Below are 72,089 nucleotides of genomic sequence, written 5' to 3' on the forward strand. Positions count from 1 at the left end.
TTCCTAACACAGTTTATGAGGAAAGAAGAAAATGACTGACTTAGTAAATGCAAACAATATCCTTTCCTAAAAGTTCAGAATCAGTATTAAAGTATCATTAGCATATCAAAGAATCTGAATGGTTAAACAATAAAGAAAGTCACTTAACCATGTTAAATCCAGGAATTTCTAAATTTATTTGACTCGTGAAGCCTTATCTGAAGGCTTCTAGATGTCTACTATCACAGTTAACAATTTGTGAAGAGCAGGACTAATTCTGTGCCATGATCCAGGTCTCTCCTGATCCATGACTCCTTAGGTCTGAATCCACTGTGTGTTCTACCCTACAAGAGACACAGAGACTCGGCAGACATCCATTTCAATTCTCCTCACTGTTTCCAAATAATGGGAAAAAAGCAGACGCTCAGCTCCTCCACATGTCAACACACAAGTTGTCTTCTACTGATTTTATATTTAGTTTGTGCATGTCTCATAATGTCATCAATCCAGCTTTAGGTATTTCAGTGAGTAATATTAAGAGGGACTTGGGAATAATAATACCTGCCATTTATTGTACATCTACCACATACTTTTCACACTATACCATGCTTTATATTTTCAATATCTCTAGTATACATTCCATTGCTCACAATGAACTGAAAATTAGGTATTTTTGGCCCCATTTTATAAACAATCTTTAGTGTCTCAAAGATGTTAGGTTTTGTGGCCCAAAGTCCACAGCTGAGACTTAATGACACCAGTTCGTATGCTCTCTCTACCACATTAATAAGAATTACACTTACATAGTACTTACTACGAGTCAGGCACCAAGTTTTAACTTATTTCATTCATAATAAGCCAAAAAAGGCATTATTTCTGTTTTACAACTGGGGAAACCAGCTGAAGAAGTTAACCAATCTGCTTAAAGTCACATAGCTAGGAAGAGGCAGGGCTGGAATTCAGACTAAGGCCACTCACTTATTGGTTCTACAATAAAGAAAGCCATTTAACCACATTTCACCCAAGACTTTCCAAACTTGGTTTGATTAGAAGGTCATTATTTTTGGTCATGACTATTATTACAATTAACAATTTGGGAGATACTGTTTGGGAATTACCTGGCCATCTCCCTCCCCTTGATCCACACACCATCGCCTCTCCCAATCCAGGATCCATGCCCTCTCCATGCCTCCTGGAGACCCTGTGGTCTCTATTTGCATATCTCATTAACCAAGCCTCTCAGCTGCAGAAACTAGAAGTCAAAAACTGTCCATCTGTACTCTTGATTTTCTCTAAAAGCCGTGTGATGTGACCAAATCAATATAGAATATTTGTAAAGGTTAATGTAAAATATATTATTTTAGAATATTAAGTGACTTTTACTTCCAATGTCTATATAGAGAAAAACAATCTTTTATGTTTTGAGTAACTAATAATACTAAATTCGCTTAAGGTCTCTAAAGGCTCTGAAGCCACAAATTATAGTGTGAATATCAAATAATTCTAGGAAGGTCATATAAAAGAACTAAGTTCAACATGTCACTTTCAATTTCACCACTGTTGGGATAGATAAAATCTAACATTTATTGGGTGTTTATTGTAGGCCAGGCACTCTGCCATGTGCTCCCATAGATTACATTACTTCACAACAACTTTATGTGATAGTTATTCCCATTCTATAGAAACAAAACACAAGGAACCACGAGTTAAAGGAACTTTCCCAAGATCACACAGCTATCTAGCAAGTGGTGAAGCAAGATATGTAGGGAAGAATCTTGTATTTAAATATCTCCAGTCATTTTAAAAGCTAACTCTGGGGTGCACAAAAGCAAAGCCAAGTATGAGCCCCCAGGTTCTAACAAGGTGATCATTTGCTTTTTGCAAGCCCTTCATTAAAAGGTACACGACAACTACCAAATAGTTACCCTGAGGGAACCTTCAAAATCTGTCAACTGGAAATAAGAGTCTAGATGGGGAAACCCTAAAACCTTTAATTGCTCCAAGATGATATGTTGGTTTGGCAGATCTGGCTCATCTTGAAAGGAAGTTTTTTTGGAAGATATAACTGAATAATATGGCATTAAAGAAACATGACTCGAGTTCTCATGCTTATAAAATCATAGTTGTCATTTCTAAGCTTCCCGAAGACTGTTTTGCAATCTTTTGCTAAGTTGGAGGAAACCAATACTGTACATACTTGGGTACATTCTGCACTTTCCTTCCCTCCACCGAAGAACCTCATAGGGTTTTCAGTATTTTTAGTTATTCAAACCACTCCAAAAGAGGATTGTTTTTCTCTATAAGGACATTAGAGGAAAAAGTCACTTTATATTATAAAATAATTTATTTTATATTAATCTTTACAAATGTGCCACACTGATTTGGTTACTTTACAAAGCTTCAAGAGAGAATTAAGATTGCATTAAGAAATGGTTGAAAAACTGACAATAAGTGGAAACTCAGGCAGTTTATTTTATTTTTTAAAAACTACAGATGGATTTTTCAAGGAGGTAAAAGATGAAAACAGAAGATAAAAATGATCATTTGATGAAGCATAAAGGAGACCTTGAATATGTATATCTAAAGAAGGACTCTAGTAAAAAAAAAAAGAAAAAAGAATAATCATGAGAGGCAGTATAACATCGGTTTAAGAAAGAGGCTTGGCATCCCACAGCCTGGGTTCACTCATTAGGTATGTAACCTTGTCCTCCCTGTACTCATTTCCTCTATTTAAATGAGGTGGTTAACAAGACCTGCCTCATAAGGTTGCTTGCTGTGAAAATTAAATAAGATAATCTATTAAAAAGCCCTTAGGACAATGTCTGGTCAGTGCTCAGTAAATGTTAGCTATTGAAAGCAGAAAATGTCATTATCACTGCAGCACACATGAAAGGGTGTGGAAAGGGTAAGTTAAAACAAAACAAGGGCCCTGGCTGGTATGGCTCAGTTGGTGCGACCATTGTCCTGCACTGAAGGGTTGTGGGCTTGATACCAGGTCATAGCACATACCTAGGTTGCGGGTATGATCCCCTCTCAGGACAAATAAGATCCTTGGTCTGGGTGCACACAGGAGGCAACAAATCGATGCTTCTCTTTCACATTGATGTTTCACTCTCTTCCTTCCTTCCTCCCTTCCTCTCTCTCTAGAAGCAATAAAAAAAAAAAAAGTGTCCTCTGGTGAGGATAAAAAAAATTTTTTTAACAAAAAACAAACAATAAAAAAAAAAAAAAAGAAAACATGGATAATTATAGGTCTACTGCTGAGACCTAAATGATAGACTTGACATTGTAGGTGTTTAGTAAATATTGACTGACTGAATGAATGAATCAATGAATGAATCAATGAATCGGTGAATGAATCAATGAACGGAGTCACAGAAAAAAAAAGGTTACTTTCTGAAAAGCTTAATTCTTTGCCTTCTGCAGGCCCCTTTATCCCCTTTAGCCTATCTATAAAGTGAAAGTTATCCACCCTAATTCAGAAGAGTCTTTGTATTCCTCATGCAGCATCTCGGTTCAGTGCAGTAATTTTAAACTTTTTCCAAAACTAAACTAAAATATGCATGAGGACACAACAAACTTATAAACAAAAACCTGTGACTTTAAGTGAACTCAACATCATGACAGCAGAAAAAGAGACTAAAAAAATGAAGTAATATTTAACACATATTTCTGTCTAAACAGTGTGATTCAAATGTATAAATGTTCTGTATGTGGGGAGGGGGGAATATAAGTATAAATATAAATATATTTTTGCAAAAAGATAACCATAAAAGAAAAGGAAGTGTGTTGAGTGAAGGAGTAGAAAAGGAAAGCTGGGATATTAGTAATTTTTTGCCACTTATTCTATGTTCCTTCGATTCAGTCATGTACCTTCAGAAATTACTTTCAGCTCCTTTCCAATCTTAACCATGAACAAAATCATAAACACATTCAACAACAATATGTTCTTCTTGCGTAAACGTCTCTTCTAGGCCACATACATAATTAAAATCCTGTTGACTCAGGAATAATGTCTCAGAACTGAATGTCCAAACTCTGTAACTTGCTTCCTTTTCTAACCAGACAGCACAGCTGCCAAAAGCTTCTGGGCCCTCTGCCTCTTCTCTCCGTGTATAATTATTATACATTATGTAGCATATACTTGATTTGCCAAAGCCTGCCAGAAAAGGTTCCTGTGACTACTTATTTGAACTTGGTTGTGTATACATGTGACTGAAAATAGTGTACCAAAGCAAAAGGAAAAGGAGGTGGGGGTGGGATGTAATGAACACTTTTTTTTCCCCATAGAAATGAGATGAAAGTCTTAAGGCAAAACAATATGAATGAATTGTTTTGTAAAGAAAAACTCACTTAAGCTGGAAGAATATTTTAAAAATTAATAATGCCATGTTATAACACAAATCCTTGGTTTCCAATATTTAAAATGAGGAAATAAGACTTTAAAAGGTCTTCAAAATATATATGAGGCATAAAATAAAACATTTTGGCTTTTCTTCACCTTTGGGCAGCACCAGATCTAAACCAGACATGAAAATCTACACTATTTTTAAAGACCTCTAGAGAAATAGGTTGCACAATGTTTCTTACAAAGTTGTTCCAATATTCCTCCCAGTCATAAAAGTCTTACATTCTAACCTAAATCCCTCACGCTCTAGTTTTAACCATTTCCTTTTGCTTTAAGTAGGGTTGAAGAACAATTGCTTACTTACCAAATCAACATACTAAGGATATTCCTGGTGCTGTGTATTCTTTTTTTTCCAGCAATGGAAATTAAACACACAGCCTAAAGTTAGTTGCCTGGATCTCCTCTATTCCCTCAAAAAAAACTTAGATGTGATATTGGCTCTTTTTCAGTTATCTGAAAGTTCTCCATTCTTCCACAAATTTCAGAAAGTACAGTGCATCTTTTAACATCTTTACTCAATCAGTTTAGTACATACCTACCTATAATCTGCACGTAATTGCAAATTATAGTATACCTAGTTAATTTAATATTTTTAAAGTTCCCTACTTACGCTCAGTATTTTGTAACTTATTCTAGAACTTATTTTTAAAAAACAGTGATCATCAAACTTTGGTGTGCATTAGAAATTTAGGGAAGCTTCTTAAAAATAGAATGCCCAAGTCTTGATCCAGACTTAATAAACTATAATCTTTTGGGCCCTGGAATGTTTCAACTGCTGTCATTCAAAAGTCTTAATTTAGTTTAGTTATCAAGGGCATTTAAAAAAATTTATCAAGCCCATTATTAAAAATAGAAACAAAAACAAGCAAACAAAAGAACACTAAAACAAACAAACAAACAAACAAACAAAAAAAAACAATGTGTGCTCTCTTTCTCTTTGGTAATGTCAATTCTGCTTTTACACTTAAAACTGACATATTAACAGAGTCAGGTATATGTTGTTGTCCTGAATGTAGACACCACAGTCCCCATTAACAGGAAAATCAAAACCAAACTTAAACCATGCCTACAAATTTCCCACACTAGAACTAAGTGCACTGCCCACAGGCAGTTGATGTATAATACATTATCACATGAAAATGTGATTATGAGAAATACGAGACTACCACTGTCTGCAAATATGTAATGCATTCAACATAAGTCACACAAAGTTTTTCAAAATTCAGTAGATATGAGCTTATTTATATGACCCTAAATTGCAAGGTAAAAAAAGAACCAATTATTGTATAAAATAACATGGAAATAGAAACATCAACACACACAGTGGGAAGAGCTTAGGAGGAGTTGGAAGGTTTTGTGAGAGGCAAGAAAATCTCTTCCAGGAAATTTTAAGGTGACTCAGGGTAAGTCTATGCATAGATCCTAAACCATATGATATTCTTATTAGTGTTGGATTGCCATAAAAGGGGAACACCGGGGCTGCCTCAATGATTTGCCCAGGTGGGCTTGGTTTCACTTCTTTCTCAGACGTTTCTAAGCATCAGTGCAGGATTACTTTAAGGGGCTGCCTCAGACAGTCTGTGCTCTGCATTTTCCCATGGGCAAACAGGCAGGAGGGTAAACAAAACAAAACAAAACAAAACACTCCAAGTTACTGAAGCAAACTCAGAAATGCAGGTCCAAATGAAAGGGTTCAGAAATTGCTGCAAAAGGAAAAAGTGAAAGCAGCAAAAAGGTAGCAGCTGAAGGCCAGGAGATATTCAAGGACAACTCAGGTGTGCAAAGAAGGAGCTATCTTTTGTGATATATTTTAATAGAGCTTTTAAGATCTACTCCTTTAGCAACTTTCAAATACACAGTATAATAGTATTAACTATAGTCACCATGCTGTACATTCTGTATGCAAATATCGAACATGTTGTATGCCTGTAACTAATTTATGCTATGTCAATTATATCTCAATTTTTAAAAAGGCAGGTATTTACACCAATTTGTCCATGTGTGCCTTTGGGATCAATTATACTTAGCATTGTTAACTAGCTTTTCTTTTCTCTTTGGGTTCAGAACCATGGTTCTTTTCTAGTTCTCCTCCAAAATTTCATATTCTTCTTTATCTGGTTCCTTTGTTTTCTTTTCAATGAATTGTCTACATGTTGTTTTTCTCTAGAGTTTGCATTCTTAATTCTCATCTCTTTTCCTTCCATGTTACCTTTGTTTAGAAATCATATCTGCATTCATGGCTTCTATCACCTAAGTGAAAATGACTCTAAAATTATATCTCTAGCCCCATCTCTTTCCTAAAATGAAATTACAGTTTTTAAAATGCCTCCTAATATCTCCATCTGGAATTGGACTCAGTGTGTCCAAAATTGATATATCGGTTGGGCTTCCACACCTGCTGCTTCTCCTATAAAAATTTCCTGATCACTCCTACACCCCCAAACAATTTTCAGGACACCAGCTGGTGGCCTACAATTCAACTCAATTATGACATAATCTACCAAGAGCTATCACCAGATTCCACAGGTTAAAGGTTCAGTCCTAACAGAGCGGCCCCACCTCCAGCCCCCTTGAGATGCTGTTCAGAACCTGTGCTTCCGACTGGCTGGCTACAGATTGGAGGTTCCCACAACCTCCTCCTTGGGTTCTATTAATTTGCTAAAGTGGCTCATAGAACTCAGAGAAACGTTTTACTTACTAGATTACAAGTTTATTATAAAAGCTATAACTCAGAAACAGCCAGCTGGAAGAGATGCATAGCACAAGGTGTGGAGAAGGGCACAGATGTCTATGTCCTCTTCTGGTGCACCATACTCCCCAGGCTTCCATGTATTCACCAAACTGGAAGCTCTCTGAATCCTATCCTGTTAGCTTTTTATGGAGGCTTTATTACATAGGCATGATTGATCCAATCATTGGCCACTGGTGATTCATTCAGCCTCCAGGCCCTTTCCCGTCCCTGGAGGTCAGAAATGGGACTGAAACTTCAAACCCTGGCAATCAGCCCCATCCTTAGGTGAGGTTCAAAAACCTCCTCATTAACACAAGAGGGGACACCTTTGTCACTCTCAATGCTTAGGAAATTCCACAGGTTTTGGGAGCTGTGATCTGAATGAATAAATATATACGTTGATTATAAATCATAATATCACATCCTGTATCTTCTATTTCTATTAATAGTACAATCTTTTCAGTCATATTTACTTCTCCCTTTTCTGAGCCCTATTAGTTAGCAAGTCCTGTTGCAGCATTTCCAAGGCGAGGCACGGGTCATATTCACTTTCACAGGTTCTCCCCCAGATTAATCTTCATTAATAGTGTAATACATAGTGTCCCAGAGGGCAGGTGATTTTAATGTCACAATTTGATTCATTTTCTCCTCCTTTTTAAAATCTTCCTATACTTCTCCATTGCCTGTCAAACTGAGTTCAACTCTATTTTTATAAAAATAGTAAGTTTATTGAGCACACTGTGTGACTCGTGTTTTAATTTATCATTTTACTTATTTCTCCAAAAATCTTATAAAGTGGGTGCTTGTATATGAAATATTAAGATTTTCCACCAGTTGTGGATATACCAGTCATTCAGTAATCTCCTTATAGGCAATAAAGGAATATTACACTAATCATACATATTGACTCTAAGATTTTTCTTGATTTCAAAAACATTAAATTGAAGAAAAAAAGCTAATTCTTCTCAGGGAACTATGTCATCCCATTTTATACTAAGTCAATGCTCTTTCCAATATGCTATGTTCCCTTTTCCTTTAGCCTAGGGTTCAACTTTTAGTCTTATTTCCTTCTCTTCTTTTCATGCTCCTTATGTTTACCCTCTTCTGTGCCTTGGCCTTAATTCATCCTATACCAGAAATATGTGTTTCTTCTTATTCCACTTGTTCAAAGATAGCTATGCTTCAATGCCTGACTCTAACACTCCCTCACCATTAATTCTTTCCTGAGTGCCAAGTGAAAAGGACCTCTTATTTCTCTGAATTATCATATATTTTGCACTCTCAGATTAAACTACTGCTTATTATCTTATGAGAGGGTCATATATTTTATCTTTTCACTAGTGTGTAAGTTTCTTTGAGATCCATACTGTAACTCATATATATTTGCACAACTATTCCAATGCCTCCCTCCTGTCTGCATTATAAAGCCTAGCAACTTCTTGCATATAACAGACTCTTAAAAATATGTATCAACTGGATGACTAATTAGACCATATTTAGTGGTTTTTCTCTCATTCATTATGACCAAAGGAAGACTGAAGGCCCCCATGCATTTTGCCACTACTCAGCCAAGAACAGAACTGTAGCATTTCAAGAAAAGTTAATTTTCCTGCCACAATCAAGTCAAAATTTGATGGGCCTACACAGCTGCCTTTTTATTTACCTAAGATTGGAAATTTTGTTAAAGGAGGCTTGTTAGAACTTATGCTAAACCAATCTTTCATTTATAAAAACCTCCTAAGCAACAAATAGAAGAAATGCCCAGTGTGCTAAAGTGGAATTTTTTTTTTTTTTTTTTTTTTGTCATTTTGTTCTTGCCATTGACTGGAGGGGAAGTTGTTGAAAGAAACCTAAATATTTCTTGACCTTGGTCCTTGCCCAAATATTTCACAGGAAAGTGTTATATTGATAAAGAAAAGTATTTCACAGGGCTTTTTTTGTATTCCTTATTGTTATAGTATCAGATAAAGAAAAGTATTTCACAGGGCTTTGTTTGTATTCCTTATGTTATAGTATCAGACATTAGGAAATGATGCTATATAGGTTCATGTTTGTTCATTTGTTTGTTTATGTTTTATAAAATATAGCAAAATCCTGTGATCTACTATAGAAATTCTTCATTTTAATGGTAGGACTTGCAAAAATTTGTATCATTTAGTTCTTAAGACAATTCTTTGATGTAGGTATTAATATCATCGGCAGCCGTCCGTCTCGAGAGACGATGGTGTAGCTTTTTTTTTTTTTTTTTTTAAGTATATTTTATTGATTATATTGTTACAATAGTTCCAATTTTTTTTCCCCTTTGCTCCCCTCCGCCCAGCACCCCCCCTCCCCAACAATCCCCTCTCCAAGTCCATGCCCATGGGTCGTACATACAAGCTCTCCCGCCTCACCCTTTCATATATTCTTCTTCTTCTTTTTTAAAATTAATTAATTAATTAGTTAAATATTTTAACAATAAAAAATAACAATTCCTCCCTCTCAGACTTAAGACCCTTTACAATCTTATAAAGGACAATGGATGAAGGTCTCGAGCTCCTCTAGCTGCTTCAAGCTGGACATGGTCGTCGTCCTACCTACCCGTGGGTCAAGAAATCCCTAATAAGAGTGGGGATGTGGAGGGGAGGGTGGCCTTCCCACAAGGGGAAGGATCGTGCAGACTCCAGGTTGGTTGGCTGTCTCTGGACAACGGCATGCTTGGTTTGACAGGCTGGCATCCTTGTTGTATTCTGGGGGCAACAGGGTTAAAGGACATCATTTAATCCGTAACCACTAGATGACAAAAGACAGGTATTAATTTTTCAATGTCCCACATTAGGGAAAAGAAGGGCTTCTTTGGAGGAAGGTGTGCCAGGTACATCTCACCTGTCCAAAACCCTTTTGCCCATTATACTTATTTTGGACTGAGGGAAATATTTTAGGTTTCCCCCATCTCAGGCCTCTGGGCTTTTTCTGTCCAAGCCATTAGGATAGAAAAGAGAAACCAGTTTTAAAGTGAAGCCCACAGACCACCCCGTTCTTCACCAACCCAGCCACTTAGTTCAGCCAAACCATTGAGTCTCAGGAGGCAGCAATGCAGACAGGATTAAGTGAGGCCTATGCATACAGATAATCACTCAGGTAATGAGATTGTAGGCTTATGCCCTTTGAAAACAGAAAACACATGTTAATTTATGTAACATAACCCACATACAAGTCTCTAAATCTGTAGGACTGTCTTATCGGAAGGAAAATCCTTGTCCTTCTAATATTCACTGAACTTGCATTTCTATTCTTTATATTTTTATTCCCCCCCCACTAAAAAATTTTCTGTTTGTTTGTTTTTCCACTACAGTTGTCTCACTTTTTTTCCCCCTCTTGCTTCCCTGCACCCTGCCCCCCCCCACAGTCAGTCCCCACCCAGTTGTCCATGTCCATGGGTCATTCATACATGTTCTTTGACTAGACCCTTCCCCTTCTTACCCCTTCTCTCCCTCCCATCTCCCCCTTTGTTACTGTTAGTTTATTCCTTGTTTACATACCTCTGGTTCAATTTTGCTCATTTGTTTGTGTTGTTCATTAGTTTCCTGTAACAGGTGACAGCATAAGGTAATTTTCTTTTGTTGCCTGGCTTATTTCGCTAAGCATAATTCTCTCTAGTTCCAATCATGTTGTTGCAAATGGTAGAAGTTCCTTCTTTCTTTCAGTACTTATTCATTGTCATTTTCCCCCTTTGTACTCGTGTTCCTCTCTGTCTCTCTGTTTCTTCATCTTCTTAAAGCAGACCCTTTAGCATCTCTTGCAATGCTGGTTTGGTGGAGATGTATTCTTTTAGCCTTCTTTTGTCTTGGAAACTCCTTATTTCACCTTCCATTTTGAATGAAAGCCTTGCTGGGTAGAGTATTCTTGGTTGTAGGCCTTTGTTTTTCATTGCTTGGAATATTTTTTGCCATTCCCTTCTGGCTTGTAGTGTTTCTGCTGAGAAATCTGATGATAGCCTTATTGGAGCTCCCTTGTATGTTATTAGTTGTTTCTCTCTTGCTGCTTTTAGGATTCTCTCTTTGTCTTTGAATGTTGGCATTTTAATTATGATGTGTCTTGAAGTGGGCCTGTTGGGGTTCATCTTCATTGGGACCCTCTGTGCTTCCTGGACTTGCGTGACTCTTTCTCTCGTCATGTTAGGAAAGTTTTCTGTCATTAGTTTTTCAAAGAGGTTTTCTATCCCTTGCTCTTCTTCTTCTCCTTCTGGAATTCCTATGATATGGATATTATTACGTTTCATGTTGTCCTGCAGCTGTCTTAGAACCTCTTCAGTCTTGTTCAGTCTTTTTTCATTTTGTTGCATTGTCTGGGAGTTTTTGTGTAGGTTGTCCTCCAGCTCGCTGATCCGATCTTCTGCTTCCTCTAGCCTGCTTTTAATTCCTTCTACTGTGTTCTTCAATTCAGAGATCGTATTTTTCATTTCCTCCTGGCTCTTATTGATAGCTTCTATGTCCTTTTTCATGCTCACGTAATTTTCTGTGAGTTCCTTGTAGTTTTTCTGGAGTTCTTTGAAGTTTCCGCTGAGCTCATTCAGCTTCTCCATAATCCATGTTTTGAATTCCATATCTGATAGTTCGCTCCCCTCTATTTCATTTAGCACTCTTTCTGGGGATTCTACCTTTCCTTTTGATGGGAGGTTGTTTCTCTGTCTCCCCATTTTTTTGACTCCTATTGTTTGTTGGTGCTTCTTGGAATGATCTGCACTTCCTGGATCTGCCTCTGGTGGCGTCAGATCATGTATCAGTCTGGCCCTAGGCAGCCTGTTGGAGACTTCCAGGGATCTACTGCTGTTGTCTGTCTTCTTTGATTGTTAATCTATTCAATCTGTGATTAGCTGTCAGGCTTAAGGAGTGTGGGTGTGGCAGCTTAATTCCTGTAGGCAGGGCTTTTGCTTCCCCTCAGGCTGACGCCACTTGGAGGGGAATGGTCTACCCGCAGTACTGGGGATGAGTCAGCACTGGACCCAGTCAGCTGCTCCTCCAGTTCTCCCCTCAAAGCCACCGTGCCAAATTCTCCCCAAGTGTCTCCAGCCCTCATTGCCTTCCCTCTGCTTGAGCCCAGGGTAAGTGGTGGCCAAAATATTTTCGTATGTGATCCACTTAAGAGCTCTTTTTCTCCTGCTGTTTCTCTCCGGCTAGCAAGAAAGCCTGTGGCTTTTCGCTTTTCACAGCTGATACTATTTTACTTTCCACTCTGTCGCTGTAGGCTGGGAAGCCCAGCTGGGGGTTTAGACCCTGCCCTTCTCAGGGGGAATCCCCGGCTGCTGAGCTGTTTCTCAGCCCCTTCAGCTGCCACCCGTGGGAGCCCAGCCAGCCCTTCCACGTCTCCGCACTCCCTACCGGTCACGTTGTGATGTAGCGGCCTTTTCTGTCTCTCCGTGGTTATAATACTTCTCTCCAGCTGGTGTTCGGTTCGTTATTCCAGATGATTTCTCCAAAATTACATTGTAAATCCAGACTAGTTCTAGGAGGAAGTTAGTGTAGCTTCCACTTACTCCTCCGCCATCTTGTTTCTCCCCTGGTGTAGCTTCTTAAGAGTCTATCTGCACCGCCGAGAATGGCTGTGCAGTCCGACTCGGGAGTGACATGGTAGTATCTGTCTCCTCCCATGTTGAATCGACATCTTGCGATGACGCTGAAGCTACAGAGCCTGGGCAGGGTAATATGGAGGGTCTGCTGTTGCCCATGCAGCAGACCCCCCTCTCTTCGCAGCTGAAGGGTCCAAGGGAAAGACGGAGTCGATACAGCTTGGCTTCAGGTGCGCCGCAGGAGTTGCCGGTGTTGACTACAACGTCAAACCGCCTTAGGGACTCCGGCTCCGGATTTTCTGTCGGGGTTTACTCCCTTAGCCTTTCCCCTGAAGAGGTATGCCGCAAGGCAGCGGAGGTTTTTTGGAGTCAGAGTTTTCCTTCTCTGATGTACCCTGACTGGAAGATCGAACCAGCGACACTTAGCTCGCAGGCCGATGCTCAATCCACTGAGCTAAACCAGCTAGGGCAGGTATTAATATACACAGCTTATAACTGAATCAACTGAGGCTCAGAATTATTAAAGGTTGTATTCAAATCCACATATCCTTACTCCATGACCTAAACATTGTCCATAATTCTATGGGATATCATGTTAGAAACCAGCATTTTAAAATATGATGACATTCATGGAATAGTCTGACAAACTGCTGCTATGTTCTCACCTTTGAAAAGACACCAAGAGGGACTAATCCTAAAAACTTATAGCTTGGACATGCTTAGATTCTGAGGAAATCAGAATTTTGTAACCTCTCAAACCGCCTCTCCAAATTCTATTTCTAGGTATCTGGCTTGGAATCCCTGTCACAGAAAAACAGGCAGTTAATGTCATCTCATATTTCAATTTCTGAAAATCATCCAACATCATAAATCCAGATAAACAGTGATAAGATGTAAGGATTCAAGAACCAGATTACTGGTTTTCCAATCTTTTAGTGAAAACAGCCCTCTATCTATGCATACCATCAGCCAACATATTAATTAATGAAAAACCACTCATGAGGATCCAAGATGGCAGAGGAGTAAGTGAAAGATATACTAACTGCCTCCCAGGACCAATCTGGAATTACAGCTAAATTGTAACAAAATCATCCTGAATAACCAGCTGAACACTAGCTGGAGAGAAGCCTTATAACCAGGGACAAACAGAAGGAACCACTTCACCACAATGAGATTGGTAGGGAGTGTGGAGGAGGCACAAAAGGGAGGGCTGGGCTCCCATGGCTTGCAGCTCAAGTTCTGGAAGGATATTTCATCAGCTAGGGGCGGGGTCCCCCTGAGAAGTGTCAGGTCTAAACCCCAAGCTGGATTCCCCAGGGTCTACAGCACCAGAGCTGGAAAGAAACAAGATAGCATTGAGCTGTGAAAAGCAGCAGGGTTTCTGTCTACCAGGGTGAGATGGCTACAGATGCAGATAGCCTCTTAAAGGGCAAATGCACAAAATTCTATTTGTAGCTGCTTACCCTGGACTCCAGCAAAGGGAGGGCACAGTGGACTAGAAATGCTTGAGGAGAGTCTGGGGTTGGTGGCTCATGGGAGAGAACTGAAGGTACAGCTGCCAGGACCCCTGTGCTGAGTCATTCCCCTTATGGCAGGAGGCATCTTGCTCAGGCAGAGAAGTCCCCTTCAAGGGTCATCAATGTGAGGGGAAACAATGGCTCCACCCACAGAATTTACTCTGCCCCACCCTGTGCTCAAGCTGCTGTTTACAGCTTGAGGCTACTGATCAGTTTAGCAACTAAGGCAGAAAATACAAAGAAGCAGACAAAATGGAAAGACAAAGAAACAGACCCCAAATGGAAGAACAAAAGAATTCTTCAGAAGAACAGGATGAAATGGAAGGAAAGCAACTCATCAGATAGAGAGTTCAGAGGAATGATTATAAGGATACTCAACAACATGCAAAAAGACATAGAAACCATAAAAAAGGACCAGTGAGAAATAAAGAATGCCATATCTGAAATAAATACTACACTGGAAGGAATAAACAGTAGGTTAGATGAAGCAGAGGACTGAATCAGTAATTTGGAAGACAAGTTAGACAAAAACACCCAGGCAGAGCAGCAAAAAGAAAAAAGAATTTTAAAAAATGAGAGGAGCTTAAGAAAATTTAGGACAACATAAAGCCTCACAACATCTGCATCATGGGAATGCCAGAAAGAGAAGAGAGTGAGCAAGGGACTGAGAACCTATTTGAAGAAATAATGACTGAAAACTTCCCTAATCTAGTGAAAGAAAAAGACACCAAGTCTAGGAAGCTCAGAGAGTCCCCTACAAGTTGAACTCAAAGAGACCTACACTGAGACACATCATAATTAAAATGACAAGCTTAAAGACAAGGAGAGAATCCTAAACGCCACAAGAGAAAAGCAGGGAGTTACCTGCAAGAGAGCACCAATTAGACTGGCATCTGATTACTCAACAGAAACATTTCAGGCCAGAAGGGAGTAGTGTGAAATATTCAAGGGGGTGAAAAGCAAGGACCTACAACCAAGGCTACTTTACCCAGAAAGGTTATCATTTAAAATCAAAGGAGAAATAGGGAGTTTCCCAGACAAGAAAAAGCTAAAGGGGTTTGTTAACACCAAACCAGTACTGCAACAAATGTTAAAGGGCTTGCTTTAAGAAGAAGAAGAAAAAGAGAAAAAAAATCAGAGGAAAATAGTCTAACAACAAAATGGCACTATATACACATCTATCAATAATCACCTTAAATGTAAATGGCTTAAATGCTCCAAACAAAAGACATAAGGTAGCTGAATGGATAAGAAAGCAAGACCTATATATATACTGCCTATGAAAGACCCATCTCAGATTGAAAGATACACACATACGAAAAGTAAAGGGATGGAAAAGATATTTCATGCAAATGGAAAGGGAAAAAAAGCTAGGGTAGCAGTACTTATATCCAAAAAAATTGAATTTTAAATCAAAACTATAGCAAGAGACAATGAAGAACACTACATAATGATAAGGGGAACAATCCAGCAAGAGGATATAACCCTAGTAAACATTTACACACCCAATGTAGGAGCACATAAATATGTGAAGCAAATCTTAATGGACATAAAGGGAGAGATCAACAGAAATGGAGTCATAGTCAGGGATTTTAACACTCCACTGACTTCAATGGATAGATTCTCCAGGCAGAAAATCAACAAGGAGACAGTGACCTTAAATTACACACTAGATCAAACGGATTTAATTGATATCTTTGGAGCATTTTATCCCAAAGCAGCAGAGTATATATACTTTTCAAGTGCACATGGAACATTTTCTAGGATAGACCATATGTTAGGACACAAAAAAGTCTCACTAAATTTAGGAAGATTGAAATCATATTAAGCATCTTCTCTGACCATAATGCTATGAAACTTGAAATCAATCACAAGAAAAACACTGAAAAACACGCAATGACATGGAAGCTAAATAACATGTTGTTAAACAGTGAATGGGTCAACAACGTGATCAAGGAAGAAATCAAAAGATACCTTGAAACAAATAAAAATGAAGACACAACAATCCAAAATTGTGGGACACTGGGAAAGTAATTCTAACAGGGAAATTCATAGCATTACAGGCCTATCTCAAAAAAACAAGAAAAAGTTCAAATAAACAATTTAACATTCCACTTAAAGGGACTTGATAAGAGAACAACAACCAAAGTCCAAAGGGAGTAGAAAAAAGGCAACAATAAATATCAGAGCAGAAATGAATAAAATAGAGTCTAAAAAAAGAATACAAAAGCTCAATGAATCCAAGAGCTGGTTCTTTGAAAAGATGAACAAGATTGACAAACCTTTAACCAGACTCATCAAGAAAAAAATAAAAAGGACCCAAATAAATAAAATCAGAAATGAAATAGGAGCAATAACAACAGACACCAAAGAAATACAAAGAATTGTAAGAAAATATGAACGACTATATGCCAACAAACTGGCTAACCTGGATGAAATGAATTAATTCTTAGAAACATACAATTTTCCAAAACTAAATCATGAAGAATCAGAGAATATAAATAGACAGATTGTACCTAGTTAAATTGAAGCACTAATCAAAAAACTTGCAACAAACAAAAGCCCTGGACCAGATGGCTTCACAGGTGAATTTTACCAAACATTTCATGACGAACTAACACTTCTTCTCAAATTATTTCATAAAATTCAAGAAAAGGGAAGGTTCTCAAACTCATTTTATGAGGCCAGCATTATCCTAATTCCAAAATCAGATGAAGACATTCCAAAGAAATAAAATTATAGGCCAATATCCCTGACAAACATAGACACTAAAATTCTCAACAAAATATTAGCAAACCAAATACAGCAATGCATCAAAAAGATCATACACCATGATCAAGTGAAAGTTATTCCAGGAATTCAAGGTTGGTACAACATTCACAAATAAATAAATGTGATATACTACATAAATGAAATGAAGGATAAAAACCACATGATTATATCAATAGATGCAGAAAAATCATTTGAAAAAATCCAGCACCCATTTGTGATAAAAATTCTCAGGAAAGTTGGATTAGAGGGAACATACCTAAACATAATAAAGGCCATATATGACTAACCAACTGCCAGCATCATCCTCAATAGGCAAAAACTGCAAGTATTACCCCTAAGACCAGGAATAAGACAGTTATGTCCACTTTCACCTCTCTTATTCAACATAATACTGGAAGTTCTAGCCACAGCAATTAGATAAGAAGAAGAAATAAAAGGCATCCAAATTGGAAAGGGAGACGTAAAACTGTCATTATTTGCAGATGGCATGATACTATACATGGAGAGTACAATGTATAGTTTGATTCCAAAAAGATTTCACCAAGAAACTACTAGAACTGATAAATGAATTCAGCAAAGTAGCAGAATGCAAAAACAGACATCCAGAAATAAATTGCATTTTTATATGCCAATAAGGAATTAACAGAAGGGGAAATTAAGAAAACAATCCAATTCACAATTGCTACAAAAAGAATAAAATACCTAGGAATAAACCTAACCAAGAATGTAAAAGACCTGTACTGAGAAAGTTATGACATTGAAAAAAGAAATAGAAAAAGATACAAATAAGTGGAAGCACATGTCATGTTCATGGATAGGAAGAATTGTCATTAAAATGCCCATATTACCCAAAGCAGTCTATAGATTCAATACAATTCCTATTAAGATTCCAAGGACATATTTCACAGAACTAGGACAAATATTTTTAAAATGTATATGGAACCACAAAAGGCCCCACATAGCAATAGCGATCCTGAGAAAAAGGAACGAAGTTGGAGGAATCATGCTACCTAATATCAAACTGTACTATAAGGCCCTAGTAATCAAAACAGCATGGTATGGGCATAAAAACAGACACATAGATCAATGGAACAGAATAGAGAGCCCAGAAATAAAGCCACAACTTTATAGCCAATTAATATTTGACAGTGGTAGCAAGCACATACAATGGGCTAATGATAGCTTATTCAATAAATGGTGTTGAGAGAATTGGATAGATAAGTACAGAAAAATGAAACTAGGCCATCTTGCTACACCACACACAAGAATAAATTTAAAATAGAACAAAGACTTAAATGTTAGACCCAAAATCATAAAAATTGTGGAAGGAAACATAGGCAATAAAATCTTGGTCATTGCTTGTAGCAATATTTTATTGGATATATGTCCCCAGGCAAAGAGAACAAAAACAAACAAACAAACAAAAAAAATGGGTGGGGGGATTACATCAAACTAAAAATTTTTTGCACAGCAAAGGAAACCATCAACAAAATAAAAAGACAACCCACAGAATGGAAGAACATATTTGCTGATACATCTGATAAGTGGTTAATATCCAAAATTTATGAAGAACTTACAAAACTCAACACCAAAGAAAAGAAACAACCCAATTAGAAAACGGGCAAAGGACCTGAATAGACACTTCTCCAAAGAGGACAAACAGATGGGTGACAGACATATGAAAAGATGCTCAACATTAGTAACCATCAGAGAAATGCAAATTAAAAACACAATGAGATACCATTTCACACGTGTCTGAATGGTTATCATCAATAAATCAACAAACAAGTGCTGGCAAGGATGTGGAGAAATGGGAACCCTTTTGCACTGTTGGTGGGAATGCAGACTAGTGCAGCCACTGTGGAAAGCAGTATGGAGATACTTCAAAAAATTAAAAATGGATCTGCCTTTTGATTCAGTGATTCTGCTTCTGGGGATATAGCTGAAGGAACCCAAAACACTAATTTGAAATAAGATAAGCACCCCCACATTCATTGCAGCGTTACTCACAATTGCCAAGATATGGAAGCAGCCCAAGTGTCCATCAGTAGATGAGCAGATAAAATAGCTATAAGACGTTTACACAATGGAATTCTACTCGGCCATAAAAAGGAAGAAAGTTTTACCCTTTGTGACCGTATGGATGGACTTGGAGAACATTATGCTAAGTGAAATAAGCCAGTCAGAGAAAGACAAATACAATGTGATTTCACTCGTATGTGGAATCTAATGAACAAAAGAAATTAACAAGCAAAACAGAAACAGACTCATAGATGGAGAGCAGATGACAGCTGGGGGGTGTATGTTAGGGGGTGGAGAGAGTGAGCAAAGAGGAAAAAGAATTCATGGACATGGACAGCAGTGTGGTGATTGCTGCGGGGAGGAGGGTAAAAGGGAACTAAATGGTAATGGAAAAAAATACAATAAGGATTGAATTTTTTTAAAAAGCCACTCACAAACAGGGAGAAAGTAATGGCACCAATTGTCAGGCCCACTTTACCTAATCCCAAGCAATTTGCATACCTATGCCCTCCATCCATCCTCCATTCCCTTCCCACAATGGTTAGTAGTATTATTTGGCCAATAAATGTTAAAGATAAAATGGAAAACACAGGTTTTCAGACCACACCAAAAAATCGTCACAACGAACCTACGTTTGCTGCCTAACACTGGGTAATTTTATAAAAATTTATAAAATATATGTTTGAAAAACTCACCAAAGATCATACAGCTAGAAAGTGGTTGAGCTGGGATCCAAACTGTCTTCCTTTAAAGTCCATGCTGTTAATGATTGTACTCCACTGCTTCTCAGATCTATTTTTATATACTTTTAATATGTTATACAATATATCTCCAGATTATTTTTCAAGGGAGCTATAAATGTGGTAACAAAAGAGAAATAATGATCCAGGCCGCCCACTGGTTTCCATTTTCTCTCTCCTTTCCATTTTCTCCTCTCCTTTTCTTAATTTTTAGTCACAACTATCTATATGCATATCTAACACACTGAGCCTTTAAAACAACAACAGTTCAAAGATTCAATTATTCTGAAAAAAACAACTACAATATGTGAAGGGGTCTCTGAGATCTGTCTTGGTGACAAGCCTCTCCCAGCGGGGATGAGGCAGACTTGTTCACAATGCACAGAGGAAACAAGCGCTGCATCCCTACCTGTCTTCCACCGATTCCTGCGGCTCTGGAACTTTGACCAATGCCCCAAAGTTGATCATTTCAAGAAAACATACCCACAAGAGCATGCAATCCTGGTATCTGATAATGCCTGGGATGGTTTAGGCAAATAAGGAGAACTCCAAAGAAAGGAAAAACACAGCACTTAAGTCGGTCGTGGTGAAACTGGATCATTGGCAGGCACAGTTGTTCTGTTGGAGCAGGATGGTGCCATCTTTGTACAAGAGTTCTTGTTTAATTATTTGAATATTTTGATGGCTTTTATCTACATACGTGCACAAAAATAGGGCTTAAAATGGAAATATAAATACTAGTACTATTGAAAAGAAGAACAAGTCTCATAAACTGAATACTATTAAAATAAAGATGGAAAACATTGGCCAAGCCAAAATCAGAGAAACCTTTGCCTCAATTGAATGATGTTGGACTTCAGTCATTATACCATGTGTCCAAGTGGTGAATGAAAAGAACTAGAGAGCACAAACAAAATGCTAGAAACATGTAATTAAAGGCTATTTGCAACAGATAAATCACTTCAGTAGTGCAGATTTGTTCACATGTTCAGGAATGCATTATGTACAGATGTACATAGCGGACTGCTTGTACTTAGCTGTTTTGTCTCTATGCCTATTCATTTAAGCTAAACAAACAAGTTAGATGTCAGAGGGATGAAGACTGCAAAATAAGCATAAGAAAAGTAAAACAACTTCAGATCCAGGAGTTAGGGCAAGCATCCAGATTTCTACATGGGGAAGAACTGAGGTTAATGCAGCGGCAAACCAACACCCAACAGAGGCTCAGGCACAGGCACTACTGCTGATGGACAGAAAGCCTTCGGGGTGCTGCCTTCTTTCACACGTAGCAGGGAAAAGAAACTAGATACGTGAATTGTATACGGGAATTGTATTCAAGTTCACGTTCTAAGGAACAGTTAAATAAACAACCTCAGAGCACAATGTCCTATGCCTAGTCCCAGGAATTTCTTGAACTGTGATGAAAGTCTGCCAGTGAGTGCCCAACTCTGTCTCCAATTTGCAGTCACAGTTTTCTTCTTCACTCAGACACACCAATGGTTTTCTTTGCTACACACACCTACCTTCATCAGAGTGCCTTTCCTCACACTAAATAAAGTGGAGAGAAAATTTCTACCCACCCACTCATTAGGGACTACAAGACTCAACTCACACCCTGCAAACCTCAGGATGGATGGAACATGAATCCTTTTAACTACCTGGGCACAGTAGCTGACTATCAGGAAACTGCCTGTGGCTTCCACACGTTGCCACACTATTTACACAGCTGATGGAAGTTTGCCCTGGTAGAGGAATTTGGCTCTAGAGGATTCCCTTAGAATTCCCAAAGGGCTCATTCACCCTGCACACCCGCACAGATGCCTCTGGAGGTAGGAACAGTGGGGTTCATTTTCTAACTTCCTCTTCACACACTATAATTCTACACATTTATTTAAAAGTGGGGGAGGGGTTGCAGAAGAGCAGGGGGAGCTGCAAAACCTACATTATATGAAATATTTGCAAAAAAATATTTTAAGTAAAGTCAACAACCCCCTTCCCCTGCAAGCATTCCTCTGTTTCACTAGGCAGCCTAAACTCTTACCCTTCATGTTCCTAAGCATGAAGCAGGGCTGGAGCGAGCCTCCCAACAGAAAATGAACCTTTCCAAGGCAGAGAGAGGGAGCCTCAAAAAATCAACCAACTCTCAAAGCAGCAAGGAGAGAAAGAGCTTTCACATTCTTCTCCTTTAATAATTTAAAGCCTTGCTATTAGCAGGGGAAGGGAAAATATCAGACACAGGATTTTATCATGACAGTAAGACACAGCAGACGTAATAAGATAGAGGGAATAATTTCCTAAAGCTTTTTTAAAGATAAGGATCAATTTTTATTCTGTCAATTATTAAAATATGTTAGAAACGACAGTGAGCTATTAATTTCTCCAACTCTCACACCAACTGCCAGCGGTGGGGCGTGCTTTTCCTAGCTGTGAATAACGTCTTTCACTAAGAAATTGGTCAGGAAACAACTCTCCATTCGGGCAAGAGGTGTATATGAGATGTAAATGTATATCCAGAATGTTCCCTTTCTTAATTTCCTTCTCTTGCTGCTAATTTTCTCCTCGCCTAAATAATTAATCTTCCCACACTACTCAAATAAACTCCATCTAAAACAGCTCAGCCTGAAAAAGATGATGGTGATACTGATGATGATGATGATCAGGAAGAGGAGAAGAAGCAGAAGGAGGGATGGCGAGGAGGAGGAGGAGACCGATCCTCCCACATATATCTCACTTTTTTTGTGGGAGGGCAAAATTGTAGGCTTAGGTTTTGGTGCCCAAGTCTCTGAGTTTGACTCTGTACTCTGCTAAATGGCAGCAACTTTGGACAGGTTACTTTCATCTCTATTTCCTTATTTGCGATATGGGAAAAATAGTAATTTCTAACTTTTGCAGTGGTTGTGAAGATTAAACATGACACACCTTAAATGGTATCTGAAACAAAGTGAGCACTCAGTAAACCTTCAGGATTGTAACTTATTAGCTCTTCTATTTCTAGACGATCAGACTCAAGCAGAGCACACAAGGACAGAAGGCAAACAACACTGATTAGAGGAAGAAAAAGTCACATATAGAAGTGTTCTGAACTCTTAGTGAAATAGAAGTAAATGAAAGTCAATGTAGTCATCCTTTTATGAAAGGAATAAACATGATATTATACTGGTGATGACTTACAGGCTAATGATTAAAAGAGGTGGGAGAAAATGCTCTTTCTGTATACATGTTAACAGGCAGAGTTTTGTTTGGAGAAATTAAGGAGAATTTAAGAAAAAAGCAATTTAAAAATGGCCCAAGAATTTTTAAAAAAGAAAAGAAAAGAAATGCTTAAAAAAGAAAAGTTTAATGAATAAGCAACAAACTAACTTCCTGTTCAGATGATCTCCATAATAATGCTGGTGTTTGGGAACAGAAGTAACCTCATATTATAGGCTTTTTGGGATTCAAGGAAGGAGTTGCACTATAAATTATCCTGTGCTCTGGGGATTGAGTTAGACCCACAGTGTAACTTGATCTCTGCACTCACCCATTTCAGAAGGTCCAGCTTAAACCTTTTCCCATCGCCTCAAAAGAGAAATTTGGCCTTGTGATTAAGAGAAAAGAGGTCAGAATGGGGAAAGTGGGGTGAGAGGACTAGAAAAACTTAATAGCTATGTGGTTACATCTTTGCAGAGCATCACTGTTTTCTTCTGAAAAATGGGGCTACATCAGAGGGCTGTATGAGCCTTCAATGTGAAAGCGTGTGTTGGGGATGAATGTCTCCCACCAGAAGGGGCAGCTGGCAGAGCCTAACCAGGTAGTTCACTTTACAGATAAGATAACTAAGATCTAGGGAAGTTAAAGTCTAGCCCAAGGTCACACAGTAAATTCATTTCAAAGACTGGATTAGAATTTAAATCCTGATTCCTAATTCTGTATTTTTGCACCAAACGTGCTTTCTCCTACATGGAGCTTTGCAAATATTCTCCCAGGTTGATTTTGTCCTTTTCTGAACAACTGCATTTTCAACCAATACCATCAGTATAGCACTTGAATACTCTCAAATAATAAATTTGTTCCTTCAACTACATAATAAGTTCCTTGAAATGACAGAAGAGGTTTCAAATGTCTTTTATCTCTCCAAAGGTATTTACTCAAATGCTAGGTACATAATATTGTTAATTGATAGAGTGGTTTCTTTAGGAAGAGGTTTTACTCTGAATAAAATGTTATTGTGGGGAAGATGCTGAGCAGCTGTTCAGGTCTGCAGAAGATTAGATCAGAAGAAATGGGTTTCCAACATGCCCAAAGAGACGCATAAAAAATTAATTGCAAGGGAACTTAAACACAGGACCAAAAAAAGGCTGAATGAAGGCTCTCTCCTCATGTAAATGTTTTTAAAAACAGTCTATTTTTAGACAAAATATAGGTTGACACGGGCCATTGGTTCCTAACCTGTCATCAGTAAACCCCAAATATTGAAGTTACTGCAAAAGATCTGCAAATTGATTTGCACATCAAACATTGTAGAATGAATAAATAATGTCGTGTAGCTATGTATACAATAATATTCCCCCCACCCCCAATGCATGAGCAGTCTAATTTGATCTAATAAAATACAAATTCTTTGAAAGAATTGTGGATTTTTTGGTAACTTTTGTCCATAATGTAATTCTTTAATTAATAAATAAAACAGTGACTAACATTCATTAAGCACTTAGTGTGGCAAGCACTGTGCTATGTTATAGGGATTACATTGTTTATCTTTTATTGGCACCCTGAAGGCAGATACAATTGTTATCCCTATTTTCTACAGAAGAAAGTGAGATTTGGAGAATTTAAGTAAGTCTCCCTTTGGTTTTATTGGTGATAAATAATAAACCTGGAATCTGACTCCAAATCTTGAGGTATTACCCATTGTCAGGCCACTTTTCTAACTGACAAAGTGTAAAACAGTTTAGTTAAATTTTATCCATGTCTACGTGTGCAGGAGATAGCTGTTTAACTCTGAAATCTGATGTTTAAAAAAGATTCTCACATCTGCAAGGGTTAGTCGTGGGCAGCCGTCCGTCTCGAGAGACGATGGTGTGTAGCTTCTTAAGAGTCTATCTGCACCGCCGAGAATGGCTGTGCAGTCCAACTCGGGAGTGACACGGTATCTGTCTCCTCCCGTGTTGAATCGACATCTTGTGATGACGCTAGAGTGTCCTCTCCAGTGAAGCTGAAGCTACAGAGCCTGGGCAGGGTGATATGGAGGGTCTGCTGTTGCCCATGCAGCAGACCCCCCTTCTCTTCGCAGCTGAAGGGTCCAAGGGAAAGACGGAGTCAATACAGCTTGGCTTCAGGTGCGCCGCAGGAGTTGCCGGTGTTGACTACAACGTCGAACCGCCTTAGGGACTCCGGCTCCGGATTTTCCGTCGGGGTCTACTCCCTTAGCCTTTCCCCTGAAGAGGTATGCCGCAAGGCAGCGGAGGTTTTTTGGAGTCAGAGTTTTCCTTCTCTGACAAGGGTTAGTAACAGCACCAATACAGGTGGAAGGTGGTTCTCCTGCTTAAGCAAGCTAGGTGCTCAGAACTAAGGGATTTAAGTGGTTGATTTCTAAAAACTGCTCTAAGCCAGGAAGTCTAGCATTCTATACTTCAGATAAGCATTTCCTGAAGTAGATTCTGCAGAATTCTGGTCCCAAGGGATGCTTCACAGAAAAAGGTTTCCATGCTCAAACAAGTTTGAGAGACACCATAAACCAAAAGAACCACCTTACACAAAAGAGCACCTTCTCTTTTGGAAATTCAAAATTACACTTTCACACAGTAAAATCTCTGAGAAGTTCTGCACAGCACTGGATTGCACAAAATTAAAAATGCTCTCTTCTCAGCAAGGAAAACTTTTTCATTTTGTGTAATCCAGAGTACTCTAAAATTATTTGGGCTTCAAACCCCTTCTGTAAATAGCTATTTCATAGATTTAGTTCCACCAGACATTTGTAGGTTATAACCTAACTTTAGCACTTAAAACATTCTGTAGTAGGTTAGGAAAAGTGACCTTCTGAAAGTCTTCCAAAAACTGTCATTTTGTAGGGGTACTGGCTTTCAGGAAACTCTGTAGTCTAAAGGTATAGTGATCTAAGAATTATACAGACTATTAATATTTGTGTTTTTTTTTTAAGCTAGGAATAAAATTTTTATAACAATGACACTCTGAAGGTTATGGTTTTCTATTTTTCAAAATCTATTCTAGACTAACAGTTATCAAAATCAAACATCATCAGAATTACCTGGAGGGCTTGTTAAAACAAGAATTGCTGAGCCCACCCAAGCGTTTCTCATTAAGTAGATGTAGAATGAAGCCTGAGAATTTACAGGACTAACAGGTTTCCAGGCAGTGCTATTGCCGCTGGTCTGGAGACTCTAGCATGGGGAACCGCTCCTTGTGGTTTCAGGAATTGTAGCCCAAGCAATAAGCCAGCGCCCCCCCCCCCCCGGGCCCCCCGGGAGACCTTTAAGTCTCAGCAGAAAACCGAAAGGCTGTGTGGCAGATAGGACCAAAGGCTACTCAGAGGGTTCCCTTGGAAACTGGATTTAAAGAATGCATATTATGCTTTAGAGCTTGCTCCGCTTTTCTTATCTCTTAGTTAATTATAAACAATCTGTAGCTAAAAATGTATGAAGCCTTGCCCCTGATGTCAGCATGGCATCAGGATGTTCAGCAGACCCTGACACAGACTGGTCACTGTGTTCTCTATATTGATATCTGTAATCAGTAACTGTCAATTGTAAGACAAGCATCTGAAAGCTTATTGATGATTCACAAGTCTTGACCTTGTATCTCCCGAATCCCCTCCTCAATAAAAGGCACAGGAAATGGAAGTTTGGTGCTTTCCCCACTAGAGGGAACAGCCACCTCCCATTCCCCCCATACAAAATATAGTGTCCTGGATAAATTTGTTCCACCATGGTCCTGAAACCTCTGCTGGACAGAGAAGTTTCCAACTGAGCTGGGGCATTGCAGGCAGCTCAGCCTCACTCTAGCACTCGTCTAGGCCTCTTGCATTAGATTGAGATCATGAAGTAGAAGATGAGAGATGTTTGTTATCTGTTTCCATTATCCAGGGCTGTTACCTTTTCTCTTACTTTCTGTAAGTTTACTCTAGGATTTTTAGCCACATATCTACGGTGTTTTCTTTGTACTTTAAATCTTTTACTTAAAAAAGTTTCAGAAGCTTCAGGAATCAAAGATGAAGAAAGGAGTTAGGAGACTAGGGTTCCTTTGATCAAGCTTTAATAGAAGATATTCTGAAAATATTCAATATTAATCTGTTTAAGAGCTATCTCTTATTTCCCATTTAATCATATGGATGAAATTTCAGTAGCAGGAACTTATTTTTGTCCCTTTGACGGAGTGACTAAGTAATATTTTGTAGCTATAGACAAGTTTTACATCACTGACACTTGGGGTGGGAGTTCATTCACTAGGACCCATAGACCTTTAATTCTAGCCCTCTAATTTCCATAATAGAAATTTCTATGATGCTATAGAAGCTATAGCATCAAGGGGTCCTTTAAAACAATGGTGATTATAAATGTTGCTGCAGAATTACAAAATTGCCATTGCCTGGTATAATAGATGCGTTCCTGGGAAACTGTAAGTCAAATTACCATCATTTGGATCCTATTTACATGTTCTAATTTTAGATAGGCCCACCTGACACTGTTTCTTTTTTTTTTTTTTTGGACAAACATCTTTATTTAATAGACAGGGGGAAAATTATCCATCAAAGATACAAGACCAAACTTTGAATTACTTGCGCAATTTATTCAGAATGGAACAAAATTCTTCAACTGTTCACAATTAGCACAGAAAATCCATGGTTATATTACTTGTTTTTTGAGCGACATTTACTCATTTTCAGTAAGATCCCACACTTGTTACAGCGTGAGAGGCCACTCCGGCTTCTCCGGTGTACAGCTAGGAGTGCAGATGTTAATAATGCGAGCTTTGCTTTGTTTACAACGCTAAGATTGCCTTACAAATTTTTACTAGCACAGATATCAACAGGTGTATTTCATCCTTGGTATACAGTCTACGGGAAAGGAAATAAAAGAACACGACCCGGCCCTTTGGGCCCAGCCCCTCATTCCAGAAGGACAGCAGGATCACTGTTCCCAGTCTGAGATGGGGCAGGCATGTGGCTTTGAGCACTGCAAAAGCTGTCTGCTTCAGCTTCCTGGGTAGCACTATGCAGAGTGCCTGTACATTTTTATAACATCTACAGGTGTATAGGTAAGCCCAGGTATGTGCTATCAACTTCATTCCCCACTGCAGACGCTTTAGTTTCAGATCTGTCTGCCAAATCCTGCCAGTGACATTCGGTTCTGGACTGTTACATCAAGATCAAGCTATCTGAATGACGAAAGTCAAAAGTTTATTTTCAGATTTTTAAAATAAAGGTGTTTCAAGGTTATTGATAAAGAACTCCTTATAAATAACTATTCCTAAGCAACTAATGATCTATTGATAATTCTAAGAAAGTAGTATTTTTTACCAACCATAAAAGTAAAATTCATTAGGTTTAGATAAATTGAGACATGTAAAACTTTTCCAGGCTATTTTATCAAGTAACTTAAAATGTGCACATTCCCGAGTATATCCTGTTGTGACATTCGTTCCGAATTTCCTTGTCTTCAGCTTAAAAGGTGTTTCTTCCCAAGAAACTGGACTTTTCTGTCAAATGCACTGGATCGAATAGGAGAATTGGGTTCATAAAATGGATTCATTGCAAACTTTATGTATAAATCGTAGACATCAGTAAAGAAGTTCTTTATTCCATCTTCTTGCCTTATGTCATGAAGCATAATAAATCTCATATGACCTGCAGTAACGAACGCTGAAACAAACCACTCATTGAACTTGTCCACAGTTTTCAAGTACATGTTGTTTGACAGCCACATGTTCTCGTCTACCAGGTCGAGGGCAGCGTGAGCTATGAACTGGTTCAGATGCCGATGGTCGTCTTTGGATTCTGCTTTTCCAGCTGGCAAAAACTCCATTTCAAAAACTGGATTATCATGGTGGCCGACAATTACAAAGTAAAAGCTTCCAGACATTGTCTTCAATGTACGGCTCCTGCGCCGAGACTCAGACCATTTAAATATCCTGGGAATTTCAGGGGCAGCAACCCGCCTCCCGCAGCTTCCGGACGGTCGGACACTCCTCCCTGACACTGTTTCTTACCTCTTTAGTTTGAGGTCTCTGCTTCTTTTTTCCTCCTTCCCCATCCCTATCGACCTGTCAAGGAAGAATGGACAGAATCTAGTCATTACTGAGCATCTTCTAATGGCTACATCATTTCATCTATATCAAACTGATCCCAAGAAAAGTTGAGGCCCAGGTTCTGGTCACATGGCTAAATGGCAGCATTAGGACATAAGTCAGCTGTAACCAGTCCGAAGTCTACTCCCCTTTCACACTCACCTCTCACCAGCTACTTTGCTTCAAGTCCTTAGTGATCCTTGGATGGAATAGGGGAACACCCTCTTTAAGGACAAGTGTAGGGGAGAATTATTTGGGGTTGGGATGCATTGCTCATAATCTAAAAACTCTTAAATGATCATTTTCACATATATGTCACCACAGAGGTGAAAATATCTGAAACGGAATGAGGCAGAATGGGTGCTAAGTAATAGATAAAAAATGTTTCACTCAGAAAGATAAAAACTGTTACACCTTTACAGATTCTGGTTTAATAAACCTAGGAAATACCCCAAGGGTGTAAAAAATTTTTTTAAAAAATACAGTTTGAAAGTTCTCCATGAGCACATTTACTTTACTCTGAGGCTTTGGAAGGCACAGGCAGCATTTATCTCTGTTCTAACTGTAGGGAAAACACCACACTAACACGCTAGCACTGCTGTGGTCACACAAAGCAGATCATGGTCAAAGGGAAAACATCGCATGGACCAGACCCTGAAACACTGTGCAAACAGAGTTCTCCCAAGTAAGCCGAGCCCTGCCCACAGAGCATTCTTGAGGGCTTAGTATATGTGTAAGCTGAGTTCCCCGCAATTTTATGGAAGTGTGATCTTAAGTTTTAAAAGGAGACCACAGAAGTTGACAATGACCTAAACCAGCCATTAATGTCAGCCTTTCAGCAGAAGAGAATGTTACTGATGAATCCAGGCAACTACACAGGGCTGATCTGCAGCTCTGGAACCAGGCAAGAAATTGCCTGTTTTAATAGTTACTGGATTTGAGAGACAAGACAATTGGGCTGTTCATGTTACCTCTGGGAAACTGGTTGTTAAAAATAAACCAGGTTTGTGACTAGAGCTCTACTACTTTGGGATCTGGTTGATTTTTCCAGATTAGTTTCATAACCTTATGTTAACAGAAACCCAGACTCTTCTGAGCAGCCTTAAATGTCACTATTCTGCATAGATTGGTACCAACTCCTCGTTCATTCAGTGTCAGGATTTCTAGATCAGAAACATAGACCAACATTTAATTAACAGGAATTAAATGAAGTTCCTACTTTCTTTCCTTCATGTAAGATTTACTGACCACCAACTCTTTTGAGAGACACTAGTGATACAAAGGTGATAAAACATGGTCTGTTCCTTCAGGGGCCTCAATCTATCCACTAAATAAACATGAAGTGCACATGACATGATAACAGGACAGATGTTGTTACAATAGAAGACAGAATATCATGGGAGACCAGAAAGTAGCAGCCTACTGCATCATGCTTCACAGAGATGACATTCAGTCGGGTGGTAATTGATGACTCTGAGCTTGTCCAGTGGAGCAGAGGCTGACGGAAAGAATTCTGTAGGCTGAGAGATCACATACCACCTCGTGGCAATTGGGTAGGACACAGTGTGTGAGAAAACGGTGAGACGTTGTGTGTGGTTGCAGCAAGAGTTTGAGGGAATGATGGAAGAAACAGTAGACAGCCTCGATCTCAGCTAGGGCAAGGGTTTGGGGTGGACTTGAAAAATGGAAGGTGGGTTTCTAAGACTGCTGAGGCAGAGATTCACTGGGGTGGGGTGTGGCAGATGGGATGCAATCCCAAGGGGATAACTAGTGCTACCAAGTGCGCAATCCACATACATCTGGACAAGTTTTTGCTGAAGGAAAGTCCAAGCCTAGTGATGACCCGCACCAGTTTAAGCCACTGCTACTGTTTTTCGTATAGATTAGGAGAGAAAGAAAGCCCTCTTCTTTTTTTCCCCCAAAGGATACTAAATCACCCCCTATGTACACTGGCCACTTTCCCTCCACATCTCACCTCTCCAAAGCATCTTTCACATTGCTGCCAGAGTTGTCTTCCTAAAAGACAGTTTTAAAACCTGACCTCTCAGTGGCTATAGAGTCTGAAGCTCAAATTCTTTAGCAGTCTTAGCTTTTCCTCATACAACACACCTTCCTACCCTTCTGTGCTTTTGCTCATGTAGAAATGACATCCTTTATCCCCCTATTCTCAATCTGTCAAAATTCTATTTGTCCATCAAAATCCAGCCTGATGGTCATCTCAATAAAGCTTCCTTTAATTCTTCCTGTCATGAGTATTCCTTCCTCTTAAACTCCTATCATTTTGCTGGTTCCAACTAAGTACCTATTTATTCTGTCTTGTGTTTTAGGAAGTTTTTCTGTTTTGTTCTGTTTTGTTTTTGTTTTATTTATTTATTTTTTTGGAGTGGGCATTTTGACTAGGGAAAAAGGAGAGAAGGAAGGGAAGAAGGCTGGCTTCTGAGTAGGCACAATAACTGACTTTAGGAATCAGGTATGCAGAGGCAGATGAGCAGTAAGTAAATGAGACAGGATTAGAAGTCAAAATGGAATATTATACTTTCCAAAGATGGTTGCAACAATATTTCCCATGGTATTCTACAATGTGGCCTCTCATCAAGAAATGAAGCTTATTTCCTTCCACTTGAATCTGGGATGGCCCTATGACTCACTTGTAATCAACAGAATGCTGCAGAGGTAATGCTGCATGACTTTTGGGGCTATGTCAGAAAAAGCTATGTGGCCTTCTCCTGGTTTTCTTTCTTTCATTTTTAAAAAGATTTTATTTCCTTATTTTCGGAGAGAGGGGAAGAGAGGGGAAGAGAGGGAAAGCGAGACATCAGTGTAGTTGCCTCTCGCAGGCCCTCAACTGTGGACCTGGCCTGAAACTCAGGCATGTGCCCTGACCAGGGATCAAATCAGCAATCTTTTGGCTCATAGGCCAGAACTCAATCCACTGAGCCACACCAGCCAGGGCTCTTCCTGGGTTTCTTGGGATGCTTGCTCAGCCTCCATGTAAGATGTCCAACCATCCTGAGATGTGCTGTAGATACCATGTGCAGGTGCTCTGGCAGATAGTCCCAGCTGAGCTCACACTTCCAGCCATCCCCACAAAGGTTCCAGGTGTGTGAGTAAAATCATCTTAGTCTCTCTTGACCGGCACATCTGTCGGCTAAGTACCACTGAGTGACCTCAGCCATCTCAGGAGGAACAGAAGAATCTCCCAGCTGAGCTCTGCCCCAATTCCTGACGCACAGGATCCGTGAGACATAATATAACTGGTTTAAGTTACTAAGTTTTAGAGTGGTTTGGTACATAGCAGTATATATCAGAAATGCCAGGAAATGAACCCTAAGATCCTGCCTTTCATTCCTAAAGCTAATTAGTATTCTGAAAGAGTTGTCATCACTGACCAATTCACGATGAAAACTTCTGGAATCTCCTGAAAACATTTCAGGTGATTGGTGAGAACCAGGAAGTGACTTGGGTCCTCACTGTGAACATGAGGCCAAAAGCCACTGGGGACTCAGAGGCTATCAGCAAAGGGCAGTGTTCTCATCTGACCAGTAGAGAGGGTCCCATCATAGGCCTGCAGAAGCTCACTACACTTGGTAGAGGCATAAATCAGGGGTCAGAGGCATGAGGACATTCTTCATACCTGGCATACAGTAGAGATTAGAGGCTCAATAAATATCTGTTGTGTGAATAGGCTGAATCTAGGGACCAGCAATAATATTGGTGGCACTGTTTACTGAGAGGCAGTGGGCAACTGAAGCATCACGGGTGGCCATAATGAGCCTGTAATTGGGTCTGTGATGCAGATTTGGACTTTCTTTTGAGTCATTTTAGGCAGTGTAGGCTGGAGGGTCGAATTCAGGCTTCTGGAGGCTCTCTGTGGAGGCAGTTTCTGAAAATTCTGGCTGGAAGTCTTGACCTCATAAGGTAACCAGCCTCTGTGCTTATCATGAGCATCTTCACTTGAAGGTTATACTTGTTACTCACATAGTATTTATATTTCCCTTCCCCTCATTCTCTGGGTCTTACTAGTGAAGTGTTAGCACACAGATATCCCTCTAATAGTTTTCAACCATTATTCTGAACATAAAACAAAACATTCCTTTTTTCTGAACTCATAACAGTTTCTTTCTTCTAAGGACTAATTTAAGATCTCTCGTACTGATTTAAACCTATTAATGCCTAAAAGAGAGGCTGACTCAAAAACAACGTACAGGCCCTCCTACTTTTCCTGAAAAGGAAACTATAAGAATTCTGATCTCTTAAGCAGCTTTCTTCTACAGAAAAATAGATCAGAAACATGTTCTATATTTTCAGAAGACGTTTAATATTTTTATTCAAGGAATATTTTTGAAGCCATAGTTCTGAGAATGTGCTTTAAGCTAAAATTTTATGAGAGTAAGGTTTTCTTATAATTTTCAAATGGCTAGAAATTTTATTAGCCAAATCTTATTTTCATTAAATTGGCAACAAGTTATGTAGTTTTCAGGATTAAAATGGCATTATTTTCCTCATGTAAATATTAGGATTCCTAGTCTCCTGGAGAAATCTCAACTTTCTCTCTGTTTTTAGAATAAAGGCAGAGGTTTGTTAACTGTACTGCAACTAAAATGTTAAACAAAAGAGTCTTTCACTCATGGATTCAGGACAAGAAAGACTTGAATCAAAAGAAATGGAGAAATTGGCTTCAGTGCCAGGCAGAATCCATTGTTTTTAGGTCAGTTTTGGTTCGGGGAGACTAATGAAGACTAATCACTCAACAAGAGCTGGGGTTAGCATGCTGTCAATCATCATTAATCATTGGGGTCCCCCAAAAGGGCTATTTTGAGTTAAGACACCTTTCCTTTCATATGCATTTATTAATATTCTTGATAATGGCATATGTGTTAATTAGTCTATTCACAGAATAACATATATTAATTAACATGTGTTATAACTTAAATATTTAAGAGGAACTGCTAAATGACTTTTTACATTTTTAATTTTTAAATTACTGTTGGACATATGATCTAAATCGCTTTTAAATGTGATATTATGCTCGTTTATACAGTCCTTTGAAGCTAAATTTGAAAAATCAAGCTGTGCTTTTTTCAGTGGTTTATCTGCCTCTTGGTACCCCGAGTTCTTTGAGGACAGGATCTGGGTATAATTCATCTTTGAATGCTTCTTGGTGCCTGGGATAGTGCCTTGCACACTGGAGTGAAGTCAATAGTTTGAGAATTAATGAAAAGGAGGCTTTTTGAATAGGAAAGGGTGGATTCCTTTTCACTGTATGGACTTGTTCTCTGACAACCACATGATTTGAAACGAACATCTGTACAACACTGTATAGTTTGCAAGCATTTCCACACATTTATTGTCTCAAAGTGAAGTGTCCATAAACTTACTTTACAGTTGAAGAAATTGACTTTTAGAGAGATTATGGGATTAATCCCAGAATTTCTGATCTCCTAGTCTGTGGAATTAGAAAACAAAACCACATACACACACACAAACACACATACACACATGCAAATACAATCATCTGTCAAAATTCATTCAAGGGGCCCATGTTTTCAACATCACTCAATCTAGACACCTTGTTATTATCAAAGCTATATTTACAGGAGGAAAGCACTGGACAGCATGTCTAAAATATCACTTTCTTCAACTATAGCCAGATACGCCCATACCCCATCCCACAGAACACACAAGTGACTGAGTGAACCTGCCAACCATTTTCTTGTGTATGCACATAAAATTCAGACTTCGTTTTGCAAACACTTAATGATCAAGTACAATGTAGGGAGACAATGAAACATCAACTTTAGCTTTTAAATCTAAAGATCCAGTCCACAAGAAAGCTGAAACTAAGTATTCTTGATCAGGAATATTTAGACTTTTCCTTGCAATATTAGGAATGTGGCAGTTAGGTAAAATTCTCCATAATGTTACTTATTTGGACATGTTTTGAAGCATTATATAAATACCTTTTTTTTTTTTATCAAAATGATGTAAAGGCAGTTAGCACCTAGGACAGAAAAATGTGCTCACCAACCTCCCACCCACTGCAGTTCTGCAAGTGGGGTATGAGTGGCAGGTCAAGCAGAAGGCAGAAGCAGGCTGGGGGATGTTGCCTCCTCCTTCTGTGACTCAAAGCCAAAAAAGGTCCCTTGTCACTTCTGGTCCTTTGATCTCTTGCTTCCTATTTTTAGAACTCTCCTGTTCAACTTCCTCTGTCCCATTGCCATAACCTCTCATGACACACTTCTCCTGATGGTTATTTTGGGATCATATTCCTTCCCCAGAGTATTACTACAGCTAGAATTAATGTATGAGGTAGATCAGCACAAGTCCTTGCTTGAAAAAGTACCCAAAGCACGTGTTCTCAAATGAGGGTGAGAGAGCTAGTGCACAGAGGACAGACACATCATCTATATTTTTAGTCGTTAAAGCATTTTAGGAGGACTGCTTAATGTAGTGGATACCACCAGCTCACAAGACAGTGCTATCTAGGTACAGAATCCGGGCATGTGGATTTAGAAAATGTGTCCAGCACATCTAAAAGGGTGGAAGTACATATGTATGTGTGTTGTTTAAGGCATAGGGGAAGAGTATATAATAGAAAGACTATGTAGGGTTTGTCACTTCAGCTTTTTCAGACTTTACCTGTCCCTAAATCTATAAACCATGTGTAAGAGTCAGTGCCCACAATGAGGGAAGGGCAGGGAGGTCGAGCATGCTTTGACTGCTCACTATCCCTTAGAAAAGTATTCCTACAGATAACTTTTAAGAGGAGAAAAAAAGTTTCCTCAACATAAATAAAAACAGCACATAGATTCGGGGGGGGGGCGGCGAAACACCTCCTCATTGAAGACAGACACTATCTTTTGTGTTCACCACTATATCTCTTCTGTCAAGTACAGTGTTGAATAAATAGCTACATTAATGAGATATTTTACAGAATAACAGCTAAACTTTACCAAGCACTTAGTGCATACCTATGTGGCAAGCAATGCTCACAAGATCTGCATCAATTAAGTCACTGAATGCTTGCAATGATCTTATGAGGGTAAGTGCTTATATTGTCCCCATTTGAGAGATGAGGGTACTGAAGTGTAGAGAGGCAAGATATCTTGTTTTAGGTCAAACATAACATCTCTTATATGAAAGAGCCAGAATTCAACAGCAGGCACTTTGTATCTAGAAAAAAAGATTGGTGAATTTGAGGATATGGGAATTTACAAAACACAAAATGAATCACAGAGAGAAAAAAAAAGGACAATAAAGATGCACAGAGCTTTCATGACTTGTGGAATAATAGTGTATCACATGTGAAATCGAAGTTCCAGAAGGAGAGAACAGAAAAAAATATTTGAAGAAATGATGGTGAGAAATTCCCCAGTTTTGATGAAAACTATAAACCCACAAATTCAAGAATTTCAATAAATCCCAAGCAAGATAAAAACAAAAATAAATGGCACCAAGAACATAATGATCAAATTGCTGAAAACCGATGATACAGAGAAAATATTAAATGCAGCCAGAGAAAGACTTAGAACCCACAGAGGAGCAGATATGAGCGAGAGCTAACTGCTTTTCAAAAACATGCAAGCCAAAGGACAATAAGACATTTTTCTTTTTAAAATTTATTAAATACTGTTAATTCACAGATCTAAGAATCTTAGTAACTTACAACCACACACACACAATCAAGAAAGGCACATCAGGGGAGGGAGATACTGGGTGGAGGGGAGTAAAGGGGAAAAAATTGGAACTACTGTAACAACATAATCAATAAAATATACTTTTAAAAAAATAAAGAAATAAAGAAAGGCACATCATAAAAATCTTACAAAGCAAAAAAACAAAAACGGCACAAATGGTAAAACTAAGAATCACAGCCTATTGCTCACTGAAAATCATGCAAACAAGAAGTTGGTAAAACCATATAAAATACTGGAAGAAAAATAACTATCAACCTAGAACTCTTTAAAAAAAACTTAATTCGATGAGTTTTTAATAATTTGTGTTGCTTATTTCTTTAAATTTTTTTTTGACACAACATCTTTCAAGTGCTCAAAGAGAAGTGGGGAGGGGGAAGAAACCTGTTAATCTATAACTCCAAATCCAGCAAAATTTTTTTTCAAAATTAAAGCAAAATAAAAACTGTTTTAAGTAAACAAAAGTAGAGAGAACTTAACATAAGCAGACCTGAATTACAAGAAATGTTCAAGAAAGCTCTTTCCAGCAAAAGGAAAATGACATCAGATAGAAATTTGAATCAACATAAAGAAATGGTGTTAGAAATGATAAATATGTGAATATATGAAATATTTTTCTTTTCACTTTAAAATTTCTTTAAAAGGTAAATGATTATTTAAAGCAATAATAGTTACCATGCACTGTGGAGTTTAAAACATGTAGAACTAAAATGTATGGTACAAGAGATAAAGGATCAGAGAGGCAATATAGAAATATACTGTTGTAAACTTCTCACATTATGTATGATGCAGTATAATATTATTTGATGAAGGACTGTTATAAGTTTAATAATGCATATTGCAAATATTAGAGCAATCAATTAAAAAAATAGGGCTAAAATGATTTTCACACTGAAACTATACATAAATGAATAAAAAGCATAAGGTTTAACCCCCTTGGAAAAATTAAGAATCAATCCTGACTTATTGCTTGCTGTTTATAAAAATCCTATCAAATTACTATCAAAAAATGTGCTATGCCAGGAATATCTTTAATTTACTTCTCAGTAATATTAGTTTATAAGCCTTAGGTTAGTTTTCCTACTGATTCTGTGTCTTTCTTTTCTTGGAGAACAAAATTTTATTCTAAAAATAGATCTAGTAACAATGAAATACCAAAAGCTGGCCATTATAATAAAAAGAAAAAAGTTTTAAAAAATTGCTTTAAATTTTTTTCTGAAAATTACAAAATTATCACTGTATTATACCACTGACCCTCATTATCTGTATTTGAATTATGTCTTTCAATGAAGAATAAACAAGCTAATGAGCATCTTAACACGTTAAGCGCCCAGCCTGTATGTCTTCCTTTGCGTTTAGCCCCGATATCCGATTTCACCGATAGCTGGCGGCCAGAGATCTGTGTAAGGTTGTGATAAGACTGCAGGTATATCTTCAGATACAGTTCTTGCATGTATTTATTGCAATCTTTACTCTGTTTTCTTTTAGAAATGCTTTCTAAATACTTTAGAAAAGTACACTGTTAGTCACCAGTGACTGACGCGGTCCGAATGGAAAGTGTAATGCCAGTCACTGGTGATTGCCATGGCGCTTAATGTGTTTTAAACATAAAATCAACAGAGATTTAAAAAAGTATATGTTCTTTGTGCAATAAAATCTATATTATTAAATATTAGTTTACTTTTCCTGACACAACTTTAACAAAAAAATGTGACTCCATTTCAGGGAATGTGTCATAGTTGTTTATGTATAGACTCTAGTACTGCTGGGGTTCCAGTCTCAGCCTTTCCGTTTACTAGAGCAGATTACTTAACATCTCTGTATTTTAGTTTCCTATAATATAGGAATAATACTCCCTATCATAGAAAATTGTTATAAGGATCAAATGATTTAACATATTGAAAACACTTAGAAAAATATCCAGAGATTAGTAAGCACTGTAAGAGTACTATGTATTATTATTCATAAAAATAGTAAAATACAGCTCTAGAACTGAGATCCAAAGAGATAATAAATATAGGACACGTTGTAAAGAAAACTACCTGAGAACCAGGAGAGTAGTGTAGTTCCACCCTGTCACTAACCAGGTGTGCGGCTATAGACACGATACTAAAGCCAGAATGGGACTTCTCTGGACCTCATTCACTCATTTGGTCCTTCCCTCCTCATTTCCTACTGTCATCTCTGCACAGACACTTACTGAGTACCCAGTATATTTCATTATGTTAAGCATCAGGGTAACTGTTCTCTCAAGGTACACGTGGAGGAGAAAATCACATAAATAGACAATTAAAATAGTATAACATATTGAGTAAAATGATGGAGATCTCATGATTCACTTTCACTACAGAGAGCCTGTGGATCCACAGGCATAATTACACACTTATCATTGCCTTTAAAAAATCAGTTTAGAATGTAGGATTGTATGACCTCTGTTATAATTTTGACCATGCTTCTGTCATTGATGATGTTAATACTAAATTTTGTTGGAGAGTGGATGAATAGGTAAGTGAGCCCTTTCTGGCTTTCCTTTAAAAAGAAATTATTAATGATATCAAGGGTCAGCCTATTTGTCTGAGTTCCTTCTAATCCCTCCAAATAATAAAGATTTAATTGACTACATATTTTGACTCTAAGGCAAGAAGCTACTTTTAAGATAGCATCACAGCTGCTGATTACTACAATTTCCATTTTTAACCCCTTCTAATCCCTAGTAGTCTTTCTGGTCCATGGTAAAAGAGAAAGGCAAAAAATATACATGGCTTTTTTTAAAAAAATGTGGCAAATATGAGAAGTTTTAAAGCAATAATTTCAATGTATTAGCAAATCATATTTAAGAAAAGATAAACATGCAGATGATTTAGAAATTATTATAGCTGTCACAAACACTTGATTTTTAAAGACAAACTAATGAAACACACTATTTTAACAGCTTGCCATAAAGGTCACCTTTGTTCTATTTAAAATATTCTTTAATCAAGAAGAAGAATAAAAGTTTCTGTTATGGGTTGAACTGTGCTGCCACGCCACCCAAAAAAAAAGATACGTTGAAATACTAACCCTTGGTACCTGTGAATCTGACCTTATTTAGCAATAGGGTGTTTGCAGTTTGCTAGGAACTGAATATTTATATCCCTCCCCACCAAATTCATATGTGAAAGCCTGAATTGCCAATGTGATGATATTTGAAAGTGGGGCCCTTGGGAAGTAATTAAGTCATGAGGGTGGAGTCCTCATAAATGGGATTAGTACCCACATAAGAAGAGACATGAGAAGATGATCATTTTTCTGCTCTCTTCACTGTATCCTTATATGACAGCTGCAAACCAGGAAGTCTGTTCTCACCAGACACTGGGACTGTTGGCACCTTGATCTTAGACTTCCCAGTTTCCAGAACTGAGAGAAATAAATATTTGCTTTTTAAGCAACCCAATCTATGGCATTCTGTTACAGTAGCTTGAAAAAGACATAAATAATCAAGTTAAGATGAGATAACACTGGATTGGAGTGGGCCATAATCCAATGACTGGTGCCTTTATAAGAAAAGGAAATTTGGACACAGGGGCACAGGGGAGATGGACATGTGGAGATGGAAGCCAACATTGGAATGATGCATATACAGTCATCCCTCTCTATATCGCGGTTCACTTATCACGGCCTCACTGTATCGCAGGGTTTTTAAAAATATTATATTTAATTATTTATCGCAGATTTTTCACTATATTGTGGGATTTTGCGGCACTGTATTTATATGTTGTTAAAGTTATGTAGGTTTAAGAGTGTAGAATATGTTTAAGAACATAAGTAGTGTTCATAAAAGTGTGGAGAAGGTTAATAAGGGAGTGGGAAAGTTTAATAAGGGACTGGGAACGGTTTATAAGTGTGTGGGAAGGGTTTATAAAGCCTATATATATATATATATCGTCGTCGTCGGCAGCCGTCCGTCTCGAGAGACGATGGTGTAGCTTCTCAAGAGTCCATCTGCACCGCCGAGAATGGCTGCGCAGTCCGACTCGGGAGTGACATGGTATCTGTCTCCTCCCGTGTTGAATCGACATCTTGTGATGACGCTGAAGCTACAGAGCCTGGGCAGGGTAATATGGAGGGTCTGCTGTTGCCCATGCAGCAGACCCCCCCTCTCTTCGCAGCTGAAGGGTCCAAGGGAAAGACGGAGTCAATACAGCTTGGCTTCAGGTGCGCCGCAGGAGTTGCCGGTGTTGACTACAACGTCAAACCGCCTTAGGGACTCCGGCTCCGGATTTTCTGTCGGGGTTTACTCCCTTAGCCTTTCCACTGAAGAGGTATGCCGCAAGGCAGCGGAGGTTTTTTGGAGTCAGAGTTTTCCTTCTCTGATATATATATATATATATATATATATAAATACTAAAATAAATGTAAGGTTCCTACTTCGCAGATTTTCACCTATTGCGTGGTGGGGGGGTGGGGGGGGTGGGGGTCTAGAACATAATACCCGTAATAAGTGAGGGACTACTGTATAAGCCAAGCAATACTGAGGGCTGCAGCCAACCTCCTAGAAAAGGCAAGAAAAAATTCTTTTCCCTAGAGCCTTTGGAGGTGACATGGCCCTGCTAACAGCTTTGTTTTAGATTCAGGACCTCTAGAACTGTGAGAGAATAAATTTCTGTTGTCTGCAGCCACCCAGTTTATGGTATTTTGTCACAACAGTCCTAGGTGACCAATAAAGTTTCTTCAGCAAAATTCCAACCGCAGGTCTTCATTTGCAGCCAAAATGGGGGGGGGGGGGGGAGTGACTGTATTTATCTTCCTAATGGAAACAAACAATAAAACGGGACCAAATATATGAAACAACATTTTGTAGAAATAGGACAAAAAACAGTACATAAGATAGTGATTGCTTAGAGTGGGGAAATAAAAGAGGTGAGACCTACAATTATTCCAGCTTCCTGATAGAAAAGAATACCCAGACTACGGCACAGGTGAGAGAAATCTAGTGAGTCCAGAAGTAAAAGTCTCCCTAAGGTGACAGACAGAACTAGCTGTTTGGGGTAACCAAGGTGTCTTGAGATAATAGGGCAGAGTACTGGCCAGTTCAGAGCTACATAGAGAGAAAGCCTCAGAGATCTGAAAGGACCGTCTTCATGTCTTCAACCAGGTACTTATCAGTGCATTCAGGTGAGGAAACAATCCAAGGCTGAGGAAATAATTGCCTAAAAGAAGCAAAGGAAACAATTTTTGGAACACACATAGAACTTGGAAGAGTTTGTGTTCCCACCAGCCAGAGTGAAAAACTTCTTATATCATGGGACATCAGGTGGAGTACACAGAAAGGTTTTGCCTAAGTAGTGGAGACAAATTAGTCCCAGACTAACTGTTGCTTCAGTCCCTACCAAAGCTTAAAATAAGATTTAAAAGTATTAAACTGCTTCCAACTAACTTAACTATGTTCCAGAACAAAATTAATGTTTTTAAGAATATAAATATATCTAGCATCCAATATGGTAAAATTCACAATGTCTGACATCCAATCAAAAATTACCAGGCATACAAAAGAGCAGGAAAATATTATCTATACTGTGGAGAAAAGTATCAGTCAACAGATTCAGAAATGATACATATGATAGAATTAGGAGACAAGGACATTAGAGGAGTTATTAAAAATATATTCCATATTTTCAGCAAGGTCATAGAAAGATTAACCATGCTAAGTAGCAACATGAAGGATATTTTAAAAGACCCAAATCAGCCTCTAGAGTTAAAAATACATGGTCTGAGACAAAAAATACAATAAATGTGATTAACAGCAATATAGTTATGATAAAAGAAAATTTTAATGAAGTTGAAGATATGGCACTAGAAATTATCCAGAATAATACACAGAGAAAAAAAGACTAAAGGTAAAATGAACAGAGACCCAGTGAATTGGTCGAAACTTTGAGTAACCTCATATACATGTAACTGGAGTCTCCAAAGTGCACACAAGGGGTGTGTTGAGACCAAAAAATATTTGAAGAGATGGCTGAAAAATTTCCCCCAAATTTTATGCAAGCTCTAAACCCACACATCCAGTAATCCCAAGAACAAGGAAATACTTGCAGAAAACTATACCAAGGCATGGCAGAATCAAATTGCTAAAAACTGTTGATAAAAGGAAAATTCTTAAAAACAGACACAGAGGATTTCCAACCAAGATGGAGGTTTAGGTAGACACACTGTATCTTCCTTCACAATTAAGAATACATCTACCTCAAAAATTATAAAAATCAATCAGAAGTTCCAGAAAACCGAACTGAAAGGAAGTCCAACCAAGAAATAAAGAAGAAATACTCATCCGGATATGTAGAAGGGTCAGAGCCAGGGCAGAGAAGAAGTAGGGTGGCGCACCTGCGGCAGCGTCAGTGGTAGGACAGCAGTACCCAGGCCACGACACTGGTGGCAGCAGTGGCAGCGCAGTGGCTGGGGCCGGCTGGTGGAAAGCGCAGTCGCACATTAAGAAAGTCAGAAAGGAAACCTGAGGAACTATTTCAGCCCTGGGCCAGAGAGGGCAGCTCACAGTTCTGCCATCAGGGGAAAATAAAGCCACATTGCTCCTGACTGAAAACCAATGTGAGTTGGGGCGGTGCAGGGAGCTCCTGGTCCCTCAGCAGAGTCCCTTTGTTTAGTGAAAAAGGGGAAAGTGCTGAGCAGGTGGCATTGTTCCCTCTCAGACCCCCACATACAGCACCACAATGTGGTGAAACAAACGGGTCACCAGCACTGATGAACATCTAAGACTCCGACCCTTACAACGTAACAGGTGCGGCAGCTCTACCTAAGACACAGAGGCAAACAAACACAGAAGGCTGTCAAGATGAGGAGGCAGAGAAGTACGGCCCAAGGAAGGGAGAAAATCAAGGTTCCCGTGGGAGAACTGCTGACGAGGAGATAGTCAACCTAACAGACGAGGAAATAGTCAACCTAACAGATGCACAGTTCAAAACGCTGGTGATAAGGATGTTCACAGACTTGACAGACAAGATTAAGTATGACAGGGCAGAAATGAAGGCTGTACTAAGTGAAACGAAGGAAAATCCACACAAAACCAGTGGTGAAGAGAGGAAACCAGGGTTCAAATCAATGATTTGGAACATAAGGAAGAAATAAACAGTCAGCCAGTACAGAAGGAGGAAACAAGAATTGAAATAAATGATGAGAGGCTTAGGAACCTCTGGGACTTTAAATGTGCAACATCCAAATCATAGGGGTGCTGGAAGAAGAAGAGAATGAGCAAGAAATTGAAAGCTCATGTGAAAAAATAATGAAGAACAACTTTCTTAATTTGCAAAGGAAATAGACATACAAGTCCAGGAAGCATGGAGAGTCCCAAACAAGATAGACCCAAAGAGGACCACACCAAGACACATCATCATTAATATGCCAAAGGTTAAAGATAAAGAGAGAATCTTAAAAGCAGCAAGAGATAAGAGTTACCTACAAAGGGGTGCCTATAAGATTATTAGCTGATTTCTCAAAAGAAACTTTGCAGGCAAGAAGGGGCTGGCAAGAAGTATTCAATGTGATGAAAAGCAAGGACCTACAACCTAGATTACTCTACATAGCAAAGCTATCATTTAGAATGGAAGGGCAGATGAAGTGCTTCCCAGACAACGTAAAGCTAAAGGAGTTCATCATCACCAAGCCATTATTATATAAAATGTTAAAGGGGCTTATTTAAGAAAAAGAAGATCAACACTATGAACATTAAAATGACAACAAACTCACAACTATCAACAACAGAATCTAAAAAACAAAAAGAAAAACAAACTAAGCAAACAACCAGAATAGGAAAAGAATCATATATGTGGAGATTGTTTGGAGGGTTATCAGCTGGGAGGGGAAGGGGGAGAAATGGGTAAATGGTGCAGGGATTAAGAAGCATAATTGGTAGGTACAAAATAGACAGGGGGATGTTAAGAATAGTACAGGAAAGGGTGAAGCCAAAGAACTTATATGTACAACCCATGGACATGAACTAAGGGGGGTGGGATTGCTGGAAAGAAGTGGGTACTAGGTGGAAGGGAGTAAAGGTAAAAGAAATTGGGACAACTGTAATAGCATAATCAATAAAATATACTAAGAAAAAGACTTCAAGGATAACTGTAGATAAAAAAATAAAGATTAAGTTTCTTAATCTAAAAAAGAAAAAGAAAAAGAAAACATCCACAGAAAAGATAGATTACATAAGGAAGAACAAAGAATGTCAGCAGACTTCTCATTAGAAACAACACAAGCCAAAGCCATGGGACAACACCTTAAAAGTAATGAAAGAAAATCTGTCAACATAGAAGTCCAATATCCAGTAAAATAACTTCCAAATATGAAGGTGACATAAATGAGTATATGAAACATCTGGTAAGAACTGAATAAGGTTTGCAGTTTATTTAACAGTATTGTACTCATGTGAATTTCCTGATTTTGACACAGTACTACAGTTATAAGATGCCACCATTGGTAGAAGCTGGGTAAAGGCTCATGGGAATAATGTACCGTCTTTTTGCAACTTTCCATGAGTCTATATTATTTCAAAAATAAACAGTTTAAAAATAAAACAACTACTTTTTCAGACATACAAAAGCTGAAGAAATTCATCAGCAACACAACTGCATAAAAAACATTAAAAGAAGAGCTTCAGGCAGAAACAAAAGTAATACCAAATGTGCATCTGGATCTAAACACAGGAATGAAGAGCACCAGGAATGGTAAAATATGTGGGTAAATAAAATATGGTTTTAAGTTATTTTATATGTCTTTAAAAAAATAAGTGACTGTTTAAAGTCAAAATATTAATAGCGTATTGTGGAGTGTATAGCACATGCAGAAGTAAAATATATGTAAAAATGCACAAAAAAACAGAAAAGGTGGAATTGGAAATATATTATTTTAAGTTTCTTATAGTATAGGTGAAACAGTATAAAATCACTTGAGAGTGAACTGTAATAAATTTAAAATATATACTATAAGCTCTAAAGCAACTATTCAAATAAAATAACAAGGCGTTATAGCTCATAAACCAATAAAGGGAGTAAAATAGAATAATTAAAGAATTCAATTCAAAAAAGGAAGAATAGGACTTCCAGCCAAGATGGAGGCGTAGACAAACATGCTGCGTCTCCCTGCACAACTAAGAAGGAATACAACTACCCAAAACTAGAAACAATCAGAAGTTCCAGAAAATCAAACTACATGGAAGTCCAGCAAACAAAGACATAAGGAAGAAATACTCATCCAGACAGGTAGGAGGGATGGAGCCGGGGTGGAGAGGATGTGGTATGGTGGCGGCAGCAGCGGCAGGCAGGCAGAAAGCACGGTCATAGTTTAAAAAGTTAGAAGGGACACCTGGGGAGAGTTCCCAGCTCCTCACCGGACCTCGCAGCTCACCGTCCCAGCACTGGTGAAAATCAAGCCTCATTGCTTCTGACTGTGCAAACCACTGAGGGTTAGGGTGGAGGCAGAAACTGCCAGTCTCAGCAGAGTCCAGTTGTTTAAAGGGCCCGAACGGTCCTAGAGCATCTGCAAACCCACCCACTCTGGGAACAACGGCCAGGGCAGCAGCTAGAGGGGCGCCAGTCTGGTGCAGAAGTGGGAAAGGTGCCTGGAAAAGGGGCGAGTGCTGGGCAGGCGGCATTGTTCCCTCTTGGACCCCTCCCCCACATACAGCGCCACAATGTGGTGAAACAAACGGGTCACCAGCACTGACGAACATCTAAGGCTCCGACCCTTACAACGTAACAGGTGCGGCAGCTCTACCTAAGACACAGAGGCAAACAAACACAGGAGGCTGTCAAGATGAGGAGGCAGAGAAGTACGGCCCAAAGAAGGGAGAAAATCAAGGTTCCCGTGGGAGAACTGCTGACGAGGAGATAGCTAACCTAACAGACGAGGAAATAGTCAACCCAACAGATGCACAGTTCAAAACGCTGGTGATAAGGATGCTCACAGACTTGACAGACAAGATTAAGTATGACAGGGAAGAAATGAAGGCTGTACTAAGTGAAACGAAGGAAAATCCACACAAAACCAATGGTGAAAGGAAGGAAACCGGGGTTGAAATCAATGATTTGGAACAGAAGGAAGAAAAAAAACAGTCAATCAGTGCAGAATGAGGAAGCAAGAATTGAAAAAAAATGAGGAAAACTTCCGAAATTTTGTGAAGGTGATGGATATAGGTCCGGGAAGCACGGAGTGTCTGGGCAAGTTGGACCCAGAAGGGACCACACCAGGACACATCATGATTGAGATGCCAAAGGTGAAAGATAAAGACAGAGTCCTGGGGGCAACAAGAGAGAGGCGGAGAGTTGCCTACAGGGGGGTGCCTATAGGACTATCAGCTGATTTCTCAGAGGACACTTTGCAGGCAGGAAGGGACTGGCAAGTAGTATTCAATGTGATGAAAAGCAACCTACAACCAAGATTACTCTATCCAGCAAAGCTATCATTTGGAATGGAAGGGCAGATGAAGTGCTTCCCAGAAAATGTAAAGCTAAAGGAGTTCATCATCACCAAGCCATTATTATATGAAATGTCAAAGGGACTTACTTAAGAAAAAGAAGATCAAAACTATGAACACTAAAATGACAACAAAGTCACAACTATCAACAACTGAATCTAAAAAATAAAAACAAAATCCAACTAAGCAAACCACAATAGGAACAGAATCGTAGGTATGGGGATCATTTGGAGGGTTATCAGCTGGGGGGAGGGAGGGCGAGAAGTGGGTAAATGGTGCAAGGACTAAGAAGCATAATAGGCTGGTACAAAATAGACAGGGGGAAGTTAAGAATAGTGTAGGAAAGGGTGAAGCCAAAGAACTTATATGCACGACCCATGGACATGAACTAAAGGTGGTGGGATTGCTGGAGGGAAGGGAGGTACTGGGCAGAGCGGAGCAAAGGGGAAAAAAATTGGAACTACTGTAACAACATAATAAAATATACTAAAAAAAGAAAAAAGAAGGAAAAGTAAAAAGAGGGATAAAACATGATGAGACAAAGAGAGAGATAATAGATAAATCCCAACTATATCAATAATCACACAAAATGTGATTGGTCTAAACACTTCAATTAAAAGGCAGATAATATCACATTGGATAAAAAGCAAAACAAGAAACCAAATTTGAAGACACAAATAGAGTAAAATAGTGGGGGGAAGAAAAGCACGCTACCTCTTATCAAAATAAAGTTGAAGTTGGAAGTAGATTTCAGAGCAAAGAATATTACTAGTAATAAAGAGGATTATTAGAGTTCTCTTGTGAAACAGAACCAATGGGATATATATATATATACACGTACAAATAGTTTTAGTATAAGGAACTGGCTCATGTAAGAATGGAGGCTGACAGGTCCCAAGATCTGCAGTTGGCAAGCAGGAGGCTCAGGAGAGCTGATGGTGTAGTTCTAGTGCAAAGGCCAGCAGGCTCAAGACCCAGGAAGAGCAGATGTTTCAGTTCAAGTACAAAGGCAGGAAAAATCTGATGTTCTTTTTGGAAGGCACTCAACAGGGAAAATTCCCTCTTACTTAGCTTTTTGTTTTATTTAGGTATTTAACTGATTGGATGAGGCCCATCCATATTGGTGAGGACTATCTGTTTTATTCAGTTTACTAATCTAAATGTTAGTCTCAAACAAAAACACCCTCACAGACACACCTAAAATAATGTTTGACCAAATAATGGGATGCCTCATCTTTCAGTCAAGTTGACACATAAAATTGACTATGACAGAGGGTCAATTTATCAAAAGAATGTAACAATTCTAAATGTTAATGTACCTCACAACAGAAGTTGGAGTGTCATCCTGATGTGCCAAGGTTGCAGGTTCAGTCCCATACAAGAACCAACAATGAATGCATAAATGGGTGGAACAGCAAACTGATGTCTCTCTCTCTTTCTTTCTCTTTCTCTCAAATCAATAAATAAAAATTAATTTTAAGAAACTGACAAAACTAAAAGAAGTGGACCAGTTATTAATTTAGGACATTTCAATATGCCTCTCTCAATTTCCAAAGAATAGGTAGACAAAAAAAATTTTTTAATTAAAAAAAGTGAGTATATAGAACATTTGAATAACATTCTCATACAAGTTAACCTAATTGAAATTTATAGAATATACTCCACTCACAATAACATAGGCATTTTTTTCAAGATAGTCCATATTCTAGGCCATAAAAAATGTCTCAATAAATTTGTAAAAACTCAAGTCATACATAGTTTATTTTTCTGACCACAGTGAAATTAAACTAGAAATAAATAACAGGATGATGCCTGGAAAATATGCAAATATATGAATACTAACTAACACACTTCTAAATAACCCAAGGGTCAAAAAGAAACTAGGAAATATTTTAAACTGGATAAAAATAAAAGCACAAGGTAACATTAGTGGGACGCAACTGAAGCAGGATTAGAGGGAAATCTGTAGCACTAAATGTTTATAATAGTTAGAACAAAGATTTTTAAATCAGTGACCTCAGCTTCCATGTGAAGAAGCTAGACAAATAAGAAAAAACTAAGTTCAAAGTAAACAGAAGAAAGGAAATAAAGCCAGATGGCACACCACAGATGAGAGTGGAATCAAACAATACCCTGAAACACCACCAAGTGTAATGGAATCCTGGAGTCCGGTCATCCCACCCAGTGTGTTCTCCCTTCTAGTCCGCTTCCATGGCACCTCACGGCCGAGGAAGAAGGCTTCCGATAACTGAGCTCACGTTTAAAACTAGATAACAAAAATGTTGAGATTCACTGTGCACCATTTCTGGTAAGGCCAAAAATATAATTCACATATTTAGTATCTATCATTAAAACACCAGAAATTTACCCCAAAGGCTATAAATGTCAGGAGGCCCGGATTGCTTACCAAAGGAAAGCGCAAAGGCAATCAAAACAAATATATCCAACCCCATTATTAATGAGATGCAGTTAGAGGACCCTCAAGGCTTATGCTGATACTATGTCCTAAGCATAGTCAATTAAATGCAAGCAGAGAAAAACAATTTATTCTTTCAGGCTTTACAAAGGACACACTGGCAATCGCAAGAGCAACACTGCCCAGTGCAGTAAGATCTCCCCCTAGTATGGGGCTGTGTTCAGTCAGGACCCTGAGGCAGTTTGTTCACACTGTACCTTTAGGAAGGGTCTTATTTCACAGTATTTACACACACAATTATTTACACATGCTCTCACCCCTCTAGACTGTGCTATCCTCAAAGTCAGGGACCACAGTTTAGTTATCTTTGTATCCCTAAACCCTAACATGGTGCGATCACTTAATAAATGTGCTCTAAAAGGCAAGCACAAGCCCCTTGAACTTTAAAAGGTTATAGGCAACAGCCAATGTTATAACCTGGAGACTTAAAAAGGCTTATTATATATTTTCTTAGTTTAATTACATTTTAAAAACATTTAAAAAATGGATTTGTTTCTAGCCTTCAGTGAGGGTGGGACTGAGTTTTATCTAAACCAGTCTGCCCATCCTTTTCCCACGGTGTTCTGGAGGAAAGCAGAAAGAGATGACTCACAACTTGGCACACACTTCTTAGTTCCTATGCACTCACACCAAATGGTGTTCCAAAAGAGAGGCATTTACAAAGGATCAAAACCTGGATGCCCTGGCCCTAGGATGTGGTTCACATTATATATACTTTCCAACCTGGTGCATTTGGTTCCAGATAGAATGACTATTAAGTAGAGAGGTGACTTCAAGTGGAAATTGGCTCAATTCTCACTTTATGTCACTTCAGAAGTCTTCTCTGAGTTTGCTCCCGCCCTACCCTCATCCCCTCCCTCTTTCTCTGCCCCCACCCCAGCTTTTAGGGTTGTAAGCCATTGAAAATAGTGTTTGCGGGATGTCTCAGCTATGAAAGTAGGCCCCTGTCTAGCTACTTTTGTGGACTGAGACTCAAGGACGTCTATATTCAAAATAGCAATGACCTAGAAAGTGCACACACAACCTCAGAGTACTTGTATAATACCCTCTTCATATGGTCATTAAGTTCCTTCTCAGCTCAGCCTTCCAGGTTACACCAGTACTCTAGGGCAGCCTTGGGCAGCCTTAGGCAGCCAGGGCATTTCCCATCTCTCTTTCAAACACAAAATCCCCCAAATCGTACTGCCTTCATTATTTCAAATTCCACATCCTCTGGAACCTGTCATCTGTCCCTAGAAAACAGAAATCACATACATTTAAATCATTCTACACAGTTCCTAGCAAAGAAGCAAATGTAGGTGCAGGCTTATTATCACTAAGCCTGTTCTCTGATTATAATGATGATGAGGATGTTGTCGACATGACACTAATGATCCCATTCACTTTAATTTGCACCTCCTTTTAGAAGCTACACTCACCAGTGGCTCAAAGACTTCAACCTCAATTGTTCTGAAGGTGCTAAGGAAAAGCTAAAGGGCTGGCTCTATAAAGGCAAGGTAGTAATGGTAAAAAAAAAATAGAAAAAGAACAAACACTCATAAAGGAAGTGGAAGCTCACAGGGTCAGGTCAGTGTAGTAGAAATATACAAAGGGCACCAGCTTTGGAGTTGGTCCTGGATTAGAATCCTTGTTTGGTCACATTCTGTCTGATCTTGGGCAAGTTGCTTAGCTTCTCTGAACCCATCTTTCCTAAGCTTTAAAAGATATTAAAATATTCATCTTAGAGGATTCTCTTGAACATTAAATGTGATAAAATTTAAGGCATCTGGCTCATGGCAAGCACCCTGTATATGTCAGTTCCCTTCTCTCGCTCTTCATAAAGAAGGAGCTATAGTGATAAGAATTTCCAAGAGCAACCAAAGAGTTGGTCCTGTCTGTCATCATGCATTGTAAAAGGCTCACCCCAAAGTTCTCGCTTTTAGGTGTTTTCTAATGTCTCACAAAGATGCACATGGTCTCTGCAATTGCTAACTTCAAAGCAAATGTGTATATGTTAGGGAATAATTATGCCTGACCCGCCCCACCCCCATCGATCAAGATATACAAATTGAGCATGACCTCACATTTTTAAAGGATGGGACTCAGAGTTAGACATTCCTTGTCTGTATTCCCAAAGCACCTGGAGCATCAATCACTATATTGTATTACCCATTAAGTATTTGCATCTCCTCCAGGCTGCGAGGGCAGTGAAGGCAAAGTATAGATATCATTCCTCTTTGCAACACCACCTAATATGAAGCCTTCTGAACCATCTGTCTTCAGGATCTACAATGCTTTATTCTGTATTCTACACTTTATAATTCCCTCAGCAGCATTTCTCAGAGCCTATGGAAATTTAAGCATCGACAACCAATTGTCTTTGACTATTTAGGCGATCAAAAGGTTCAAACTTCCAATTATAAAATAAACAAGTCCTGTGGATATAATTTACAGCATGGTGACTATACTTAATAATACTGTATTGTATCTTTGAGAGTTGCTAAGAGACTAGATCATAAAAGTTCTCATCACCAGAAAAGCACTGTAACTATACATGGTGATGGGTATTAACTAGATTTACTGTAGTAATCACTTCACAATATTTACAAATATCAAATCATTATGTTATACACCTGAAATTAATATGGTGTTATATATCATTATAATCTCAATTTTTAAAAAGGGAAGGTCAAAACAACTATAAAAAAGAATTGACTATTTAAGAACAACTTTTTTTTCCTTTTGAAAGCAGAAAGTTACAGGAGAGGGGTAGGAGATTTCAAAGAAATGCCTAGGTCTAACCTCAGATCGCACTATGCTTTTTATTTATCACTATAACCTTCAGCACCGCACCCCCACATCCAAGGCTGGGGACACCTTTCATAAGGCACTCACAGGGTATTCTTGGTGGTTGCCCAGAAGGCTCTGTGCTTGGTAACTCTGTTGTGAGAGTGACCACAGGCTGTGGAAGGTGGCAGCTCCATCTGCCTTAGGTAACAAAATCAAAGGTGATGACTGTTCTAGTAGATGTATCTCTCAATCTCTGAGTACCTCCTCAGTTCTGACACATCTCTTTTTCTTCAGAGGAAATAGGAACAAGCTCAGGCAAGAATCAAGGAGGAAGAAACCCTCTTTTGTTGTTTAACTCATTCACTACCAGACTCATGAAGAACAGGGGTGAAAACACAAATAAGCTCAAGACACATTTGGAAAGATATTTAAATGACATCCACAGTTAGTTGTTAAGGGAAAGTCAAGAAATTGAGGGCAAGTTCCTAAACTTAAAGGCAGATTTCATGGAGGGCAAATACCATGTTCTTCTTCAAAAGAATGGCCCCTGAAGACAGACACTGCTTGCACTACCTTAACAGCTCTGTGCCCTTGCACCTGTTACTGGTTCCAGCTAAGCCTCAGTTTTCTCATTATTTAAATGAAAATAAAACAGTCATCCTACAAGGTTGTTTATAAACATTAGATGAGATCATTAACTCATCTACACATACTAACTGCCCAGTCTTTGGTAGGCAAAATCCAGGCCCCGTAGATATAACTATACCCATGGCTCTCCAGTACTGAGGCCAAGCGTCAGCTGTTATTAATCCCCAGGCAAAACATTTTGTACCTGGCTGATCCCCAGAGCACTTGAGGGCATGACCTCTGAACTGAAACAACCCCATTATCTTTTAGATGTGGAAACCAAGACAAAACCTCCTATGGCTTACCACTGCCTATAGGGAAGTTGCAATTCTAGGACAAGCAAGGCCATTTGAGTACTTTCTTAGAGGATCTGGATGAATCTTTTAAATTACATCATCTATATGCCATTTGTCAAATGATTTTATAATTAGAATTCATCTAATTTAAAGAGTTTAGAATATTATCTAGATAATGAGGCTAGCTCGTGCTATACTAACTGCAGTAAAAGTGAAGGTAATGGTGGTGCTTAGCAATAAGATAACTGTAATTTATTATGCACTTACTATGTGTCAAGCATCCTGCTAAGCATTAAACATGTCTGATGTCTTATTTCACATAATCAGCCCAACTGCCAGAATCCTCCTCTGTACTTAATCCTCAAACTTGAAAAAGTTGGCAGGAATGCTTGGCTTCAATCGCTTTGCAGGATCTGAGTGCTCATATACTGTGGCCAAATCAAATCCTCTCTAAATGCTGGATATAGTTTGTGTCGTTTTAAATGGGCAATGAAGAGACAGGCATCTTTGGAAATAAAACATAGGAGGTGGAGGTTAATTCTTAATCCCTCGAGTCTCGTGCCAATGCATTTGATAGTGACTTATAATTAATACGTTTCATATTGCTCAATCATGTCTAGAAGATGGATTGCAGGGTGGAGTGGGAGAGGTGCCTTCCGGTCCATTCCAATGAAATGTTTATGCTACGCAGTATCACAAAACAAGAAGTTCTGCAAGGTAAGGGGGTTAGAAGTGCCTGGCTTCCTGTGGACAGATGCCAGGTGGAGCAAATAAACAGATATAGTTCCTATTGGATACGAATGCACTTAAAAAAAAATGTTTCCTATCATGTTGCCAAGGCAATGCCAGCTGCTTACAACATAAATTGATGGAGAAAAGAAAGAGGGAGACTGAGTAGTGTTTGGGGAGTGAGTAAAGCAAAAAAATAAGGAAAGACACTTATTCCAATTTTGCTGATAAGCTCCTACAACTGAGTCAAGTGGCAGTCCTGGTTCTAAAACAAATGGAAGGCTAGCCAATTAAATTAAATCTGACAATTAAATGGATCCCAGGGTGCTATTCCTCGAAGTTTCACGAGTGGCAGAGAGTAAAAGAATGCTGGAGCAGGACATTTCTTAGAGACATTCAGTGTTAAGATGACAACTGGCAGCCCCATGACATTGTCTTCTTTGATCTTCCTACTATTACCTTAGATGTCATTTTAACAGTTTTAATTAATTGCCAATAGTTAAAAAATTAAAAGACTTCACATAAAAATCAGATCTCTGTTATCTCTTAAAAATGAGAGAACAGGCAAATACTGGATCTACATTTTCACTTACCAACCACTAGGCTCCCCAAAGCTGAGGCCAAGTGTTAGCTGGCACTAATCTTTGAAATGGCATTTTATTATTTCGCTGATCCCTGTGAGCCCTTTATTGCATGTCCCCTGAGATGGGGCAACCCTATTATCTTAAGAAAAGCAAGGCAAAATCTTGTATGGCTTACCACTGCCCGTAGGCAGGGTCCCAATGCCATGACAGGCAAAGCCATTCGCAGAAAGTCCCAGCTGACTTCTCTTGCCAGTTCCCACAAGTAATCTCGTGGTCCAGGCACCCTCATCATGCATGGTTGAGGCTCTGTTCCCTCTGTCTCAACTGTCCTTCCCAGTATCAGGTTCTTGCTCATTTTTTCTAACGCAGATCAGTTCCATCCTTACTCACCAGGCAGAGAAGTGAATACACAGCACATTATACTCACTTTAGCAACAGACTATAGAATCCTGAAGGAGAAGGTCAATGTTAAAGTCCTCTTTCCTATGTCACCAGTGCTTACCACGGTACAGTGACGCATAGTGAACTTGATAACTCTGGGCCCCAGAGAGAAAAAACAATATGTCCTCAGGGACACAGGTAATTGTACTCAACACATAGCTGGAAAAAACAGGTTCAAAGCGTATCCAGCCCACGAAGCACACTGAGACTCATGAACATCAAGTGACATCAAAAATCTTATCTCAGTGACAAATGCAGTTCTCAACAGGCCAAGGCTTCCTCCAGAAGTAGGGATTGCCTGATCAATATAGCTTGTAAAGTGTCAGAAGGACCTAGAAGATCCAAGATATATTCCCTATCAGCCTTCTAAGGTACCAGAAAGTCCACTATGTCAACTTATTTGCCTTAAGACTTTTTCTGTTAAAGTGGAACGCACTTTCCACTTTAGCTAGTATGCTGGGCAATTCTCAGAGGGTTAGCACAGCTTCAGTTAACTTATCAACTATTTTTCTATCTGATGCATTTATCCTGGAATATCTGGGTAAACTGTGTTAGAATTAAATAAAGGTAAAATTTCCATTAAAAGGGACAGGTCTGAACGCTTGAAGTAAACGATGGGGAGTAGGCAGCATGCACAGTGGCTAAATGCAAGGCCTATTGGAACCAAGATGCCTTAGTCCAGTTCTGCTACTTGCTTGGTGAGTGCCTTTTAGCTAGTCACTTGCCTGTATTTCTTCATTTAGATAGAAAAAGATATTGACAAGAGGATCTGCCTCAATAGGGCATTGGAGAATTAAACGAGTCAATATATAGGAGATGTTCAAAATGGTATCTGACTTGGAGTGAGCCCTATATGTGTTTGCTTCTGCCATTATTAGGAGAGGATGGCATGAGGTTTAGCCCTTAAAGGGACTGCTCCAGCTTTACAACCTGCTGTGTCCTTTCCCAAATTACTTATGAAGGATACATGGTCTGGATAGGATAGCAGCTTACCGAACGCTACAGGCTACTGGATGGCAGAGCTAGGGCTTCCTATCCAGAGGTGCCCCCTCCCCCCACCCATGGGACTTAATGGTGAGGAAAAGAGCAGGGGGTGGGTTGAGGGAGACCAAGAGAAACCAAGAGCCAGCTCCAGCATCTCTCTCTCTTCTGGGGCTAATGGAACAAGGTCCTTTGGGACTTCTCCCCAGAGTCAATTCCTTGTTCCCGCTCTCAGGAGGGTTCTGTGCAGGAGCAAACGCCGCCATCTGACACACACACAACCATACCCCCGTGCCTGGGCGTTCTCTCTTAAGTCTGACACAGCGAGGCAACTCGCCGCCCCGCTGGGAGGTCGAGTCAATAGCGGGGTGGATGGGAAAAGTGACACAATCGGCGCGGCTCTCTCCGCGCCAGCCTCCCACGCAGCGCGGGGCGGCCCTCGGCCCTCGCAGGGGTCCGGACAAGGGGTAAGCGACAGAGGTCTCCCCGGGGCCCGCGTGCCGGCCCGCCACAGCAGCAGGGGCCCAGCGGCGGAGCCCAGGGCGCAGGTACTCTTCAGCAATGCGGTGGCTCCCGCGGATGTCTGGCCAGAAACTAGGGCCGCCGCCCCCAGGAGCTGCATGACAGTCTTGAAAGACTTTCACCAAATATGGGCTAGGGCTGGAGACGTCCTGAGCCGCGCGCCGCCGGAAACCAGGAGTCAAGGCAACCGAAGCGACTTGGGGCGTGCGGGCCAGGCAGCTGGCAGGGGGCGGCGAGCGGCAGGCAGCCTGGGGCTACCCGACGCTGCGTCCCTGGGTCCCCTCCCCGCGCATCTGCCACCCACTTCCCGCCCCCATCCCTGATGCCTCTAGTTCTCCTTGCGGTCGCTCCACCGGATGGGGGTGAGAAGTTGGAGGTGCGTGGAGCAAAAAAGGAAGGCGCGAGGCACCACCTTAAAGGTGGCCTTTTCAGTCACCATAAATTGTTCTGCCCTTTAAGGCAGTATAGAGTGGCGTTCTGCGACAAGGCGTGCAGGCGAGTCACAGACAGTCCTGTTGTCCCAGGCAATGGTTCTCAGGTGTGATCCCCCGCAACAGCAGACGCACCATCACCTAGGGACTTATTAGAAATGTAATTAATAAGTTCTAGGATGGGGCCCAGCAATCACTTTAACCAGCCCTCCAGGTGATTCTGAGACGCTTGGGTTTGAAAACCACTGGTTTAGGGCTGGGGAACCGGAATCACCAGGTTTAAGGGGATTATTATTCCCAATTGCCGCCAGCGACCCCTTCTTTTGGTGACCCCTTCTTTTGGTTCCCATCGCTCAGTCCAAAACCAGGCGCTGCAGAAGACAAGCAACCCCTTCTCCATACCTTGTAGCCCAAGGAAACAAGGAGGCTCGTTATTCCCTCGTGGGACACTTGTATAGGGAGGGAGGGAGGAAACTGAGCAAAAGAGCCATGCAGAATTAGCACCAAAGCAACACCCACCCGTAAACATTGGCACGCTTCCCTCCATTCTGTCAACGTGAACTGATCTGCAGAGGAGGCGAGAAAGGGACAGGACATCTGGGGTTTCTGTTTCTGGATAGCCCTTGAGCGGGACATGTGGAGTTGCTGTTTTGCTCTCCTGATGCCTTGGTTTACTACCAGATGCACCAGGACATAGTATATGGAAAGGCTGTGTACATGTTACTCCTGTCTCTTGGCACCCCCTCCTCCTGGCCCAGTTTGCTACAGCTTCCCAAACCCCCTCCACAACACACACCCTCCTTTACATGAACAGCTGACCATAGGATTCTCTAAGTTTCTCCTCTGACTCAAAAGCATCCTCCAAGACTCCCTAGTTAAAATCCAGAAGCAAACCCACACACCCTTGTCAGAAAACTTTAATCTGATTTTTAAAGGAACCATCAGAATGGCGTGTCTGAATGCTGTGCAGCAAACTGGATCTCTTTGCCCGACCCCTCACCCCTCTTCAATAAAGGAAGAAGGTATACACACAGGCCAGTTGGATCATCCACTGTAGTTTTATTTTTAATCATAATAGGCAGATTGCGTGAAAAACAAGGAATTCCAAAGAACTTCCTGCTCTGGGAACAGAAGTTAAGTCTATATTTAACAGTTGAAGCTGTCAAGAATGCGTTGTGGTTGGATAACAGGCAGAAAAATGTTAAAAACGCAGGCTACTGCTATACCCAAATATGGAAATATTGTTACGTCTGGTGTCTGATTCACCATCTGGAAATACTTACAACCATGAAGTCAAATAGAAAAGACACCACAACAGAAGCCAGGAACACTCCTTTCCATCCATTCTCTTTCCACCACCCACTCCACCCTGTACCGTCCCTGGTCCCGTCACTCCATTAAGAAGGAAAAAACAATAAAAGTCTAATACAAGAGAAATCATTTTTTTTCTAAACAATAACTGATGGATTTACCTGGGTACAGAGTAGGGCCCAGACTTTCTGCACTTCATTTGCATAACACCTGACAATATATTGTCTTGGAAAGACAAACCCTTCCAACAAAGCCTTGGAGATCCCACTTCCTCCAGCAAAAGCCTCTTAGACTTATAAGAGGAAACTTGCGAATGAATGAAACTTAGCTCCCTCCCGCTAGTTCTCTTCATCAGAGAATGTTTTCATTGCAGTAGCTTCACATGTGCTTACTCATCACAGAAATGTCAGCACTGAAGGCCTTTTGAAGCAACTGTTAAATTATGAAGACTGAACAGCCCTAAACATTAAAATGGACAAAAGAGCAAGAGACATGCAGTTCTCCTAAAGCACATATAAAAGGGAGTGACATGCTTACTTGTGTGCGTTTTTATTAAAATTACACAAGAAGATATTTTAGAAACTGAGGGAGTTTATCAATTACACTATGATATTGATGCTGTTAAAGTATATTGTTTTGTAGGGTTCTGCTGAGTGTGTGTAGCAGGTAGAATAGGATCTTAAAATCTAGCATTTTTATGACAGAATTTTACATCCTAAATCTCTTCTTTCTCTGTACTTGGAGAGAAAAGCATTACAGTTCACTTGAAATGGGAAGGTTTCTAAGTGGTCCCAAGAAAAGTATTAAAGGTCCCGCAAAACTTTCAGCTTTAAGGAGTCTATTTCCAGAGATCCATTGGGCATAATGGTGCTGGAATCTGGTTTGGCCTTGCAGTACATACAGGTGATGCTCTTAATGTAAATCACTCCACGGTGCTTCCCTCCGCTTGGCTGGCTGCTTAGTGTGCATTGCCTTCCGCACAGGCGGCGGGGGAAGGCTGGGAGCGCATACCCGGTCTCCCGCATCCGTGAGGAAGTGTAAGTCAGTCTGCCGGAGAACTCCCTGCATTAGTTTCCTCTCGGACTTCCAACCCAGGCAGTGGGCTGGAACTCAAGTGGGAACCTCCAAAAACAAACAAGTACGACATACCGAAAAGGGGAGGGAAGGAAGGGGTTGGGGGGGGGGGGCGGAAGAGGGAAGACCTCTGCCTGGAAATTTGCCAGAAATGGGGGACGTTTATTTCCTCCCCTTCTCATTCATAAATGCCACTGAGGGTATTAGTTTGCAATGCACTTAACTTGGCTAATAAACACCATGCCAAAGCTTTGGGACTTGATCCGAGAATGCCTCTATGAAGTCCACAAGTAGATTACTGGCTCAGAGACACACTCCCCCTTCCCTCTTCGCCTCTTTCAATAGATAACTTGACTCTCACCTTCGTTGTAAACAAGCAAACAGCTCGTTGCCTTCCCGGGTGAGGGCTTCCAAGCCTGCCGGCCCAACACGGCATCACCAAACAGGACGACTTTTGTTCCTCCCTCTCAGGTCCTCCCAGCCCCCAGTCCAGGCAAAGTTCTGAACTCACCCCTCTGGACCTTTCCACCACCATCACACCAAAAAGAGCTCTCCCCAATACAAGTCGTTATTTCAAGTGGAAAAACGGAAGATTGTTTTCTTGGGTCGAGGACCAAAAAAAAAAAAAGGGGGGGGGGTAATACAACAGAGCCAGGGGAGGCGCTTGGCAGCAGCCCGCGCCAACCGCATTCCTGAGATGTTTGAGAATTCTGGAACGCGCAGACAGAGCCGACGTCACTGCAACACGCGGCGCCGCGCCGGCCCATATAAAAGGCGGGCTCTGCGCGCTGGGGCAGACCGCGAGCGAGAGCGCCCCGAAGCAGCGTCCGCGCCCCTCGCTCCGCCTCGGGCAGGACCGCCACAGAAGGACGTCCGCAGCCCGCTCGCCGCCCCGGCCCTCGCCTCCCTGCCGCCCGGCCCTCCGTCCCCGCCGCCCCAAACCCGCCGCGCAGTGCGTGGACGCTGCGCACCGGTGTGTTGGCGTCTTTGCTTCCGTGCTTGCCTGGACTCCCGCGCGCCACAATGAGCTCCCGCGCGGCCAGTACGCTTGCCGTCGCCTTCGCCGTCGTCGTCACTCTCTTGGTAGAGCTGGTGAGTTCTTATGCCTCCGCTTCCGTGTCCGCTCTCCCAGTGCCTTGTCCTTTCCCCAGATTGCCCACGGCAGAAAAAGAGAAACTAAACTAAAAAGTTCCGGGGCGTTTCAGGGTAGCCTTTTCTTTACATTCCCCCTAAAGATGTGTCTGGGGCCTCCTGGCCGACACAGCCCTGCCCGGGGTGGCCCGGCTGGACAGGACCAGAGACCCCCGTCCCTTCCCTGGGTGCTTCTCTTGCTCACTACACCGAGTCTCAGGCGAGTCTTCTCCCCCTCCAGACGCACTCCACCTGCCCCGACGCCTGCCACTGCCCCCTGGAGGCGCCCAAGTGCGCCCCGGGAGTCGGGCTGGTCTGGGACGGCTGCGGCTGCTGTAAGGTCTGCGCCAAGCAGCTCAACGAGGACTGCAGCAAAGCGCAGCCCTGCGACCACACCAAGGGGCTGGAATGCAATTTCGGCGCCAGCTCTACCGCTCCGAAGGGGATCTGCAGAGGTAAGATGCTTGTGGTTTGGCCCCTTTAAAAAAATAATAGTCCCCGTAGTCCAGAAGTTTAGTAATTTTGAGACCATGTATGGTGATGCTTTGTTGTTGGTAGCTTGGCAGAAAGGCACATGATTTCAGCAGTCTGGAATGCAATTCAGTGTGTCTGGGCCCAACGAAAGCGCATACGGAAAAGTGATTCCTGACTAACTTATTGTTCTGGTCTGGAGTCTCTGGGGAATTGTAGGGAACTTTACCATAAATTGAATTTAACAGCAGAAAATATGTATGAGTTTCAGGCCGTGGTTCGGAATCTTAACTTTATTCTCTTCTCTGCTTCTCTTTTGGTGCTCTCTGCAGCTCAGTCTGAGGGCAGACCCTGTGAATATAACTCCAGAATCTACCAGAACGGGGAAAGTTTCCAGCCCAATTGTAAACATCAGTGCACATGTATTGATGGTGCCGTGGGGTGCATTCCTCTGTGTCCCCAAGAACTTTCTCTCCCCAACTTGGGCTGTCCCAACCCCCGACTGGTCAAAGTTACTGGGCAGTGCTGTGAGGAGTGGGTCTGTGATGAGGACGGTGCCAAGGACCCCATGGAGGACAGCGATGATTTCCTGGGCAAGGGGCCCACATTTGATGCCTCAGAGGTGGAGTTAACGAGAAACAATGAATTAATTGCATTTGGAAAAGGTGGTTCCCTGAAGCAGCTCCCTGGTAAGTTGAGACAGCCCTTAAGACATAGTACTGAAATACATTTCTAGTTTGATGCTTTGTAGAAATGAGGACTTGAATTTGTTGTCAGGAAGCCTCTGAGAAATCTTCCCTCTTATTTGTCTCTCCAGTTTTTGGAATGGAACCCCACGTACTATACAACCCTTCCTTGCATGGCCAGAAATGTATCGTTCAAACAACGTCATGGTCCCAGTGCTCTAAGACCTGTGGAACTGGTATCTCTACACGAGTTACCAATGACAACTCTGAATGCCGCCTGGTGAAAGAAACCCGGATTTGTGAAGTGCGGCCTTGTGGACAGCAGATGTACAGCAGCCTAAAAGTAAGTTCCCACGGTGGCAGGGGGACTGCTCCTGGGCGGCTGGGTGAGAGGTGACCCTCTCTTCCAAGAAAGAGAACCATTGCCCCTAACTTTTCTCCTGTTTCTTTCTTACAGAAGGGCAAGAAATGCAGCAAGACCAAGAAATCTCCCGAACCAGTCACGTTTACTTATGCTGGATGTTCAAGTGTGAAGAAATACCGGCCCAAGTACTGCGGTTCCTGCGTGGATGGCCGGTGCTGCACGCCCCAGCAGACTAGGACTGTGAAGATGCGCTTCCGCTGTGAAGATGGAGAGATGTTTTCCAAGAACGTGATGATGATCCAGTCCTGCAAATGCAACTACAACTGCCCGCATGCCAGCGACGTCGCATTTCCCTTCTACAGGCTGTTCAATGACATTCACAAATTTAGGGACTAGATGACATTTGCAAATTTAGGGACTAGATGCCACCTGGGTTTCCAGCACAAGGGTGGACAGATGGGGGAAGAGTGCCAGAATCACAGAGACATGGGTGGGGGCGGTCGGGGTGAAGGGACTCATTGTAGAAGGGATGTATTGCTCATTCTTGAGTAGTATTAAGGTATTTCAAAACTGCCAGGTGTGCTGGTGCGGATGGACACTGATGCAGCCGCGATTGGAGAATCCTTTTTGCTTCATAATATTGGAGCATATGTTACTGCTTCATTTTGGAGCTTGTGGTGTTGATGATGTTCTGTTTTCTGTTTGTAAATTATTTGGTAAGCGTATTTTTTGTAGGCTTTTTTCCTTTCAATTCTGCAATTGTAAAAGGTAATAAGATTAGTTGGACAGTTAAAGCCTTCATCCCCTGACAGAAATAAATGGGAGGGGTTCCATCCCTTCCTGAAGGTGACACTCTGTGAGTGTCCGTCCATGAGAGGCAGCTGTCTGCACTCTAAACTGCAAACAGAAATCAGGTGTTTTTAAGACTGAATGTTTTTATTTATCAAAATGTAGCTTTTGGGGAGGGTGGGGAAATGTAATACTGGAATAATTTGTAAATGATTTTAATTTTATATTCAGTGAAAGAATTTATTTATGGAATTAATCATTTAATAAAGAAATATTTACCTAATATCTGAGTGTATGGCATTCAGTATTTTTAGAGATTGCCCAAAGTCATTGGGAACTATCTAGCTTGTCCATTCAATCATTCAAACAGGATTTATTGAGTGTTTTGTGCCAGGATCTGTTCTAGGTGGTTGGCACAGAGCAGGGAAATAACCTACAAAAATAAGACAACAGTTGATTTTATATCATCAGTAGAGAAAGATCTTGGCGTTTAAAATAGTTTGTTTAAAAAACTATTGAATACCAGGCACTGAGAAGCACCAGAAGAAACCTGAAGCCAAGTTTGTGATTTAAATAATAATGCCTTGTTAATATAAAAAATCAAAGCCTAAGGGTCTCCATCACCCAATCACTGTGAGCTGGGTATAGTAGTCATTTATGATTTTAATCACTAGGTTATTGTGTATGGAACCAGTAGAGAGAAATTTTAATGAAAACAGTCCATAACCATGCCTGCACATATGTACATCAATGGAAGATTAAGTATGGTTGGATAATGTGTTATAAAAGGTGACTTGTTTATTACTTCATATTTTACCAATATTGTTTCGAAAACTTAGGTGAACTACTAACAAAATTGCCCTTGGTTGGGATCAGAGAAAAAAAAATCTGCATCTGTAAGAGTTAGTTTGTCTTCATTGAATAAGCTTGAAGCAATGACTTGTGTTAATCCTAATAAGTTGGTGATTAGGTAAACATGCTGTTAAATGCGAAGGAATGCAAGGAATTTCAAGTACTTTTCCAGTAGCGTGAGGATCGAGCTACCCCATCCCCCTTTCCTTTTTATAATATACATTATATCGGTGGAGAAGGGAGCAGTTAGAAAGAGTTGGCTATCCAGAAGGTCAAAGGCTAGATGCAGAGCATTCCTGAAAGAAAAGGATCTGAATCAGGTCTAAGAGGTTGAGAAGGCTGTGCTAATGTTTGTGAAAATGTTGGTAGCCTGTTTTAGAAAAAACTACATCTTTAGAAAGCGCTGACAATAAACCTTTTATAGAGAGAAGTTTTCCTTTCATCGACCTTCTTGGCTCCTGTTCAAATCCATAGTGAAATATTTCAGTCTGCACTTGGTTAAGAGAGTACTTGAATTTTTAGGCAATAAGAGAAAGTGCTTTCAAAGGGGAGGAGGGGGACAACTTCTGGGGTCCTGTAAGGGTGATTTTTCAAAACAGTTAAATATCGATGTTTTAAAGAATACTTACAGAAAAGTACTATCTCACTGTTTTAAAGCCTTACTGAAATGCATAAGTTAATATAACTGTGATGGTAAAATCTGGCAAAGGCCTTCATTATTCTGATTTTGACAATGTCTTGCCTGAAATATTACGATTTGTGCCTACTGAGTAGTCAGTTTTTCTTGCCCGAAGCACTCAAATTTTAAGGTATTTGGGAATTTAAACAGCACCTGGTTCAGTCTTGGATGCAGTTAAACTTGTCAGTGCAATATAACATGTGAAACATAATAAAGGTGTGAGGTTTTTGAGGTGCAATTTTGTTGAACAGACATCCAAATTCATGGGTAAGATTTACAGATTCCAAGGCGCCAGTACTGAGGTATTTTCTCCAACACTAGTGCCTAGCAAATTACTTCTTACACAGAGGTCAAGGAGCAGTATTTTACAGATCTTTTAAGTGTGTAGGGAGGTAATATTTGTCAAAATAACCTCAAATGTAAAACAAAATCTATCATGGGAAAATACTGGTCCTTTGGGTCATTCATCTTATTGTAGTAAATACAATAAGTAATGCTTGAGTACTGATTCTATTTAAATAAGAATGCTCAATTAATTAAAAAGATGAGTAGGCCCTGGCCAGTGTGGCTCAGTGGGTTGGAGAGGCATCCTGTTAACCAAAGAGTCATAAGTTCAATACCCAGTCAGGGCACATGCCTAGGTTGTGGGTTTGGTCCCTGGTCGGGGCATGCTTTTCTCTCACATTGATATTTCTCCCCCACCCCCCCTCCTCTTTCCCCCTCTCTCTAAAAAAAAAACAAAAAAACAAAAATCAACAGGCATGTCCTCAGGTGAGGATAAAGAAAAAAAAAGCAAAAGATGAATAGATTCAAATTATGTCTACTTTATTTGGCTATAGGAAAAAGTGAAGAAATTCAAAGTACTTGAGAATGAAATGTGATTTAGAACATATAACTTTTATCTAGATCTGGCATGGAGCTCTGCCTCCTGCAAATACTGAGAAAATAAAATTTAAAAATGATGCATCTGCATTTATGAAATAGAATTTACACATATAAACATTCATCATAATATATATGTACCCCTATGCACACAGTAAATATTGCATGTTATTCTCACTTTCCAATTCAAAAGACCTTGGTGGGTTTTTGTTTTTTGTTTTTATAGAGGTAGAAGAACTGAGAATTATAGGATGACTTCAGAAATATAGCGAATTTTAAGAAATATTAAATTGGACATTTACAAGTATTGTAAATGTCCAGCTATGAAGATTTTCACATAAATGTGTGTCCACTCAACAAAGAGGTGTGACTGGGTCAAAATTAGCAAAGCATATTTCAGTTATTTTTCCAATAGAGACACCAGACTTGATTTGTTCACAGCCTCTTCTCCTGCCATCTGGCAGTATTTGAAAGTCAGTTGAGCAATAGCAAGGGTCCAGTAGGACTGCAGTACAGAACAAAGCTGTGTTCTGCTCAGAGCAGCAGGTGATGCAGTGGAAAGAACCCCAGACTGGAATCTGGAGACATGTCTTTTCCCACCAGCTCTGCCATTAATTTACTGGGTAACTGTGGGAAAGTTTCTGGATGGTTCTTTCCTGTTTAAAATGGAACAACATCTTCCAGCATGTTTGCCGCCCAAAACATTCTTTTTCATATACTCTCTTCGGTGCATTGATTCCCGTACCTTGAAAACTTTGTCTCCTTAAGCAATTGGATGTATGAAGTGAAACTGTCCGAATCTTTCTGTGGGCAAGTGAAGTCATCTCTATGAAGCCTTTAAAGCACCCCCGGTTATAGGATGTGGCAAACCCTGCATGTCACAGTCAATAGGTCCATATGTTCATCTCCTTCAATAGCTCTGATATCTGGGCCTCATTAAGTCTCTGCCCTAAATAGCTCATTCTTTGAAACAAAGCACATTGTGAAGCATGGCAATAATGCATATGCCCTATGAAGGAAACAGATTTGTTTGTGACTTACTTTATTGGTGGTGGGCAACACTCATTTGTATAACCTATAAAGTGCAATGCAATTAAACAAGTACTCAGGTGTGTTTGTCAGTGCTTTATAGTTCTCATGTATTCTGCTCATATGTTCTAAATCCACCCCTTCCTTATATCCAACTCTAAGCCACCATCCTGTCTTGCCTGAAATACTGAAATGGCCTTCTCACTTGTGGCATATTGTATTCTCTGAAGGTGGCTGCAATGTCTTCCACCCCACGTCCCTTTCTGCAATGTGACTCTGACTGCTTTAATCAATGACTATCTAGGAAGTGATGCAATGTGGTGCCGGTTCCAAGTGTATCATGGGCTAGGAGCTCCTACTCCCTTTTTTCTGAGATGAGCTTCCATGTAAGAAGTACAACTACCCTGAGACCAGCAGGCTGCAAGAAACCTACCCGTGTTATGGAGGGTAATCTGCTTCACTCAAAGTTTATTGATTTAAATGTCAATCACATCTTTAAAATACCATCATAGCATCTAAACTGCTTTGTGACAGAAAATAAATAAATTGCACCATAGCCTAGCCAAGTTAACACATAAAATGAACCATCACAGTACCTGTGTGGTAGACCTTCTGGGGGCAAGAAACTTATGTCTACTCTGTGAAATGGAATGAATTTGAGCAGAGTCATAAAAGAGCAAAAGCTTTGCTAGTTAAACAGAAGATTACCCTAGATCAATTATTGTGCTTGTGTATAAGTGGGGAAGGGTTCCAGTATTTATTTTGCATTGACCAGATTCATGGGGCACCTCGAGAAGCCTCCTGAACACTGACCCCAAGCTCCATACAAAGCCAGGGAGAGCCACCTCAGTCATGATGACTGCAATGCTGGATTGTGGAGGGAGATCCTTATAAAAGCTTTAGATGCGGCAGGGACCAGTCATTGCCCACACACACCCTAAGACAGGCAACAGTGCCCCTTCCTCTGGTCCTTCATACAAATCCTCACTGTAGCAATGATAGCTCCGCACTGTGACTGGCTGTATAACTGTTTGTACCAGATTTTAAATTCCTTGAAAAGTCTTGTCAGAGGCTAAGTACCAATTAAGGCAAGATTGAAAAGCATTTCACAGCTCTCTCCCAACATCTTCAGCTCTTCATAAAGAAGAGAAAACAAGTTTATTCTACACTGTCCCAGGGCAGAAGTTGCAAGCTGGTAGCTCAGGGGCATCAGGCCGGCACAGGATTTATAAAAACTGGAACTTGTTGCCAATATTTGAAAACTGAAAGATTTTTAAAAGTCCACATTTCTGGATTTTTTGAAAAATTCATAGATCTGGCAGCAGTGGGACATAGATTCTATGTGGCAGTTTCTCTGTGGTGGGAGCAGAGTTGCAGCCTCTCTGTGAGAGCGGGTCTCTGCGGTTCAGCAGCGTAGATCAGAGGAGGAGAGAAGCACGTGTGTATGCGTGTGGCTGGGGGCATGGAAAGGCAGGAAGAGGTGATCTTTAAGAATCCAGGTTCTTTCTAAAAAAGGCACAGCCTAGAGCTTTTACTACAACAGTGCTTGGAAAAATAATTTTAAGCATGAAAATACTATGTTATAAAACCAGGAAAGAAGAGAGACCACTTCACTGAATTTGCAACTGTGGAGCTGGAAGCATGTCCACACTCCCCAGCTTCCTTCTACGTACGAGTTTAGTCTGTGCATTTTGGTGAAGTGTACCTATTCCATTTATAATATAGCATGTCACCTTTTCCAACACCCCCTGGACAAGTTGATCAGAGATATGTACTATATCCTGAACCCCCACTGAATTTAACTATTTTTATGGTAACTTAAGAACCTTTCCAGAGGAATTGCTACACATAGCCAGGGGGTTGCTCTAGGTTTTTTGATTTTTTAAATTATTTATTTGTTTGTTTGTTTGTTTATTTTTAGAGAGAGGGGAAAAGAGAAAGAGAGGGAGAGAAACATCACTGTGTGGTTGCCTCTCATTTGTGCCCCGAACTGGGGACCTGAAGTGCAACCTAGTCATGTGCCCTGACTGGGAATCGAACCAGATACACTTGGCTCGCAGGCCGACACTCAATCCACTGAGCCACAGCAGCCAGGTAGACTTTTTATTTTTGATGATTCAAAGTCCTTTCTTCAAATGTTGTCACAAATAATAGTCATTTTTCAGAGGCGTTCAATAAACTCTGGAGAGATTGGAGACTTGCCTAAGTAGTTACAGTTAGCTGGTGGCAGAGTGGAGGGTAGACCTCAGAGGATTTATCCTCTGAGCTTATCCCTGACAAAGACGCTTGGGGCACAGGAAAGCACTGAAGTTTCAGGGAGATCTGGCTGGTTCTTGGTGTCAGCGTGGCTCCTGGGAAGACTTTTGGCATTGGATTTCCTATAGGCAAGTCAGCATTGTCGGATTCCCAGAGCAAGGATGACATCCTTCTCCAGCAAACAGACAATAATCCAACATGGTCAAAATCAGGATTTCTTTTCAGGAGACTTACTAGCTAAAAAAAAAAAAAAAAAATATGCTGCTCATTCATGATGGAGTTCAAATTCTGGGTTAATGAGTGAAACTTTCAGGGAGGACCTTCCTGAAACTAGTTTGTTCTTAGAAAGGAGCCCATATCTTTATTTGACTTCTTGTATTTAAAATGATGCCATTTAAAATGTTCTCTTTAATGTTTGTTTCTTTCTTCACAAAAGGAAGGCGTACTTATATAAATTCAATGGTATAAGAAATACAGGATGTCAAAAACGAAGGTCCCTCCTAAATCCTCTCCACTTGCATGTGAGCACATGCACAAACACAGCCACTCTTAAGTGCATAGTTCACATTATTCTAATAGATTTTGAGGTGTGCCTAACCTGGCATTTACTGATATTATTATCATGAACAAAAATGATCAGACTATACATAGAATTTACATTTACTTGAAAATTTACCTTAAAAAAGTCAACAAGTGTTGGTACATGTAGTTCTCCCTCAGTCATTGCAATGGTGTTATAGAATTTCATTCTATTATTAATGTGCCATAATTTATTTAAATAATTGCTGTGAAAGACACTATTGGATGCCCATTCAACAACCATTCCCCCATTTCCTTGACTCCTTGCAAGCAGAATCCCAAATGTGTTCAGGTGTTCTCCCTCCCACGTGTTTGGGAAAGGAAATCCCATCTCCATCCTGACTCCCAGGACTGCATCAGCACTGGCTTTGGCCAGCAGGATGGGCTGGCTGGCTCATCTATCAGGATTAAAGTTGCCACTTAATCCTGATCAAGGACACTGAAGGAGAAATCTTCTGGGGAGGAGGGGGAGCTTCTAAGAAAGAGTTTCCTTGACAATCATAAAAGACTAGGAAAGGAAATGCCTTTCTTCTGTGCAGGATATCACCCATCCTGAGCCCAGGAGCTGACTGATATACCTGGAAGCAGGCAGAGGAGCAAGCAGTGAGGCCTGGGGTCCCTGAAGGGATCACCGTGCTGCTGAATCACCCAACCCTGGGCCTAGTTGACATCCAGACCTTTTGTTTGCTCTGAAAATAAACCTTCTAGCCTTTAAACTATTTGTGTTAAGTCAGCTGTTACTAACAGCTAAAATCATCCTAACTGATGAATTTACACTTGGCCCTTTTGAAGGCCTATGGTCTTTATAAATAACGTTGTGATAACCACTTCCAAAGGAGAAGAAAGTACAGTTAGATGTGGATGAGCAAACCAAGAAACAAATATTTGGCTGGAATACAACCCCTTTATTTATTTACCTTATGTTTACTGAGTATATAGCACTGGATAGGCTACTCACCAGCCAGACATGGGCCACAAACAAGGAAATAGTGAGACGTGATTCCTGGCCTCAAGGATATCACATCTAGCAAAGAGAGTAATATACATCAGCAATGCTCTCAGAGAGCCAAGGAGTATGAGAACATAGAGGGTCGTCAGAGAAAGCTTCACAGAGAACAAAACAGCTGAACTGGGTCTTGAAGGATGAACAGGAGTTTGCTATATGGTATTACCTCTAATATTAGAAAACACTGAAGTATTTGAAGCCTGGGAACACTATCAAAGTCAGCACACTTAGAGATTCAGACAAGACCTGAGTAGTAACAGTCTTTTTTGCATCTTGATTTTTATGGCTGTTAAGAGGAAAAATAGCCCTCAGCAGAGACCTGTCAGATATATGCCCTGGTATTGGGCGGGTTTGTCCCTTCCATGGGAGTTCCCATTAGAGATTCCCCATCATCACAGTAGTAAGAGCTTTGAATTGGCATGGGCACCATGCCACTCAATAACCCACTCAAGTAAACGTAGGAAGGTCCAGATGGGGCCTGGGTCTTCCTGTCCCGCCTAACATTGGCAAAAGCCAGATTAAATGAGCTGGCAACGGTGGTGTACAGCCACTACACTGTGCCACCAGGGGACCAAGCAGTCTGCTTCTCCCACATGATGGACTCAATATGACAGGTTCACCTCAAGCTGACAGGACCCAGCCCAGTCCTGACTCACTGGGGGTCATATGAGATAGCTCCAATAACTACTTGGACTGGGCAGCAAAGGCAAAAAAGCCAGAGAGAAGTAGCCTGGGTGACTTGGTTACTGCCACTTGACACTCCTGCGTTTGTGCCACAAGCCAGATTCTCCAAGGAGGCCAGATCCTCAGTGGTTTCCGGTTCCTTCTATAGTGAAGCTCATGTTCACCCCTAGCAGCACACAGCTCTCTTGTTCCAGATTTTAAAGCCTGCAGTAATGTGACAAGTGAACAAAAGGCCACAGGGGCAGCTCTATGCTAGTGCCTTAAACCTCATCTATTCCTCCAGACACAAAAGAACTAGCACAATAGCACTCACAATCAAAGTGAATGGCAAGAAAAGGCATAATTAAATAGCCAAGTGTCTTTCGATGCTGTATGGGCAAACCGATAAAGTAATTCAGTCTTTATGTGCTACATCAATAAATAACTGAATTAGAGGGTTTGGATTATGTTATTATGTCAATATACTTGTTCAAAACCATTCCAGGTTCCTAAGAACTTATTTGACCCCCATGGTCACTCTCACTGTCATCTGCCTAGAAGCTGTACATTCTCGTTACGCTGTCCAAAGTTAGAGACCAGATCTCTTAGCATGCTGTGGGAACACAGCCATTGAAATGAATCGAACATGGCAACAATTCAGCACCAGCCACAGGAACCACTGCTTTTTTGGGTGAGGAATGGTAAAGCCACACACACACACACACACACACACACACACAAAAGAAAAGAAAGAAAGAAAGAAAAGAAAGAAAGAAAGAAAGAAAGAAAGAAAGAAAGAAAGAAAGAAAGAAAGAAAGAAAAAAGAAAGAAAGAAAGAAAGAAAGAAAGAAAGAAAGAAAGAAAGAAAAGAAAAGAAAAAAGAAAAAAGGAATCCCCTGAACTCTGGACAATGAGATTAGCAGTCACGCTGAACGTTTTTTGCAGTCAAATGTTGGCCTCAATAGCAGAAATTCATTCATTTGACACATATCTGTACATATATTCATGCCTATCTGCTATCTACACACACACCCAGATGTTTGTATTCCTGTTTGTTTCATGCCAGGCACAGTACTGGCTCCTGGAAGGTACAGATGACCAAAGCCTTGCCATCTAGAAGTCAGAATCAACACCAATTTTCCTATTCTTCAAAGGCTGCTACCCAGACCTGTTTTTGCTACTTGGCTCCTCTGGTCTTCTCAGGACTTGGATGGCTGGGAATCAGAGCTCAGCCACTACCACTTCCCACTCCCAGAATGGAGGAAGGGTGAGGATTCCAGCCTAGCATCTTCATCCCTGGAGA

At 40.2% G+C, this 72,089-nt stretch overlaps 2 protein-coding genes and 1 long non-coding RNA gene across 3 annotated transcripts; 1 reads left to right on the top strand and 2 right to left on the bottom strand.

Annotated features, from left to right (window-relative positions):
• Positions 1-210: 210 nt before the first annotated feature.
• On the bottom strand, positions 211-28,979 carry LOC150015196 (uncharacterized). Its single transcript, XR_016509973.1, has 3 exons — positions 28,922-28,979; positions 2,989-3,122; positions 211-323 (listed from the first exon to the last, which is right to left on the bottom strand). It is a non-coding gene; the product is annotated as an uncharacterized LOC150015196 (long non-coding RNA).
• On the bottom strand, positions 27,418-28,897 carry LOC150015197 (trafficking protein particle complex subunit 2). Its single transcript, XM_090271705.1, has one exon. It carries the CDS (start codon positions 28,792-28,794, stop codon positions 28,372-28,374), a length of 423 nt encoding a protein of 140 aa, XP_090127831.1. The 5' UTR covers positions 28,795-28,897; the 3' UTR covers positions 27,418-28,371.
• Positions 28,980-60,203: 31,224 nt separating the features above from the next.
• CCN1 (cellular communication network factor 1) lies at positions 60,204-63,123 on the top strand. The gene is made up of 5 exons (XM_090271706.1): positions 60,204-60,491; positions 60,772-60,985; positions 61,334-61,690; positions 61,819-62,030; positions 62,145-63,123. The coding sequence occupies exons 1-5, from the start codon at positions 60,423-60,425 to the stop codon at positions 62,445-62,447; spliced, it is 1,155 nt and encodes a 384-aa protein (XP_090127832.1). The 5' UTR covers positions 60,204-60,422; the 3' UTR covers positions 62,448-63,123.
• Positions 63,124-72,089: the final 8,966 nt, after the last annotated feature.

The sequence above is a fragment of the Furipterus horrens genome, unplaced genomic scaffold, assembly GCF_987537825.1.
Source record: "Furipterus horrens unplaced genomic scaffold, mFurHor1.1.pri manual_scaffold_3, whole genome shotgun sequence".
Lineage (NCBI taxonomy): Eukaryota > Metazoa > Chordata > Mammalia > Chiroptera > Furipteridae > Furipterus > Furipterus horrens.

Excerpts from the sequence above, each read along its gene's own strand:
- CCN1 (XM_090271706.1), top strand. The coding sequence starts at position 60,423 with ATGAGCTCCCGCGCGGCCAGTACGCTTGCCGTCGCCTTCGCCGTCGTC. Across the intron at positions 61,691-61,818 it reads TTCCCTGAAGCAGCTCCCTG|TTTTTGGAATGGAACCCCAC; the intron begins GTAAGTTGAGAC and ends TTGTCTCTCCAG. Across the intron at positions 62,031-62,144 it reads AGATGTACAGCAGCCTAAAA|AAGGGCAAGAAATGCAGCAA; the intron begins GTAAGTTCCCAC and ends TCTTTCTTACAG.
- LOC150015197 (XM_090271705.1), bottom strand. The coding sequence starts at position 28,794 with ATGTCTGGAAGCTTTTACTTTGTAATTGTCGGCCACCATGATAATCCA.